Genomic DNA, 72,089 nt, shown 5'->3' with positions numbered 1-72,089 from the left:
TCTGCAAAGGGCAGTACCAGGTTCATCCAGGATCGGGTAGCAAGTTAAGATCACCTTTCAAAATCCTAGCTCCACACACACTAAGTCCCAGTTCAGGTGTAGAAATCTACCACAGGACTCTGGTATCTCAGTTCACCAGGCAGTGCTGCAAGGGGTTTAAATGGATCAGTGACTTTTCTTGGACACACAGAACCTATTCATGGTGCTTTTTTTGTGGAAAACTTAAGGAACAAGTGATTCATCTCTGAGCGTCATTGTATGGGGCTTTGCTGGTCTTGGGGAATTGTATACATTGTCAATGATAGGGTGAATTTTCTTAATGGCACAGGAGCACAGCAAATGCTGTGAGTTAAATACAGCAACTGTTCAGCTGGAAAAGCTTATGAAAAAATAAGGCTCAGACAAATAATTTGAAGAAATGTACAACTCAGAAAAATGGAGACTTTGGTGAAGATGCAGATGCAGACATTGTAATTTGAGGTTAATACATTTCCCAGGACTTTTTAGTGATTCTGACTTTACAGTTTTCAAGCTATTAACACAATACAGTATTTATAAGTTATCTTTGAAATGTTTCAAATGGGTGTCTGGAAACTTTGATGATTTAATATATTTGATAATGATAGTGCAGTAATTACAAATTATTTTGTTTCCACTAAAAATTATGAATAATCAAGACCTAGAATGAAGAACAATTTTACAGAATTCAAAAGGAAAAAGGAGCTATATTCAACCTGCATTACTTCTCCTTCAGATCCTTTAAGACTAGACTCTAGTGTATTGTGGGCACTACAATGGAGTTGCTGAAATATTTTTATTTTCAAAATCTATTTTCCTGACTGTTTCAGAAGCACCTTATAAAAGAAATTGGGAAACTTATCTAAAGCAGTAAAGCCAAGCTGTAACGTCTTGCACCAAAAACTAGTACTTTGTGAAAAGCATGGTCTGAAAAGCTGATCCTGGTGAAGACTTCACTAAAACAGCCACTGGCTGAACAGATCAAAAACACATTATTGAACAGGCAGTGGGAGTGTTATTGCATGCATGCAATTGCGTGATATCCATGTACAAAAAAAAAAAAAAAAAAAAGGAAGAATAAAAGTAAAGCAAAGTATAGTTTTGGAATAAACATTGAGATCTTGCAAAATTACTGAGAAACAGATTAAATCCATGTTTCCAGTGGATGTTCAGGTGCTTTTGTAAAATTAACATTATATACAAACACAAATCAGTGTTTAAGTGCCAGATGGTTAATGAAGGCCAGCCAGGCAACTTCCATAACTCACAATAATGACTATGGCAATGAGCCTGCATTATAAACTGAACAGCCGAGTGATACATAGTATCTACTTAAAGTAACAAAGCATTTGGATTATTTTATATTAGTGAAAAATGTTGCATTTTCACAAAAAACACAGGGATTGTAAGTGATAGATTTGGTTAAGTTGAATGGAAAGGTCCTAGAGGTTTGTTACAAGTATTATAAATAAATCAAATCTCCATTAATAACAAGCAACTAGAATTAAAATGAAGTGACAGAAATTTCAACATTAGATTAGTTCCACTAATGTGTCCAATAATGAACAGCTTTTCCATTCCAGCATTTTCTGTTTTCATTGGCTTTGCTAGTGTCAACACAGACTTGTACTGCTTATGTGGGCTTGATTCTTATTAAAGCTAGTTTTGGTATAACCACAATAGAGGCACACCTAGCACTTTGTGATAACGGATTGATGTAATGCTCTATTTGCATGTGCAGTTACAAGGTGATATCTGCAGATTAGTCCTACAGTTGAAACAAACTATGCCTACTGTGTCCTCTGTATGGTTATGCCTTTTAAAAGAAAACCAGGCTGAATTAATTTCTCCGTTATTGACCGGGACCAGAGTGGATCACAGATCACTTCTCAAATACTTAGTAGGTGACTGGGCAAAAGGTGATGCTAAGATGCAGTTATGGGGTAAGAAAAGTAAGGTCCTGTGTTTCTGCCTGAAATCTCATGATTTGTGAAGGTGGCTCCACTTCTCCCATTCACAGTTGGTCTCTGGTGGGAACTCTATACTCTCGAGCATCAAAATGCTGTTCCCCCTTCCTTAGAGACAGGCTTTTGTCCTCAGACCATGCCTGGACAGCTACTTTTATCTTCACAGCAGGTGCAAACACCCTGACCTTTTTTTCTTTTTCTGTTGTTGTTTTCAGTAGCCATCAGAATTTCTGTATTTTCCGTAATTTTAGCTGTCAGAAATACCTGTGTGATCTGACACATCTGGTTTGCTTTTCCTTCAGAGAAGGAAAAATGCAGTAAGACAAAAGCTTCCTCTTTCCTTCCTTGTTGTCTTCAGGATTTTAACGTCCGTTTTACCAGTACTCACGTCTTCATCTTTCAACTCATGTGAATCATTCTGGTTCATGTGAGGTACCTTTTTAAGAAGAGATAAATCACAGGGTGCTGGTGTTTTCATCATTCTACACCAGTATGTTAATAAATGTAGGCTTAGCAGATCTATACTGCCACTGGTTCTAACATCATTATTTTTATTCATTATTTATTCAATATTCCATTATTCATGAAATAACTACAAAAGTTGGAATTTTATTTTAAAAATTCTGGACAATATTCTACTGTAGTAGAAATGAGCTGTAGAAATGGGGACTTATGTGCAAAACTTTCACTAGATTAAGTAGCTCTTTTATTATTGATTGAAATGTTTACTTTTTCACCTGTTTCTTGCCCTGCATCTTCTTGATCTCTTAAAAGCATTAAAGTTGCTGTAATTAATCAGTTCATCATTTTTATACCAATATTTGGAAACTTTCAGGATCTATTCAGTTACTTCCATACTCCTTGTACATCTGTCATTCAGCTGTAGTCTGATGATTTTGCTGGTCTGCAAATTTCTCTGCAGTCTGGGATGGTGAGAAATATGTTTGACAACCTTTTACTAGGAGTCTGTTTGGAAATGAAGCTGCTGTTGAAAACAGACTAGTGGCACTCTGCTTCTTTCAACATCTCTGTAGTGACCTCCTTCTACTATTCGACAGGTTCCTTCCTACCCTTCTGTCTTGTCAGATGTTTTGACAGTGCATTTTCAACAGGAAGCAATTTAAAAGATGTCTACGTAAAAATACTGCACTTCACACAAAGTGGGTGCTCTCAGAATGAGTCTTCTATATTGTCTTTTCACACAAGGGTATCAGGTGCAAAGATTTTGCTTTCTTAGCCTTATGCCTAAGATCAAGCCCCTAGACAAAAGCCTGTTTGTGTTAAAGAAGTGTCAAAACAAAAACAGTGGAACAGTAGGATTCTGTGAAACACATTTGCTTCAGCCATACTGTTCTTCCATTTCCTTATTCCATTCCATTATTATTACTATGCACTTAATTGAGCCCATTTTTCTGCCTGCTTCATTAATCCTTTTCTTGTATTTAATATCCTATTTCAGTAATTTCTGTACATTACTGTATGATGTTTCCATTTGCTTGTTCTGCGCAGCATGCCTTTCATTACCCAGTTTGTTTTCCTTTTTGTTCCAAGCTATGTGGTTTCCCTGTATTCTCTTCTGGGTGTTGACTGCTTTGTTGTTTCTCAGCATTTCTGCATGAGTGATTTCATTTTGGCTTTTGATTCTGTTGTTCAGGTTTGGTACACATTCCAGATATATCAAAAATTGTTTATAATTCTACTTTAAAACTGATGACTTCCATTAACATATTAATTTATTTACTTTCAATATAGATGTACCAAGGAAATTTTGAATATTAATAATCTATATTCAAGCATGATTTCATGGGGAGAGGGTATTATTGTGATGGTTTATTAACAGAATTTGAAAATGCTTTTTCAGTACCTTTCATACACAAACAATTAAACAGGATTAATCAAACTTGATGCATATAAGATTTCTATGTAAGCTAAAGAAAATACTAATCTTCTGTGGGAGGAGTAATGATTACTAGTAAGACACAAACCTCCGGGACAAACCTGCGAGATGTTTTAAAATTCTGGCAGTAACAATCTGCAAGATTTCTATGGCTGCCTAAGAAAAGAGTCAAATAAGAAGAACAAGACACTGCTGACAGAAATAGTCCTAAAGTAACTTCAGACCATAAATACTGTTGGGCTGGCTTTGCTTTCTTTCTTTATTGAACATTCAACATTCATCATATTGAATTTCTTTCCTTTTTGCTTTTCTCACTCCTGCCTTTCTTCTCTCCTCCTTTTTCTCCTGAATTTTTCTTTTTCTCTCATTTCACATCTCTGTATTGATAGCTGCCATACTCCTAGTACTCCACATGTCTTTTAACCATTTCTGGTTTTACAAGGAGAAACAAAAAATGAATACATTCTTCAAGCATGGACATCTAAGACAACATTTTGAATCAATGTTTTCAGAACATGATCATTCAAATTCATAATATTCAGAACTCTGTTCAGCGTAATTTTTCTCCTGAGCTGGATTTTTTTTTTTCTGAGTCGTCAGAGTATACCTGTGTTGTTTTCTGGTATATATGCATTCTTCTATTTAAATGGAGAAGTAACCTGTTGCATTCTAATTCCATATGTAGGAATATATACTACTATATCCTATATACTGCAACTACTACTATCAAAGCCTTTGCCTAATATATTTGAAAAATGCAGTATCTGATATTTTATAAAATGTAAGATATAAAAATATAAAGAAATACAATTTACCTCATGGACTACAATATTAATGGTGCTGCTGTTGCTGTTACTATGTTTGTGTAATGAGCTTGGGGGTCCTTGTACTACTGAGCTCTGTATAGATGCAGAGCAAAGGAACTTCCTTTGCTTTGAAGAATTTGTAATATATTCATTTCACTCAGGTATACATATTCCACTAGAAAGTTACATGAAGTTTATATACTCAAAATGGTTTATAAATACTGACCATACTGAACGACTCCAGAAATACAATTTTAAAAGGGAAATTCAACAGGATTTAGTCTCTCTAAATAGGATTTCAGTCTCTCAATAGGATTTAGGCTTCTTGAAATTCAAGCCTTGTGATTATAAAATCATGTTTTATTAAATGCCTCACAGTTATGAATCTAAAATGAGCTGTCATTATTGCTTTTCAGTATTATTTCTATAATCAACTTTTTTATTTGAAGGAAGTCAAGAATTAGCTATTTATTCTTTAATACCTTCCTGAATATCTGACACATTTTGAACACACATGATTTTTCTTCACCTTCCAGGTATTTTTGCTCAGACCTGTGCCTGTGAGGATGGGATAGAAGATCAGTACAACTGCTTCATAAAAACACTGTTATTTTTTGAGGAGTATTAATTACTGTATATATAAAACATTTACAATTAATTGTGAAGGACAAGGGGAAATTAAAACTGTATTCAGAATACAGAAATTTTCTTACGTGTGATGTGTGAAGGAGGAAAGCAGAAAAAGGATTGGCTTTTGTCTTACAGTGATTAGATAAAAAGCAAGAACAATTACCAGCTCAGTGGGTAGGCTGGACAAAGGAATAAACACCCATCAAGCAGTTGTTTTTTCATCTTTGGCAGACTGTGCACAGAAACATACAAACACGCCCCTTGGTGAGTTTTGCTATCCAGTAAAATCTAATGAATTACCTTCTTGGCGCAATCTGATGCATATTGTTCCATATGATCAGTTGATGTCATTTCAGGTTTTATACTGTCTAAGACTTAACTAAGGACTGCAAATTAAGGATAACAAGGTGGATACGGGAATGAGTGCATTTTTAGAAGTCTTTCCAGATTAAGCTCATTACCAGCATGACATACAATGATGACTCTACGAATAATTCTTAATAATCTTGAGTGTAAAATGTAGACCAATCTAGATAAACACTAGTGAAATATAGCTTCTGTTTTCCCACTTGGGAGTTTGTTTACGTAGGAGATTACTTCTTTTATTAACTTTTCATTCAAGTAAATTCAGAGTAGACTTAGGAGTTCTGTAAATCTGCTGCAGAGTAAACCCATTAATACTAAACAGTATGCTATTTTATCCAAAATTGTTTGATGGACCTTACATTCTTTGTCAAAATGGTCTGAAGGGTATCGTATGCATTGCTCACAGGAAGAGGACCTTCAAAAATACAGGTTACAGTAATCCAAACAGGAATGCCCAGACCGACACAGACCAAGACAAAAGACTAAATACAGAATCAGGTTTGTTAAGTCAGATAGTTCAACGGCTACAGTTTAATTTATTAATGTACCTCTGGTGGGAGGTGCATTCAGATTCTCCTATATGTGTAGCACAGGCTGAATCCACCAAAATATTAAGTTTCCTGTCTCCCATAACAGCATCATTTCTGAGGTGTCAACAGGCTGTAATTCTTGTTATGTAGTGGGTATAATTAACTTAAGGATAAGGACAGGACATTTTCAGAAATTAACAATGAAAGTATAACAGCAAGTACTGGAGAGGAGGAACAAGAAAATTTTTAAAGTATCCATCTTCTAGCCATTTCCTCCTAGCAACGGGCATGGGGGCTCTACATTCAAAGGTCAATTTCAGGAGAGAAGAAGCACTTACTGAAATTTATGGTTCACATCACCCTGATACTAAAGCACACGTAGAAGACGTTTGTTTCCCATTTTCTGTTCCTTGCCATTTGAACTAATGCTTTCTTTTCTTCAGAGCAGTGGTGCAATATAAAGCAAGGACTGCAATTACCTTTTTTTTTTTTTAAGTTTCATAAAAATATTTCACATCTTGTAGTGATTTAAGGAGCAACATACTATTTGCTCATTAAACTATATGCTGTAATGCACAGTTAATAGACTGTACATGCATCTTTCAAAGAAAGATCAAAATGATAAACAATTCCTTTCTCATTGGTACCAATTTTAAAACCATCATGGGAGTATTATACGACATTTTACTGCTATTCTAATTTGTTCTTCTCAGTGATGCATACCCCATATTTGGATTTAAACAGATTTCTAAAGTTAGAAACACTCAAGGAAACACCCCTCAGATGAATTGTTTCAAGGTATTAATTTGTGTAAAAATAAAGCATCTCTATGCTAGGGAAAAGAGATGGGTGCAAAGAATAAAACTGTAATCCTCAAGCAGACGAGGAAAGTAGAAGATTTTCCTGAAACAGAAAGTATAATCTGTCTTCTATTGACTCACTTGATCTATGCAAATTTGTAATGTGTTCAGCAACCAGTAAATGTGGTCACAGTAAAGATGGATACTCCATATACAGAAAGGCAATGCTTACCCAGATGCTGCAATGCTATCTTAATTTGTGGCTCCTTTAGACCAAGAAAAAAGCAGATTGCCTGCAACCATAGCTACTAGTTCAAATGTCAAATTTCTCTCTTAAATGTACCACAGAGCTGGCAGCAGCTGACAGGCAATCCAAGTGTAGAGGAAAAGTGGTTAATAGAAATTCCAGCAGAGATCCCTTGCAACAGCTGAGGAATGCCAAATGTGTAAAGAAATGCTACTGTTATGGGTGTGAATGTTTGTGAATATTGCTGTTACATTCTGCTGTGAGCAGTGTAAATTAAAGTATGGTTTCTGTAGTCTTCCTGTTCCCCTGCCAAAATACACAATTATTTTGCTCTTTTTTTTTTTAATTATTTTTTCCTTTACTGCTGGAAATGCAGACTACAGCAACAACATACAGTGAAAAGCTGACCCACTCAGAAAACTTTGAGAAATGTAGCTAAGTATTGTTACTCCCTCATGTCTAAATACACAGAAATTTTATCTACACAAAACAGAGCTGTAAGGCTCCTTCTTTTACGGTGACCCTGCATGAACACAGTCCTTCACAGGTCTGCACCAGTGTATAGTGGGCTTACTTGAGACAGGTGGAAAAACAGGTAATTCTGAGTAGGTTTAACTTTTGTTCTTTTATACTGGGTTTGGATGGCATAATATTAATGGAGAGATCTGACCTATTGCTTTGGAAAGTGATTACTATTTCTGCAACCCACCTTTGAGGGAGCAAGGAAAGACTGATTTTCTTTTTATACAAAGAGAAGCCAGACAAGAGAGCAGATGAAAATTCCAGAGAGATGTCCTGCTGTGAAGCATAGGGGTAGGGCAAAACAGTTCAACTAGGGAGCATCATATTTTTAATTGAAGCTTCTTGTTTAATGTGAATTTTAGCCACTGTCACAATGGCAGCTGGGGTGCTGAACAAGCTTGTTTGGGATATAGGCTAGCATTTGCATTTGTATGCACTTATGTACGATTTACATAGGGGTTTTTTTTTTGAGATACATCATAATTTGCATCACTTTTTCTAAAGTACATGCAATATACCAGATGTAATAATTGTGTTTCTTTTCTGAAAGACTATTTTAAAACAAGATCCAGACCAGTATTTTATTTATAATTACAGAGGAACATCAGATGCAAGACATGAAGGAAATATGACAAAACATAACAGTATTTGCCCACGGTAGGGAAGTTGGAACTAGACGATATTAAGATCCTTTCCAACCCCAACTATTCTATCATTCTACATTTCTATTTCATAGAGTTCTTAGATGACATTTGGCGTCTGGAGTAAAAAAGACTTTTTTTCATATACCAGCCTGCTTTATAACCAAGTCAACTGTCCTTTATATGCATTTTCACTGGAACTGCAATGCTCTGACAGTAGTGTCAGTTGCTTTCAAAGAAAATATGAGCACTCCTGCAGCAAATGGCTTAATGAGAAAAAAATCTGCAAAAAAAAAACCTCTTCTAACTAAAAGAACAGCTTAGTATACTACAGTACACTTTAAACAGCCTTTTTGAAGGCAAGGTTAAACATATGAAGCTTCGCTTTAGCTACCCTGGTTCAGATACCCAAGCTGGCTTATACAAACCTTGACTGGGTACCACTGTTAACACCTTATAGCAAAAGTATATAGAATCATAGTATCATAGAATAGTTAGGGTTGGAAAGGACCTCAAGATCATCTAGTTCCAACACCCCCCCCCCCCCACCCCCCCCCCCCCCACCATGGGCAGGGACACCTCACACTAAAACATCCAACCCAAGGCTTTGTCCAACCTGGCTTTGAACAACTCCAGGGATGGAGCACTCACAACCGCCCTGGGCAACCGATTCCAGTGTCTCACCACCCTAACAGGAAAGAATTTCCTCCTTATATCCAATTTAAACTTTTCCCTGTTTAAGTTTTAACCCGTTACCCCTTGTCCTGTCACTACAGTCCCTGACGAAGAGACCCTCCCCAGCATCCCTATAGGCCCCCTTCAGGTACTGGAAGGCTGCTATTAGGTCCCCACGCAGCCTTCTCTTCTCCAGGATGAACAGACCCAACTTCCTCAGCCTATCTTCATACAGGAGGTGCTCCAGTCCCCTGATCATCCTCGTGGCCCTCCTCTGGACTTGTCCCAGTAGTTCCATGTCCTTTTTATGTTGAGGACACCAGAACTGCACACAATACTCCAGGTGAGGTCTCACAAGAGCAGAGTAGAGGGGCAGGATCACCTCCTTTGACTTGTTGGTCACGCTACTTTTGATGCAGCCCAGGATACGGTTGGCTTTCTGGGCTGCGAGCGCACACTGCCGGCTCATGTTCATTTTCTCATCGACCAGCACCCCCAAGTCCTTCTCTGCAGGGCTGCTCTGAATCTCTTCTTTGCCCAGTCCGACCTAGGTGTAGGACCTTGCACTTGGCATGGTTGAACTTCATAAGGTTGGCATCAGCCCACCTCACAAGCGTGTCAAGGTCCCTCTGGATGGCATCCCTTCCCTCCAGCATATCAACCGGACCACACAGCTTGGTGTCATCAGCAAACTTGCTGAGGGCGCACTCAATCCCACTGTCCATGTCAGCGACGAAGATGTTAAACAAGACCGGTCCCAACACCGATCCCAGCCGGACATCGAGCCATTGACCACAACTCTGTGTGCGGCCATCCAGCCAGTTCTTTATCCACCGAGTGGTCAATCCATCAAATTGATATCTCTCCAATTTAGAGAGAAGGATGTCGTGTGGGACAGTGTCAAACGCTTTGCACAAGTCCAGGTAGATGACATCAACTGCTCTGCTCCTGTCCATCAGTCCTGTAGCCTCATCATAGAAGGTCACCAAATTGGTCAGGCAGGATTTCCCGTTAGTGAAGCAATGCTGGCTGTCACCAAGCACCTTGTTGTTTTCCATGTCCCTTATCATGCCTTCCAGGAGAATGTGCTCCAAGATTTTACCAGGCACAGAGGTGAGACTGACTGGTCTGTAATTCCCCGGGTCTTCCATCTTCCCCTTCTTGAAAATGGGGGTTATATTTCCCTTTTTCCAGTCGTCGGGAACTTCACCTGACTGCCATGATTTTTCAAATATGATGGCCAGTGGCTTAGCAACTTCATTCGCCAGCTCCTTCAGGACCCGCGGATGGATTCCATCAGGTCCCACGGACTTGAAGATTTTGAAGATGGTCTCAAACCAGATCCTCTCCTACAGTGGGCCCAAGGTCTTCATTCTCACAGTCCCTGCGTCTACCTTCTAAGAACTGGGTGGTGCAGTCAGAGCCTTTGCCAGTGAAGACCGAGGCGAAGAAGTCATTCAGAACCTCAGCCTTCTCCAAATCCTGTGTAGCCAGCTCTCCCGAAAGCTTCCTCAGGGGGCCTATTTTGTCCCTAGTCTGTTTTTTATTTGCTACGTACCTGTAGAATCCCTTCCTATTATCCTTAACATCCCTGGCTAGGTTTAATTCTAACTGGGCCTTAGCCTTCCTAACCTGGTCCCTAGCTTCCCGGACAACATCCCTGTACTCTACTCAGGCCGCCTGTCCTTGCTTCCATTTTTTATAAGCCTCTTTTTGTCTTTGAATTCTCCTCAGCAGCTCCCTATCCATCCAAGGAGGTCTCCTGGCCCTCCTGCTGCACTTCCTTCTAGTTGGGATGCAGCACTCCTGAGCTTGTAGCAGGTGATCCTTGAATATCAACCAACAGTCTTGGGCCCCCCTGCCCTCCAGGGCTATATCCCATGGAACCTTACTAAGCAGGCTCCTGAAGAGGCCAAAGTCTGCTCTTTTGAAGTCCAGGGCAGTGAGCTTGCTACACACTCTTCTCACTGTCCTGGGGATCTCAAATTCGACCATCTCGTGATCACTGCATCCAAGGCTGCCCTGGAGTACCACATTCTCAACAAGCCCTTCCCTGTTGGTGAGCACAAGGTCAAGCATGGCACCTCTCCTTGTCGGCTCCTCTATTACTTGCAGAAGGAAGTTGTCTTCCACACAATCGAGGAACCTCCTGGATTGCTTGTGCCTGCAGTGCCATCGTTCCAAAAGATGTCAAGGTGGTTGAAATCCCCCATGAGAACAAGGGCCTGCGAGCACGAGGCTTTTCCTATCTGTCTGTAGAGTGCTTCATCCACAGGTTCTCCTTGATCAGGCGGCCTGTAACAGATTCCCACAGTAATGTCTCCCACGGCTGTTTTCCCGTTAACCCTGACCCACAAACTCTCTGTAAACTGCTCACCTGCCCCCAGACAGAGTTCCATAATCTCCAGCCTATCCCTAACATAAAGGGCAACTCCCCCTCCCCGCCTGCCAGGCCTGTCCTTTCTAGAGAGCCTGTAACCTTCCATTCCAACACTCCAGTCATAGGAGCCATCCCACCATGTTTCTGTGATGCCTATTATATCATACCCCCGTAGATGTGCACACATCTCTAATTCCTCTTGTTTGTTCCCCATGCTACGGGCATTTGTATAGAGGCATCTGAGACGAGCTCTAATTGAAGCCAGCTCATTGTCCTGCACATCCTTGCCTCTAAATGGAGAGACATCAATTTGATGGATGGACCACATGGTGGATAAAGTATTGGCTGGATGGGCTCATGCAGAGTGCTGTGGTCAACGGCTCTATGTCCAATTGGAGACCAATAACGAGTGTCCCTCATGGGTCCGTGTTGGGACCAATCTTGTTCAACATCTTTGTCAGCGACATGGGCAGTGGAATTGATGTGCCCTCAGCAAGTTTGCTGATGACAGTAAATTATGTGGTTCAGTTGATACACTGGAGGAAAGGGATGCCATCCAGAGGGACCTTGACAGGCTCGAGAGGTGGGCCAATGCCAACCTCATAAATTTCAACCAAGCCAAGTGCAAGGTCCTACACCTGGGTTGGGGCAATTCCAGGCACAGCTACAGGTTGGGCAGAGTAAAGATTCAGAGCAGCCATGCGGAGAAGGACTTGGGGGTGTTGGTAAGAAACTGAACATGAGCCAGATTCAGTGTGCCCTCACAGCCCAGAAAGCCAACCGTATACTGAACTGTATCAAAAGGAATGTGACCAGCAGGTCAAAGGAGGTGATCCTGCCCCTCTACTCTGCCCTGGTGAGACCTCGCAGTACTGTGCGCACTTCTGGTGCTCCCAATGTAAGATGGATATGGAGCTGTTAGAGCAAGTCCAGAGGAGGGCAATGAGGATGATCAGGGTGCTGCAGCACCCCCATATAAGGACAGGCTGAGAAAGTCAGGGCTGCTCAGCCTGGAGAAGAGAAACTATGTGGAGACCACATAGCAGCCTTCGAGTATCTGACGGGGGCCTAAAAAGATGCTGGTGAGAGGCTCTTCATTAGGGACTGTACTGATAGGACAAGGAGTAATGGGTTCAAACTAAAACAGGGGAAGTTCAGGACAGATATAAGGAAGAAGTTCTTTACTGTGGGGATGGTGAGGCACTGGAACAGGTTGCCCAAAGAAGTGATAAATGCTCCATCCCTGGCAATGTTCAAGGCCAGGTTGGATGGAATCTTGGGTGACATGGTTTAGTGTGAGGTGTCCCTGCCCATGGCAGGGGGGTTGGAACTTGATGATTTTAAGGTCCTTTCCAACGCAAACTATTTTATGATTCTATGAAATGATCCTTTTGAAACTAGGTTGCAAGCCTATCCTCACAGGAAGTCTGGAATTACTTAAAATTTCTCTAAAAAATTATTGGAAAGCTAACAACCAGGTAAAGTATGATATCACACAGTTCCTTTGCTTAATTAAACAAAATCTTTCCCAAATAATTTTTATTTTGTTATAAATGTGACCTATGAATCTTCATAAGATCTACAGTAGGTTAGCAACAAGGTGAAGTTTGTATTTGTTGTAGGTTTAAAAAAATCACTGTGTTAGTTCTGGTAAACATACCTGTTTCACACATGCTCCTTAAAATTTCACACTAATTCCCTGCTGTGAAATCAGTGAAAACAGTGCTGAGCCACAAGGACATCATTCATCACATATACAAACACCAGTTCTTTATCCACCAAGTGGTCCATCCATCAAATTCATATCTCTCCAATTTAGAGAGAAGGATGTCGTGTGGGACAGTGTCAAACGCTTTGCACAAGTCCAGGTAGATGACGTCAACTGCTTTACCCTTATCCATCAATTCTGTAGCCCCATCATAGAAGGCCACCAAATTGGTCAGGCAGGATTTCCCCCTAGTGAAGCCATGCTGGCTGTCACCAAGCACCTTGTTGTTCTTCATGTGCCTTAGCATGTTGTCCAGGAGAATGTGCTCCAAGATTTTGCCAGGCACAGAGGTGAGACTGACTGGTCTGTAATTCCCTGGGTCTTCCATCTTCCCCTTCTTGAAAATGGGGGTTATATTTCCCTTTTTCCAGTCGTCGGGAACTTCACCTGACTGCCATGATTTTTCAAATATGATGGCCAGTGGCTTAGCAACTTCATTCGCCAGTTCCTTCAGGACCCGCGGATGGATTCCATCAGGTCCCACGGACACCAAGCTGTGTGGTCTGGTTGATACGCTGGAGGGAAGGGATTCCATCCAGAGGGACCTTGACACGCTTGTGAGGTGGGCTGATGCCAACCTTATGAAGTTCAACCACAACAAGTGCAGGGTCCTACACCTGGGTCGGAGCAATCCCAGGCACGGCTACAGACTGGGCAAAGAAGAGATTCAGAGCAGCCCTAAGGAGAAGGACTTGGGGGTGCTGGTCGATGAGAAAATGAATATGAGCCGGCACTGTGCGCTCGCAGCTCAGAAAGCCAACCATATCCTGGGCTGCATCAAAAGGAGTGTGATCAGCAGGTCAAAGGAGGTGATCCTGCCCCTCTACTCTGCTCTTGTGAGACCTCACCTGGAGTATTGTGTGCAGTTCTGGTGTCCTCAACATAAAAAGGACATGGAACTGCTGGGACAAGTCCAGAGGAGGGCCACGAGGATGATCAGGGGACTGGAGCACCTCCCGTATGAAGACAGGCTAAGGAAGTTGGGGCTTTTCAGCCTGGAGAAGAGAAGGCTGTGTGGAGACCTCATAGCAGCCTTCCAGTACCTGAAAGGGGCCTATAGGAATGCTGGGGAGGGACTCTTTGCCAGGGACTGTAGTGACAGGACAAGGGGTAATGGGTTAAAACTTAAACAGGGGAAGTTTAGATTGGATATAAGGAGGAAATTCTTTCCTGTTAGGGTGGTGAGACACTGGAATCGGTTGCCCAGGGCGGTTGTGAGTGCTCCATCCCTGGAGTTGTTCAAGGCCAGGTTGGATGAAGCCTTGTGTTGGATGTTTTAGTGAGAGGTGTCCCTGTCCATGGCAGGGGGGTTGGAACTAGATGATCTTGAGGTCCTTTCCAACCCTAACCATTCTATGATTCTATGATTCTATATTCCTATCCAGCAGCAAATTGTAGATAATGTTTTTTCATCACTTCTCTCTCCTTAGTGTTCATCTATAATGCAAGCACAACTCGTCTAAGAAACCCAACATGAAGTCCTGAAACAAGTCATATTAAAAACCTTCACAATATTAAAAGACATAATGTTCACTTTGCAGAAATTATGCCAACAGCAGCAGCTGTAAAAATATATCATTCCTTGTATTTTTGTGAAGCTGAGAATATGGATAGCCTATTAGCTTGAGTGTCATGCCACTATTCCTGAGTACAGCAATATAATTCAGAGAGAATAAAATATAACTATACGAGTAGGAGGGTACTTCCATCATGAAAGAAGTACATATATAAGAAAAGACTTTTTAACATTTTGGGAACCAAGAATTTGTTAGACCAAATCTGTAGCAAAACGTGCAAGAACTGCTGCTGGTGTGATTCCTTTCAGAGGCAGCACTGCATCTAAGATTAGGACACCACACAAAATATCACCAAAATATAGTGAAAGCATAACTTACAGTCCTATTTTTTCCTTAAATGTATTCTTGTTAAGTGCTTTTTCCCTTTTCCAGAAAAACCATTCTGTTTAATTTTGTTCCTCACTAAAATGCTCAGAAAATAACTAACCCTTGAAGGATCTCTGTGGAAAAACTTGTTGTTATCATGAGCAGACACAGTCCTAGTCTTAGGTCAAGAGAACAGCTGGAGACTAAACACCCATAGTGAAATCCGGAACAAATTGTTAGGCTCTTAAGACATCACTCTGCAGCATCTTTGACCCTTCATAACACTCATTTGTTATGAAACTTATTGATAGCAGTAATTCACAAACTGTGAAGCATGACCTTTGGAACATATGCCAGCGCTGGGAACCATAGCTGTTACCCAGCCCCTATTCCCAGTAACAAGACCAGTCAACTTTTGGAAGATAGGGGTAGTATGGAAGAACTTTGATAACTATGAAACAGGCACAGTGTAGAGCCATCTGCCAGCTACTTTGGCAAACCATCTCTCAGCCACAAAGCCCTGGCTGTTTGTGATTAACATATTTTGCTTCTCTGTTTATCATCTGTAGGGAGAAAACAATCCACACTGAATATAATGAAAGTCAGTATAGGGTATATATTTGCAGAAATTATATAAAAATATACTTTAGTGAGAAATTATTCTCTCAGTACTGAGGAAGAAAGCAATTAGTGGTCCTGTCATGGAAAAAGGAGATACAGCAGTTTGAAAGAAGGGGGGAAGTTAGCAAGACACAGATGGCAGGAAATGAGAGAAGAAAACATTGACATTAACAGCTTGTACAGTCTGCAAAGGAAAAAAGGAAGCAGGTTGAAAAATATTAAAAATTAAAAAAAAAAAGCAAGGGTGGAGAGACAAGTTAGGGGCTGTATCCAAGGTAAACTGTGGAAAATCTGTACAGGCTTTTAAAAGAAAGAAGTGGTTTTGAACTGGATCCTTACAGGCTGAGGAGTCATTTCAAGGTCAGACATTTCTATTCTTAGCCCAAGTGGTAAGATTGGTTTCAGTGTTCTGCAGGTAGGAAAATGACAGAGAAGTTACAAGGACAACAAAAGAGAATTAAAGGGAATGTAAAGAGAAACCAGCAAGAAGATTTCAACGCTGCTGGACAGTGCAACTGAACAGAAGTATGTGCTGACAGTGGGAAAACCAGCATAGTTTGGGATCCAGGACTCCGCTGCTCTGAGAGAAGTCAAAGAGAAGTAAGCAGGCAGCAGCCTCCTCAGAATCCTCCTTAATGTTGTAATACACATCTTTTTCTGTTATTTTCCAAAGGAAGCCAGCTTAGTGGCCAGCAATAAAAGCAAAATAGATTTTGCCAGTTATCCACATCACCTGCTAATTGCAAATAGGGCCTCTAAATGCAAGAATGACCACTAATCAGATTCAAGTATTATTTAACAGTTTCTGGGTTTAACAACCTACCTCTAGTTTAGAAATACAGTTTGAAACAGTGGCAATGCTAATTTTTTTTCTGAATTCCTAATGCTAGTCTGTACATTCCTATTTCACACAGTAGTCTCCATGCTTTTGAATACAGATGTTCCACCACATGCTTGCATCCAGCTAAGTCAAGTGTTTCGGAGTATCCAGAAGTCAGTAAATCAGAAAGCTGGAAACTGTCTAAGTATTCACTGGTCTAAGGAAAAGCTGAATTACTGCTTACACACAAATGATTTCTAAACTTTCTCACTTTTTAGAAGATTGAAGTTATATGCTGTTTTGATGACATTTTTTTAGCTTAAGTATTACACACAAACTGCCCTGAAATTAAAAAAAAAAAAAAAACAAACCACCAAAAACCAAAAAGAAAACAACAAAACACACCAGAGAAAAATATTTTTTAAGTAAATTCCTCACCAGTCTTCCTAAAGGAGCCTTTCTCCCTTCTGGCATACAGCATTTATTTCCAGCTTCCTAAGTACATAGTCTTCTCAGCATATTAGCTTTTTGGCCTGTCAGCCTGTTGACCTTAAGGACTGTTGCCCTTATGGGCTTTAAACTTATGTCCGGCTTCCACAGTAACTGCAGTGGTGGCTTATCACAAAAGCCTTAGAGATAAGAAGTGACATCAAGCACTATTGTTACTGCTCTTGCTATCTCAGCAATAAACATATGCATACAGCCAAACACTTCACGGACTTCCTTTCCATGTCGCATTGCAGTTGCTGCAGACATGACCTACAGGACAGTCACACAACTATTCAAATAGTTCTTCATTCTGTGATTCTATGATTCAACAGCAGTTCTAATTCTGATACAAACTGCCTGTGTTAGAGGTTTTTGAGGCACACTAAGAGCTGTAATCTATATGTGCAATCCTCTTTATCTTGTGACGTAGCACATGAGTTGGCTGTCTGATACGGTATTCCTATCTCTTTTGGACAGAAAAAAAAAAAAAAAAAAGGGCAGCTAAATCACTGTACTGTCATGAAATTGCAGCACTTTAAGCTGCTTGTATCGTAAGGCTTCGGATACTTTCCACATTCTGAAAAATACAGATTAAATTATACTTCTCAAATCCTAGCCTTGAAGAAATTAAAGTGGTAAATAAATGTATCAAAAATAATCATCAAACCACAGCACCATGTTTACAGAAATGGATGTAGCACCTGCCAGAGCCTCTCCACACCTTTCACCGCTCTAGCATGCGTGTATGAAGTGTCCCTGAACATTATGTCCTTCAAAGGTGAAGCACAGGAAGAGAAACTCTTTAGTAACAGCTTGGCTTTTCTGACATTGTATCAGAATCAGGACCTCCAAAAACCAACAGGGGCTGTATTATAGCAAAGGAAAATTGCACTAGTGCAAAAAGCAATTGATAGCTTACAAAGTAATAGCTCCTTATAAAAGAATGTAAAATCCCTTAAAAAAAAAAAAAAGAAAAAAATATTTATAAATTCCCGAGTACTTTGGAGCTCCTGAGTCCTACTTTCTCCTTTCTCTTTCACAGAATCACACAGAATCATTGCGCGTGGAAGGGACCTCTGCAGATCACCTGCTCCAACCCCCTCCCAAGGCAGGACCACCCGGAGTAGGTTACACAGGAACTTGGGCAGGCGGGTTTCCTCCAACAAGACGCATGCATCTCTTAGAGAGCCTCCTGTTGTACAGGCTGCCGGACGCAGAGGCGCTGCATGGACGGCCACGGAGGTTTCCCGGCCCAGCCAGCAGCAGCGTACCTCCGGTGTGGCCCTGCTGCCCAGTCGCAGCCTCCCTGCTCACAGCATGGCTGCCCTGCCACGCGGACCGCAGCCGGGGTCGGCTCCTCTAGTTCCTCACTGAGGGGCCCTGTGCCAGGCCCCAGCCCGGCCGCCATCGGCCGCACGGCAGCGGCGCCACCTGTCGGCCGGCGGGTGGGGGCCCGAGGGAAGCCGGGGGACAGGGGCCCGACCGCCACCTGGGCCGGATGAGTTCGTTAGCTGGAAATACACTGTTGCAGCCTACGCTCCTGGGGATTTCCCTAAACAGTCAAGAACCATGGAATCGTTAAGATTGGAAGTCCAACGGTTCCCCCAGCACTGCCAAGCCCACCACTAAACCGTGTCACTACGAGCTGATTCCACCACGGCCCTGTTCCAATACCTAATTCCACCTGGGCAGCCTGTTCCAATACCTGACTGTCCTCTCTGTGAAGAAATTCTTCCTAATATCCAATCTAAACCTCCCCTGGGTCAGATTGAAGCCATTTTGTCTTGTCCTATCACTTGTTACTTGGGAGAAGAGACCGACCCACACCTCACTACAACCTCTTTTCAGGTTGTTGTAGAGAGCAATAAGGTCACCCCTGTGCCTTCTCTTCTCCAGATTTATTCTCTTCTCAGCCGTTTCTTGTCACACTTGTGTTCCAGGCCCTTCATCAGCTCTGTTGCTCTTCTCTGGACCCTCTCCAGCACCTCAATGCCTCTCTTGTAGCGAGGGGCCCAGAACTGAACACAGGATTTGAGGTGTAGCCCCATCAGTGCCCAGTACAGGGGGGATGATCACTGCCCTGGCCCTGCTGGCCACACTGTTGCTGATACAGACCAAGATGCTGTTGGCCTTCTTGGCTGCCTGGGCACAAGCTGGCTCATGTTTAGCTCCACCAATTAGCATCCCCAGGTCCTTTTCCACAGAGCAGCTTTTCAGAACTCTTCCACCAGCCTGTAGTGTTTTATGGGGTTGTTGTAGTCTAAACCCAGGACCTGACACTTCTGGCACTTGCCTTGTTGAATCTCATGCCACTGGCCGCAGCCGATCAATGCAGCCTGTCCATCACTGTTGGCACTCACAAGATGAAACACATTTCAGCCAAGCTCAGCTGCCTCGCCTGCCCCACACAATGGCCACCCATCCCAGTTCAGTCCTCTGGAGCCAGTGTTCCAGCAGTATTCAGCCAGCTGAAACAACATCCTTGAAAAAGGCTGCAGCATAAGGGTGAGGTACCAAAGCTGGGTGTAAATTTGGCTGCTTGGGTGCTGACTGCAGACACAGCTTCTGGGAGCTCAGCAAGAGTGACCTTGCCTTCTCATACCACCTATGGCTGCCACCACCATGGCTGCCACATGGGGCTGCCACCAGCCAGCCCCATGAAGCTGATTCCATGTGGTGCTATGCAGATGAGATGGTTTCCTCCAGAGCTGAAGATGTTGACCATTTCACATTGGGTACAAAGGCCTCCTCTGAAGACTGATCTCAGGGACAGCCATCAGATGTTGGCCCCACACCCCTGCAGCTCATGCCCGAAGACCTTGATCTGCTACTATGCATCTTCATCTTTGACAACCCCCCCCAGTTTTGTCTCATTTAAGAGCTTTAGAGCATCATGATAGCCCATAGGCTTTGTGAGATACTTAGAGGTATTAGTTTGCTTCCTTGGTAAATGGAAGGGGTAAGTATGGAGACTCTGCTGGTCTCCACACAGAGAAAGAGGGCTAACAGGCCCATTAGACAGCACTGCAATTCACTCCTTGGGCCTCTATAGATCTATACTCTGGGCAAGCAGCAGCATAGTTTTCAGCATAGTAATTGACTGCAATTTGAACTGAAGTTCACAGGAGGCTAGCTGACCATTAGTGACAAGTTGTAGTAATGCACTACATACTGAATTATTTGCAAAATATCTTTCCACTTCTAAAATTTCATATTGTGGCCACTTGCCAGCTGATGCTCTTTTCTTGTACAAGGAAATCCAAGGATTTCCAATCTTGTATAAGATTCCAAGAAATCTCTTTCCTTGGATCAGTACCTTTACATTGAAAACTCTTCAGGATTAGAACAAATATTTACCTTTTTTTTCACATTGTGCTATGTGCTATATTCCTACAGATGTGCTCCAGGTCTGTGTGTTTTTGCATGTCAGGGATGCTTGAAATTAATCAGTTAAAAAAAAAAAAAGTTTTTCAGTTTTTAAAACATCTACAGAAATGTCTCCATTGAGGGAAAAGTCGATTTAGAAATTAGTCTATAAATTAATAGTTTCATATGGTGAAACTGTGAAATTTCACTTTGGAAAGCAGCATTTAACTTTTTTTCCATTTCAAAAGCATATAGTATAATTTTAAAATTTTATGTAATAAACCCCACGAAAGCTGTAAATGCACATTTATTTACAAACCATTTGGAATCTTTACTCAGTTTTTTCAGGCTGTGTAAAAAGTATTGCTGAAAGGAGTTACAAGAGTTTTTGCAGGCACAGTAGGTCAGCAGAGTTTCATTTCAGGAAATTCTGCTCAATTGAATGACACTCCAGATTTAATTGTTGAGATATGCATATGTTGAGAGAGACGTAACTTGTATTTCATTCTAACTTACTTGGTGTTTTGTTTTGTTTTTTCTTTTTATACGTTTACTCTGAAAAAATTGCCTTCTAAAATCTGTGAATTATCTACATATAATAATGTTGAATATTTTCCATGATTTATTTTAACATAAGAGATAAGATTTGGGAAGTTCTGTGAGCCAGTCTTCTTGCAATTTGATGGTTAGTTTCTCACTCAAGCCTTTTTCTGAAGACAGGTAGCCAGACTAGTACTAGCATATTCATTTCCTATTGTCGTGGTTTAAACCGAGCCACACAGCTCATTCACTCACTCCCCCCCCCCACACACACTTTAATTTTCTCCCTCTTTTTTTCCTTCCTCCCCCACCCCTGGCTCCCGGAGGGATGGGGAGGAGAACCGAGAGAATGCAACTCCCACGGGTTGAGATAAGAACAGCCCAGTAACTAAGGTATAACACAAATCACTACTGCTACCACCAATGATAATAATGATAAGAGAAAATAACAAGGGGAGAGAATACAGTACCACCTGCTGAACGAGTTCGAACCCCCCCCCCCTGAAGAGAGCCCGTGCCCTTCTGGGTAACTCCCAGTTACCTCCCTGGCCAAGACGAGCTGTGGTATGGAATACCTCCTTGGCTAGCTTGGGTTAGGTGTCCTGTCTCTGCTTCCTCCTGGCCTCCCTTCATCCCTGGCAGACCATGAGACTCACAAAGTCCTTGGTCAGAGTAAACATTACTTAGCAACAACTGAAAACACCAGTGTTATCAGCTCTGTTCCCAGACTGAAAATCAAAATACAGCACTACACCAGCTACTAAGAAGGAGAAAAACTGACTGCTACTGCTAAACCCAGGGCACCTATTCTGGTTTACATATGGTCAGTAGTATTGGATCTCATCCCTTAATGCTGTCTCTGGGGCACACAGGACTGAATGCTCCCTCTTCAAATCTGTCCTGTGATGCAGTTTCTTAGTCAGAGCTGACTGGTAGCTTTTCCATTCCTGAACACATGATGGGTGGAAAATATCTGAACTTACACGCTTAAAATGGTAGAATGGTTTTTAGAAGACTTTTCTTTTTAGAAGTTAGATGAGATATTGCTTCAAGAAAATATTCTTTCACTGTTTATTTTCTGGCTGTTATATTAAAATACTGTAATTGGGAAAATCAACACATTTTCTTTGAAAGTGTATGGACACAGTAAAAAAAAAGATACAGAAAGTTGAGCATATTTGCAAATACTTGAGTATTTACATGTTACAGCAATTGTTTTAAGTGAGACAACTGTGTTTTGTAACCTTATTCACTGGCTTAGTTTGAATAAGCAATCTGACTGGCCAGGAAAGATTATGAGCTCAATAAATAAAGAAAATTCATACTGTATTCCATTTTCTTTGACAGAAAACAACTTAGCTTGAACCATGTAATAGAATAAACAAAATTAACTTGGCTTTCATAGTACAGTCTGAAAGAATTGCAGAAGTTAGGCAGAACTTTCAGATTCTGCCAACAATCTACTGTCATTTTACGTGTAAAAGGTATGAACACAGCCAGAAGTTTCTGGAGGACAGGGAAGTATCTAGCAAGCAGCAGTATAGTAGATTATTAACAAACAAAACAAGGTGGCTTGATTGTAACTAGGTCGATAACGTATATCCAGTTTAGTATTTTCAAGTTGTCATACATGACTATATAAAAATCAATCACTTTTTCTTCTCCAAGATTTAGCAAAATTGACATCTGATTTGCTAGCTACATCAGTAAAATATTACAGGTAATGTTACTGAAAAAGAATGAAGATAAGTAGCAGGATAATTTGTATAATAACTCCTAGATAGATTCTGGATTGTGAAAAATCAATCTCTATCGAATTATGCCATACTATTTAATTTGGAAAGTTTCCATTCTGAATTTTTAGCTCTTCTGTTAATTACGTTGTTTGTATAATTTTAAAATCAGTTTTTCTAAGAAGAGAAGAAGTGATGGATCTGTTCTCCTGAGGGTGAAATAACTGTTGCTGCACAAACATGGGAGTTATTCCACACGGGGTGGACTCTGCTGCTGTTTTCACAGTGAATTCTGTCTTACTCACTGCCTGTGAAAAAAATTCTGAGGAAGGCAGGCAAATGATTGGATTAATTAGGAAACCAAACTGCATGTATGACATATTTAACCAAGAAATCTGAATAGTTTAACTTTCTAATAGGTAGGTGACATCAATTTTTGGATCAGTTAAGTTTACCATGAAGCTGTATCTGAGAACTCTCAGATTTTACACTTTTCATAAATTAGTTTTCATTGCGACAATATTTACATTTCTGAGGCTTCTTAAAATCAGGGGGATAAAGATTTCTGTTTCCAAACCAAATGTAGACTTTGTCTCTAACTTCAGAGTATCAAACACATATCTGCTATGCAGTGTTTTAAGGAGGGAGAACCTGTGGTATTTTTTTCTCAACATTATCAGTGTTAGGCAGTTTTCCTAGTTCTCTAGGGTGGTACAAGCAGAGGGTACATAATTACAGAATGGGTATCTATGGGGAGACATCTAAATTCCTCCTAGCCATCCGCATGAAGACTTACTATAGCACTACCTGCACAGAACAACTCGTGAAGTTTCAGACAGTCTCGAGTCTGAGAAAAACTGCACACTGAAAGGCAAGAAAGATCAGAACCTAGTCTATCTTAAGCCTGTTTGAAAGTCTAAACTACAATGTCTGTAGGTAAGATCGTCATCAGTGTAACTACCATCTAAAATCGACATTCCCCCTTTGCTAAGCCAGGACTTATTTTGGTGTGTGTGATTGTGGACATACTTAAAATGTTTGTTACAATACCCAGATGCTGTAAGGAAACAGATGCTGAAATGAAAAGCAGATTCAAAACCCTACAGTGTAGCATCCAGGGCTAGGGATTCTTTAACCTCAGTAGATGAAGACAGAAAAAAGCCATGTCCACTCTACCAAGAAAAAAAAAAAAAATCAATCCTCTGTTGACACAAATATATGCATCTTCTTGAAAAGTAAGCAAGCAGTTTCCAAAAGAATAGGGTTTTTTTTTAGTAATTTCTGAACTACTATTACATACAAGGGTCTGGCTTACAGCAGCTATACAACTCACATAGATTTTTTCCATTTTAGAATAAAATCTTCACCTGTAACACCTATGGGTGAATGGGTGAGGGTTCCCATTCAGTCTTAACAGATTAGATCTGCCTTCTCTCAGGCCATATTTTTCATAATTTCAAGAAGAGGAAAGGAGTGTCTTGAGCAGTTGTGTATTAAAGAGTGTCAATAATGAGGGAGAATGAATCATTTGGAAAAAAATACAGTAGCCCAAATTGTATTGCCAGTTGCTCAAGTACAGCTTCCAGGATCATACTTTCTTTACCAGAAATGCAGTTGGAAGTAAAAATGTCTCCACATTGTCTGTTCTTGAACCTGCATCTCTGCACCTGAAAGCAGAATTTGGTACAATACACATAAATACATTTGCCAGGTTGCCTTTGAATGGTTGCATTTAATGGTTTGAGTTAAAATGCCAGGCTGTTGGCTGGAGATCCTGAGATACAGGCACATTTTCCATTACAACTGCTTAAGAAAGGTAATCTTTATCTTCTCTGAGCTTGGGAAAGGTAATCTTTATCTTCTCAGACCAGCAGAAATCATTGCACTGTGCAAATTCAGAAGACACTTTTATTGAGCTTTTGGGCAGTTTTCTAGAACTTTGGCTCTTTCTCCTTGACTAGGCCACCGTAACACAGCAGACTTCTTAATTTGTCCGTTTCCTAAAACATTAAACTCCTTACTTTGAGATCTCTCTCTCAGTTGCCAGCCTTAAACTCCAAAACTGTTTCTTTTTGCCAAAACAGCCTACAAAAACTGCACCAGAGTACAGCAAGACCTGGCTGCTCTGCAAAGGAATGTGAGCTGAGAGCTCTGGGTGACAGCAAGTCAGATGGGTGCAGTGGCCTTGCTGGTAACATTGCAGAGGTCAGGATCAGGACCAGAGGTGACAGCCACGGTCAGACACCTTCCAGTGATGCCCTGACAAGGCCAGGTCAGGGCCAGTCAAAATACTGCTGTGATGCCAGTGGTAAAGCCACAGCTGGGAATCCGTCCCTGGGATAAAGGAGGGACAAGTCCTGATTTCCAGCTTTCTCTGTTTCTCTGGTGAAGGAGCCTACCTTGGACTCAGCCAGCTGAACTACTTCACTCTGCCACCTAAACACCAGAAGAGGTTCATGCTCACAGCACTGACAAATTGGACTTTGCGACAAAATTTGGACACATGCATAGACACACATTGCACTTCAGTCAGCTCCAGAGAGCACTGACAGGATTACTTCGGCTACTCTGGGTTTTGTTATCAGAAATATTTTGTAATACTATTCTGAAGAGAAAAATTAACCATTTTAGGACAACGTTATGCTGTTGCAGTTAAGCTGCTTGGCTTACCATAAGTGGACAAAAGTACAAACTCTTGAAGCTAGCAACTAAAACATGCTGCTATATATTCAAAAAATAATCCCAGTATCACTTCATTTTTTTTTTTATCTGAAAAACCTGATCAATCATTGTGACAATAATCATTTCTCCTGGTGTGCTTACAGGATGCAGCATCGCCATTTTACTGTGTTACCATATAGGACTGACGCACCTGAGAAGTTTGGTAGTGAGGATCAGTCTTGCCCAGTTATGAGCTTTTATTCCAACCTTTTGCTGGGTCTTTCACGACTAGCTTTAAGTGTGTTCCATGTCTATGATGTGGCAAATTCAAAGCAACACTGTAACTGCTACAGTAGATAAAAAGTAAGAGTAAAAGAACTTAGTTACCTTTAACATTTTGTTGTAGTTGTTGCTGTTGTTTGGTCAGTTTTTTTTTTTGTTTGTTTGTTTGTTTGTTTGTGGGTTTTATTTTATTTTCTTTGGTTTTGGTTTTGTTGTTGGTTTGTTTGTTTGTTTGTTCCCAGGACAGGAAAAGTTGACTGCTTCTGTTTAAACATGGTGTAATTTAGAAAGGAGGTACAGGAGAGATTTCCACAATGACAACTGTAAGAAATACAGGAATCTAGTGAGTTAGCAGCCTTTCACTTGGTCATGCCTTCAAGAGCCTGCTTGATTGCTTTTCGGACAAAGAATGTTTTCTGAACTAAATCCCTTCAAGTGTTAATATTAACAAGTGATGGGTGAATGAATATAAAGGAATTATGTTTGTACGTTGATTAGGAGAGTCTCAAATCTGTAGCTATAACTAGTACAGCACCTGTTTGTGTAGTAGGTTCCTGTGGAATTTCATGAAAGTTTTGGGTTGTGGGTTTTTTTGGGGCGAATTAGTTTGGTCTGGTCTGGTTTTGGAGTGTGGGGTGTTTTCTCATTTGTTTGTTTGTTTGTATACAGACTTGTTCTCTAGGATCTAAACTTTGATTCAACATATCATTGCTGAATGAATTAAATTAATCAGAGACCTTGCAGGAATTTAAGTTATAAAATCTTTTTATTTAGCGAGTAAATTTTACTAAAGAATAGTAAAATCTCCGTATAAATTCACGTAACAGTGGCTGGCCCAGAGGTGAGCGCGCTCTGCATGATTAAACGACCGAGTAGAAGGCCAACAGTAATTTTTTCGGTTACAAACACCAATCAAAGGCCAGAAGCACGGGTCCCGAGTAGAAGCACACCACTGCGGGCACGCTGGACGGCAGGGGAGCTGCACGGCCCCGCAGCAGAGCAGCTCCCGCCACCCGCAGGCGGGGAAAAGGAGGCAGCGCCACAGCGAGGACCCGCCCCTCCGCGGGCAGCTGGGCCAACCCCCTCCCCACCCTCCCCCGGGTCGTGATTGGTCTCTGCTCCTGAACTCTGGCTAAATATTGGCCGGAGGTGGCCGCTGTATTGTGGCATGATTGGCTGTTGTGGTGCTCGCGGGATGGCCAGCCAGAGGCGTCTGCGGGGTGGCGCGCGAGCCGGACTCGGGAGGGGTGAGTGCGGCTTCCGCTGGTGTCCTCGTGTCCCTGCCAGGCTCTGTTGCTGTGGAGCTAGCCCCGGCTGAAGCCTGGGGCGTTGCGTGCGGCCTGCGGATGGGGAGGACAAAAGGGAAGGCAGCAGTGAAGCCAGGCAGGGCCGCGCCACGTACGTGTTCAGCTGCCGGGGCGGTCGCTTGGCGGCATCCCCTCAGGGACAGGCTTGCGGGGCGCGGGGCGGCCCCGTTGGTGCTGTGGAGGGAGAAGCCGAGAAGGTACCGCTGTGTAGCGCTGTGGGCCGTGGTGGCTCGGAGTGCGAATGTGCGAGAGGGACCGCGGCGGCTGGTGGGCACGGGCAGGCCGTTCAGGTCACTGTGTTGTGTTTGGTTTGCGTGGTTTTTGCCCCGTAAGAGTGTGATGGTGACTCGGTGTCCCGGGGTGGTAGGAGGAGTCTGCGGCGCCACGCTGCAGCCAGTCGGCGGTGCCGGGCGTGAGCCTCCCAGGTGCGCAGCAAGCCCCGGGAGTAACCCTGCCAGTGCGGCGGGCTCTTGGGCAAGGTAAAATGGGTGTGAGCAGGCTTACGTCTGGAGTTAGCCGCTTCACGTTGCAGGAACTCGGTTATGACACGCTTACTCCACCTGTTTGCTGGAGGAGAGGTGGTCTGGTCGGCTGTGAGCGGAACCGCCCCCCAGCTCCGGGGTAGGAGAATGTGTATTGGGCCCAGAATCCAGAGACTTGTTAGGTGCCATCAGTTAAAGGCGTTCATTTACTTCCACATGAGCAAAAGTGCATTAACCTATAGTTACACTGTGCAGGATGGGTTTTGCAGGTGGGTGAGGGCCTCCTTGGGGGCGTTTCTTGTGTGTACGTTGATATTGCGCCTTTAGTAGGTTCACTTAAGCTGCTTGTCTTCTGCCATGCTGACTGGAGTGGAACTGAGTTCTCAAAATACTGTGCACCACAGATATGCTGACAAATACTACTGGTGAATTAAGACTTTGTGAAGATTAGTTATTTGTTATGTAGCATGTGAATCTGGATGGTGCACAAAGATATATAAAAATGTCTAAAGTTTGCATTACAACTGATGTTGAGTATGTTATAGGATGTGTTTGAAAGCTTAGAGGCTGAGTTTAGGTCCTTTTTCTGTACTCTGACATGTTCAGACTTATTTTTTCAGTGTGGCTTCTGATTTGCACTTGTCTGGTGACACGGTTAGACGATTTAGAGGAATGATTTTTGGTTAAAATTCTGTGACACTGTACATAGGAAAAATAAATGCCTGTAGCAGTAAAGAGTGCTGTCAGTCTGTTACTGTTCTCTGTTAATGCACAAATCATGAAGACTAGGTATTTCCTAGGGGTAAATTTCACTTAGGAGAAGTATGCATATTTAAACCTCTGTAATCAAATATATTTAATAAAATAAGTTTATCTGCATTCAGACCCGCACAGAATAGATTTATTGGTCTTTCTCACCCATTAAAGAAAGGAAAGTGTCTGGTGAAAGTGTTTAGAGAAATAATTTTTTTGAAGTTGCTTTAAAATGTGGGATTAGGAAACTTCTGTGAAATATGCCTGTTTTCTAAATTCCTTTGCTAGCTCAATGAATTGCAGTGCAATGTAGGTAGTTCCTGACACATCAAAGCCTCATCAAAGTAAGACATACTTGTGAATTATCACCTTGTTAAGCTAGCTGCTCCCATGAAAATGTTTATTTCTGTAAACATAGTTTAGCATAGCAAAGGAAAAATACTGATAATGATGTGATGAAATACTGATATGGTCCACCCATGGCAGTGTTCAAGACCATGGTGGATGGGGCTTGGAGCAACCTTGTCTAGTGGAAGGTGTGCCCATGGCAAGAGGTTGGAACTAGATGATCTTAAGGTCCTTTTCAACCCAAAGAGTTCTATGATTCTCTGCATTGGATTAATTCAGCAAACTCTTACGGTTACTTGTAACAGAATGTTAAACTGGTATTGCTACCATTTTTACATTGTAATCTTACTTGTGTTCCATAGCACTTGTTGAGTTGTTTTGATTCTACTTGTCCTAGGAAGGCTTGAATAAAACAGAAAGTATTACTGTGCTCTACAGCAGCAGAGCCCAGAATTCTGTTGTACTGAGGACAATAGACTTGTAAGGCAGATGGTCCCTGGCTTGTAGCATGCAGTGTAAGTAACATTTGTTTGGCATCTCAGGTAATTGGAGTTGTGGATGTGGGGATCCTGTGTGGTATGCTACTTCCATGCCCTTAGTTTAGTACACGTATTCAGAGTGCAAAAGCTTGTGATGTTAAGGAATGAGAGTAATGAAGGTTCAGCTGATGACTAGCACCCTGTCGTACTGTTCTGTGTTAACACAACACATTACTACAGGGACTACTGCCAAAGTTAGGCTTTTTATTATTAAAGTTGTAATACTAATTTTCTAAGGGAGGGATGGGGGCTTGTTCTTAATTAGTACATAATTCATACATTGTCCTTATCTTTAAAAACTTTTAGTACTTCAGTTACTTAATCTTCCCTCTCTCTTGAGTTTTAATGTGGAATTTCTGCTGGAGCTATTTGTTGGGATAAAAACTGGAAAAGCAATTATTGTGGTAAGCCAGAGCTAGCAGTTGGTAAGAGATTTGCATGTCCTACCAAGGTCAGGGTAAAGTCAAAGAAGAAACTGATCCATTGAAACTACTTAGTTTTGAATAAGAAGGTAAAGAGAGCTGGTCTAAAATTGGAGCAAGTCAGTGCAAATAAATGAGGAAGAATACGGAATCTGAGTATGATGTTGGAGCATCTAGGTTGTCAGAAGACAGTGAAAAGTCAGCACCTGAATGGCTGCAAATCAGTGCCCAGTGAAGAGTGAATCTGTGGCTCAGGGATTTGGAGTCTTTGGCACCAGAGTTTGTGTAGGGATTCCTACCTCAAGCTGCTTGCATCTGGCCTGGTCTTACCGTGTCTGCTAGTGTAACTCTGAGCTTTAAAAAAAATTAAGACAGATTTAGACCCTCAAAGAAGGGTATTTGGTAAAGCCGGGTAAGTTCATGCAGTTTGATTTACAGCTTGACAGCCAACTATTGTAACCACAGCTAACGCTGTGTCAGAACAAGCCAACCTAATCCTGTATCCTTGGCTGATACCTGTGTAAAGGAGTTCTGTGCATCCATACTGATTGGAAGAGCCTGGGTGAAAGAACATGAACTGTGCAGGATCTTAAACTCTAGGAGGGTGTCTAAGCATAAAAAGGATCTGTATCAAGATGGTGGTTTGTAGCAAATTTCCACGTTCAGAGAGCTTTACATGGGAATTGGTTACTGGGCTTCTCTTGTCAAAGGAGTTCTAGGCTTGAAGCAATTCTGTGTCTCCAGTTCATGACTTTACTGAATACTAATTGCCCTGTGAATATATCTGATGTGTTTCACTCAGAGCAACCATTTACACTTTTCTGCATATACTTGATTTCACTATTGTTTGTGTGGTGCCCGCACTTGTTCCCCTTAAAGTCTGGCAAAATTTTTCATAATTTGGGTAGAGCTGCGAATTGTGTGTGCTGATGGCAGGAGGTCGCTGATTGAGATTATAAGTATGCAGACAATGTCTAAAATACAGACTTGCTTCTTTTAGCCTGAATATTGAGGAAAGCTTTAATGAATGTAAAAATTGAACAATTTATGGATTGTAATATTTCAGGACCTCAGCCCCACACAAAATGCATAGAAAACTGTGAATCTTTGAGGAAGTGCAAAAGGGAAAATCTTTGGTATTGAAGTTGAAAGAAGCTGCTCTCAGCCTGCTTGTGTTCATTCAATCTCTTGGTAGTTAGTCTCAAATCAGTATCAGAATATTTTACAATGATCTTGCAAAGAACAATCTCTTGCTAATCTTTGATCTGATTTGATATTCCAGGGAGACTGGGAATTTGTCCCATGATAAAAATTGCAGTGGAAGGGTGCTCTGGATCTAAACCCCTCCTTCAGCCCTGGGAATGCAGAAACTTCCTCTGCTCCCCTGTTGCCAGATGATGCTGTGCACTGCTGCTGTGGTTTCCAGCCATACTGCTGTAGGGAGCACAAGCTGGTTCTGATTTCTTCCTGCTGTTGGAGCTGAAGGCTTCTGGAGGTAGGGCAGCCTTTCCCCTAGAAAAAGGGCTGCAAGGGACATGGGGGAGTGTCAAGCTGTTAGTTTAAGTATAAACATGCTGACGGTAAGTGTGCATGCACACTTTTAAATTGTGAGTTTAGTTTGGCGTGACTTAAACAAGTGTGAAGAGTCTGCCAGTGGTTTTGAAATTCACAAAATAAAAATTTACTGTGATTAATATTTTCCTTAGCTCTCTAAATACTGTTAAATGCAGAATTATTCTTGTCATTAAAGTGGACCATAAGCATTTGCTTTATTCACAAAAATATCCAGATATCTTTAATTGCCTACGCTGTGTTTCCAAAATTAGGCCCACAGAGGAAGAAATGTCTTATTCATGTTTGCTGAAAGGATGCTTTGCACTATTCGGATTCCAGAGCCCTAAACTGGTCAGTCTGTTTGAAAGTTCAGCCAGCTGCTGTTTCAGTCATGAACAAAATAATCAGCTTGTGTAATCTGAGTGGTAAAAAAAAAAGTTTTATTTTCATTGAAAGCTAATTCAATGATAAACCAGCCTCCCAGCTTATTGAACATGGACCACAGGATACCTTCAGCCTCAGGCAAAGAAGAGGGACCATACATACTATGTAAAAGCTTCAGCTTAGTGGAATCTATAGCTGAAAGGAGAATGCAAAGTGACCTGAAAGGTTAATGAAAAGACAATAATTAATGCCTGAAAAATAAATCCCTGAAGCATATTCCATGTTTAGTGTACATGTAGCTGAGCTGTTAACCCTTGTGGAAATAATTACCACTCAAATATCCTAGTGAACAGCCTAAAGTAATTGCTAAAAGAAAGACTTTGAAGAAGGAACCTTTGTATTAATAAATCTAGTCCTTTAGAAAAACATTAAATTTTTGCTTATGTTTTAGTGTACTGGTTTTGGCTGGGATAGAGTTACATTTCTTCGTAGATGCTGGTGTGGGGCTGTTTTTTGGACCTTCTTTCTGAGAACAATGTTGATAACACAGGGATGTTTTAGTTCTTGCTGAGCAGTGTTAGCGCAGAGCCAAGGCCTTTTCTACTTCTCACCCCACCCAGCAATGAGCAGGCTGCCCAGAAGCTGGGGGAGGACACATCCGGGACAACTGATCCCAACTGACCACAGCAATGTTCCATGGCATCATGCTCAACAATAAAACTGATGGGGAAAAAGGAGGTTGACAAGCCACTGTCTTTATCTCAGCCCATGAGTTTTCTCACCTCTACCCTTCTGACTCACTCCTTTGTCTCACTGGGTGACAAGGGTGAACGACTGTATAGTTCACTTAGCTGCCTACTGGGTTTAGACTATGGCATATGGCTTTGAGATAAATCCCAGACAGTGAAGGGAGTTTCTAACTGAATATGTTCATTGTTTTCAGTAGTAATTTGCCAGTCTGTAGTTTGAAGCTTGTGAGCATAATAAAATATTTAAATAATTTCAGCATTAATTTGCCCATAGTGGTAAGAGAGGGAAATTGCCAGTAATATGTTGTTTTAAATTATTGAAATATTCCTCTCCCTTTTGGATTTTTCTATGGCTCTCTTCTGTTAACTGAAGAGAGTGTTGAATGTGAGTTGGTTTTAAGTTTCAGCCAAATGACATTCTTATACTTCTGGGAGTAAATGCAGATTTATTTTAAAGTTGGTAATTGAGAAAACAGTAATCATGCATTCTCATTTCAAACTTTGAATGTGAGATACTGTTCCTTGCCTTGTGGAAGAAAATAGCTTCTTTAATTCATAGAAGTGAAAGCAAAAAGAACAGTTGAGTACATTAAAGGAGGTTTGGTTTTCTGTCTGTGTCAAGTGTTGGTGAGATTGAGACCAGAATGTGCATACAAGTTGTTTTTTTTTTTTTAATGCTGTGAAAAATCAGGGTGGAAAAACGGCTTACTAAAAGATTGAAAAGAAACCCTGCTATTTAAATACTTGAAGCTCATTTAGCATGTCCTAAAAAAAAAAAAAATCCAGTTAAGTATCTTCTGCAGCAGAAGATTGGCACACACTCCTCCTTTCCCTCTTTGGGATTAAAAACACATGAGACTGTTCTGTCCTGATTTCTTCTCCCTGCTCCATGCCATACACTCATAATCTGGTTTTCCCCTTGTGACGCATATAACAGTCCGAGGGGGTGATGTTTCTAGGGTTAGGGAGCGTTTTTTTTTTTTTAGTGGAATTTACAAAACTCAGTTGCCACTGCCTTAAACTACAAAAAGTGTCAGGTGGGTAAGGGAAGGTTTTCAGTATTTCAGCTCTTGGAATAAAGGACAGATCTTGTTCAGATGTTCAGAAGAGTTTAGGTAAGATATGATGAATTTATAGAATTTTTACTGTTGCTTCTATGGACTAGACTGCTCTAATGAAGTGGTGTCATCCAGGTATATCAGAGCAGTTCTTGGAGTCACAAAGATGTCCAGCCTGGCTGCCTCTGTGGCAGTTGATATTGCCTCAGTCTGGAGTTAGATGTACAGTCATAATCAGCGTCTTGCATCTGCATGGGTGGTGGTCATTTGTTTGAGTAGTGTTGTAGATATGTCATGCACTTCTTGAGCCCAGAAAGCTGCTTCTTTTGTTTCTAGTATGTGGGATTTGAGAGGATATGGAAGAGCAAAACGTAATGGAGAAGAGACTAAAGGCAGGTGTCTGGGTTTCAGTAGGTAAGGACTGGGATCCTGTTGGAGGACTATGCATGCAACTCGGCAGGGAACTCCAGTGGTTTTAAATTTGGCTCTGTAAGTTAGCCTGGTTTTGAGGTTTATCTGTAGGATTGTGTTCAAGGGGATGGATAATTTCTGGATGTTTGAGTGGTGAGTTGTGAACACATGTATGCACGCCTCTACAGTTAACCTTGAGCATTGTGTTACTTCTGAAAAAAACAGGTGTTTTTTTTCTGTGGGAGAAGACAAGCCGGTTATGCAAGTCAGATGGATTTGGGCTAGATTCTGGAGCTTTCTGTGTTACAGCCTGTAGTTTTATTGACTTTAGGGAGTGGAGTCCTTAGTCCAGTATTCACAGAAGTAAAAAGGAAACATACTGCTCTGCATCAGTGGTAAAGGCAGTGCCTGAGAAAGGCTAGACCTACCTGTTTATGCACTGTGCATTTTTAGAAGATACTTCCTCCTGGTTTTCTTAATCCAGCTCTGGTAATCTAAAATGCTTTTCTGCTTTATGACAGCTGCTAATGATCCTGTGAAGAATTCAGGTGACTGTAGTACCTCTTTGAAAGGATAGAGGTGTGTGTGTGTATATATATAAGCATCTTTGGGCTGAGAAGTGAGTAGCTAGCCTGTTCCCATATCTTGGTTATTTAGTCACTGGTGTGTTGCATCTGTAAGACTAGTAAGTTTTGCAGAACTGTGTCTTGTCAGCACGTATTGGGTGTGTTTTGAAGAGGCTTACTAAACTGAGCTTCTGAAAGAAGACAGACCAACACCCACTTCTATAGTTGTGCTATCCTGGAAGGACTTGAGAAGAGGATACTATGCGTCTTGGGAACTAGATTGCCTAAAGGGTTTCTTTGTAAATTGGTCTCTGCTTTCACATGACTAAATGGCTCATTTTAGGCATGCAGGTAAATTAATGCATGACTCCTCTTATTTTGAGATTTTATATCTAGGTAGAATTTATTTCTCCATTAAACCAAATGTGACAGACCAACTTTTAGTGTATGGTGAAAGCTTTCACTGTATTGATGTAATATCTCTTTCCTAGGGCAGAAGAATAATTGCATGATGTATCTTAAGAACAGTTAATACAAGATGGAACAAAAAAATATAGTGCATTGCAACCAGCTTTAAGGATTTTGCATGCTGTGAACATCAGTTTTTAAAAAAGTAAAACATTTGCTTTCAGAGTTTGACTCTCAGGAGCAGACATCAGTTTTTGAACAATACTGGTCTTTTAGTGAACAAACTAAAATTAAGAATTAGGCAGTTATGTTGCTTTTTTACCTTTTTTGTTTCAATCACTTGTACTGCCAGCTTCCTCTGTTGCTATGCCAATTTACTAATCTAAGTGTTGGATTCTGCTCTAAGTTTGGATGTGGCTGCTTATTGTCAGCTCCTCCCCCTGGCAGTCTGCTAACCAGCCATGTTATAATCAGTGAAAATTTAAGAATTATCACAGCTTGTTTGAATAAAAATGTCTTGCTGGTTGACTTAAAAGGATATTAACTGGCTAACTAATTAAGAATATTGTTAGTCCCCTGTTTCTTGCATTAGTTGCACAGACTTTTTTGGCAAAGGTGTTAGAGTGTTTTCAACTTCCAGAGGATTGCAGAAGTAGTATAGTTAACAAACTGACAATTTTAGGTTCCATTACTTAATACGAATGGGCAGGTTTGGACAAATACCTGAAAATACTTTAAAAGATGATGATATGTAATCAAACTACATAGATAAATGAGAAAAAGGCTTCTGATACCTGCCATTTTTTTTTTTTCTGCAAATATTCAACTGAGTTGCGTCCCAGATCTGTAGGAATAAGCAGTATCACCGCATTGCATTTAGTGAGGGGCATGTTTGGACTTATAAAGTGTTCATGGAACTGGGCTATGGTTTGAGAGATTTCATGTGTGAGAAGAGTGAAAAAAAGACATGACTAGGATTTCACTTTGCTGTCAGTTCACCTGGGAATGAAATTGATATTTTCGAGTCTTGTGGCAGGTTTTTTATTGTGAGTGCAATTTTGCTTGGCTTACTCCAACTAACTTTTTTTTTTCCTATGTCAGGCTGGAAGAGAAAGTGATTATATCATATTTCTTTTCCTGGAACTTGCATTTTTTTTCTTAGGCTCTGAAACTTCCACCATCATTATACCACTAATATTTCTGTGTTGGCTGATTTTTTTTTTTTTTCTGGGAGGTGTGTGTGTTTTGTGTAGTAGGTTGGTGTTAGTTGTTGTTGGGTTTTGTTTGGTTTTTTGTTTTTGTGGGGTGTTTTTTTTTTATTTGCTTGTTTGGTTTTTTTACTTGCTTTGGGTGTGGGTTTTTTATGTTTTTTTTTTTTTTTCTCATTTTCCTCCTGTGGGGAAGATAAGGCAGCAAGTATTTGTTTTTTTTTTTTTTCCCACGGAAATTTGACTGAAATGCAGAATTGCTAGGGAATGTTTTCAGAATTGCCGTATTGGCAATTGTAGACCAAAATCTTACAGGATACTATGTGTCTGAACCTGTGCAGCCCCAAGAAAATACTCCTTTCCCCCCCCCTGCCCCTTGCATTATATTTTTGTAAGTTATGCTAGGTTAGAAAACTAAAATAGTTTCCTGTATGTCAGTCCTAGCAAACCGACAGCTTCAACAGTGAGGCTAGTTTAAAAAAAAAAAGCCAAGAACAAATAATTGTACTTGGACTCTTTGATAGTTGGTACATGTGTGCAGTTGTATCTTCTAGGCAGTCCACATAGTGGCTATTCTGCTTGAAGCTACATAAAATAACTGCCAATAAAAATTTTCTTTGCTTATACATTTTCTCTTTTAAAGGGTAGTGAAGAGATCAATTTCATAGTCAGAAAAGAGGGAAAAAAACCTTTCTTTTCTGAAGTTCAGAAAACTGTGTTAATGGTTGCAGACTTCATTTTCATGGGCTTCAATGTCTCCTTTGTCAATTTGACTCCTTGGATGGCTACACTGTTAATTCCATATCTTGTAAGGAGTAAAAGTGACTTAGAGGGACACAAAAAGCCACTGAGTATCTGCAATACTGAAATCCTAAAAGCATTTGCACGAACAACAGCCTTTGGATACGATCCCTTCTGTTAAATTATTAATAGTGGGTCTTTCTGTGACCCTGGTTTTGGTTTGAGACAGTAATAAACCAAAACAAACAACAGAAATGCCCCAGAAAGTGAACTTGTAGGGATTTTTCACTGTATTTCCAATTTTAAGTAAGGTGCAGATAACTAGAGAATGAAACTCCATGATCTTTACATCCCTGGAAGTGTTCATGGTCAGGTTGGACAGGGCTTTGGGCAACCTGGTCTAATGGAATGTGCCCACTGCCCACAGCATGGAACTAGATGAGCTTTGAACTCCCTTCCAAATGAAACTATTCTATGGTAATAGCTGACTCTACTGCTGTAGTAAAATCTCTCTTAATTTCAATATTGACAGCTTTCCCCCACTGTTTTTCAAGTTTCCTTGTACACTTATCCCATGTTTTCTGGGCAAAAGCATTAAGATCTGTTAATACAGAATGCTGCTATAGTAGCAACCATATGTGGATGATTGCCTTGTATGGCCATGCCTGCAAATGAAGTGTGAAGAATAAAGCCTTCTCTCTGTGACTTAGAACTCTTGTTTTAGAAGATGTGATTTGATTAATTGTACTCTTTCCATCACAGAGGTAAGCCAGCTAGGGCTAGCTCAATTTTGCTGCATTACCTGAAGGCTTTTCCACTATAATGCTTGCAAACATTTTGTAAGCTGACAGATGTGCTGTGTCACAGCTATGTGCAGAAGTGCATTACATTGGAAAAAAAAAAAGTCAAGTGACATCTGAACACTTTTTTTTTTTTTTTTTTGGAAAGTCTCTTATTTACTACAAACATGTTAAGATGCGGGCAAAACCGCTGTTTTTCAGTATTTAGTGTAGATGAAAATTGTATTTTCACAACGTATGTGCTGAGAGCAGTCCAGGTTCTTAGTAACTTCATTGTTAGTGAAGTTCAAGATCTTGCAGGAATAGGATTTTTTTGCAAAAGAAATTATATGAAAGTGTTGGAGAAGAGGGAAATTATCAAGGCATAATGTTGTCTCAGAAGTCTGTCTTTTTCTTTCCTCCATAATCTTGTATAGCAATGGGTAAAGAAGGTGGCAAGCCTGCCTGGCCCAGGCCATCAAGAAGATATCGGACTATTACAGGTAGAAGATATGGAAGAAGGTATGCCTATGTTGGTTTTACACCAGCTTCAAATAGCCAAGTTGGAGATGGACATCAACTCAACGAAGACTGCAAACAATTAGAACTAGAGGATATTCAGAAAGCGAATTCTTTACGTACGTGCATATCTTTGTGTATGTCCATTTGATTGCAAACTGAGATACTTGGGAGTGGAGGGAAAAGGCACATGGAGGAAATGTGAAGGGAAGATGGTAGCCACTTTACATGTGTAAAGTACAATTCGTCTGGCTTTATAGAATGAAACTTACCATGAAGGCAAATTAAAGTATATCTGTCTTAGGCTCTTTAGTTTTGCCTGAGGAATGGGCTTCCTGAGAGAGTTACTTCTTTCTAACCAACCTGATAACTAAAACATTGTATAATTCAAATTATTTTTGTCTTCAGATCAAACAACAAATCACATTTATGAGAGAATACCTAATCTAACCTGTTTGGAACTAGGCTATGAAATATTCGACATATGGGCCAGGTTGTTCTGTCTTGGTCAACTGTCATAGTTACAGTGGGAATTAGTTTAAGCCTATGAAACATCTTTAAAGGTTTTCTTTCTATTTGTTTATACCAGTCAGAGCAATTCCTTTATTTAATGAACATGGACTGTTAGTGTTTCCCAAAATGTCTTTTTTGTTTTCAGCATTTGAATAATAATTCCATAGAGAAATACAAAATGGCTTATTGAATTAGACTTAGTCCCATCTCCGTCAGTGTAAGAGGTTTTCTGCTAAAAAAAACCCAACAAAACAGAAAACCAAAAGCCAACCAACCGAACAATCCCTCACCCCAAAACAACCAAATAACAACAGCAACAAAAAAACCCAAACAAACAAGAAAACAAGCCAACAAAAACCAACTGAACAGCAGACAACCTTTTTTTTTTTTTGATATAGTTTTAGATGTTTCAAAGCTGCAGGTCCTGCACTTGGGCCACAACAACCCCATGCAATGCTACAGGCTTGCAGTTGCTACAGCTAGAAAGCTGCCTGGTGGAAAAGGACCTCAGGGTGTTGGTCAGCAGCCACCTGACTATGAGCTGGCAGCGCACATCAGCATCCCTGCCTGTATCAGCAATAGTGCAGACAGCAGAACCGGGGCAATGATTGTCCCCCTGTACTGGGCACTAGTGAGGCTGCACCTTGAATCCTGTGTTCAGTTCTGGCCCCCTCACTACAAGAGAGACACTGAGGTGCTGGAGTGGGTCCAGTGGGAAGCAACAACACTGCTGAGGGGTCTATAGAGCAAGTCCAGTGGGGACTGACTGAGGGGACTGATTTAGTTTGAAGAAAAGGAGGCTGAGAGGGGACCTTATTGTGCTCTACAACTGCCTAAGAGGAGGTTATAGTGAGGTGGGTGTCAGTCTCATCTCTTGAGTAACAAGAGGAAATTACCTCAATCTGCCCCAGGGGAGGTTTAGATTGGATATTAGGAAAAATTTCTTCACTGGGAGGGTTGTCAGGCACTGGAACAGGCTGCCCAGGGAAGTGGTTGAGTCACCATCCCTGGAGGTATTTAAATGACATGTTGATGTGCACCTTGGAACACAATTTAGTGATGGATTTAGCAGTGCTAGGTCAATAGCTGAACTTGATCTTAAGGGTCTTGTCCAACCTAAATGATTCCATGATTCTATGCAGTAGCATTTTTGTCCTCCTTCCTTAACAGACTTTATAGACTATTTTGTAACTGCTTTCTCCTTCTGATTTTCTGCGACTTTTTGTTATTTTGGGTTTGTTAGTTGTTTGTTTGGGTTTTCTTAATAATTGCATAGTGCTAATGTAACTCTGTCATGACATTGATCTTTGAGACTGTTATGTGATGTAGATAATATTGGCATGTTTTTTTGTTTTGTGGGTTTTTTTTTGTAATTTTAACATTATTGCAGTTGTTTCATACACTTTCTATACTTTCATCTAGTTAAAGATTTATTTCCTCTACAGCAGTGTTGACACTTGTGGTGATTTTCCTTCTGTTTCTCTATAATGCTACCACTTTTCTTGTTTCTGTTATTTAGAAATGAGCATGTTGTTATTTTAGGGGTCACAAGAAATCTGCATTTTAGAGTGTGTTATCTCCTTGTTCTTAATACAATTGCTTTGGATATGATCTCCTGAGTGACTCATTTTCTACATTAAGTCTAATAATAAATTGCCTTTCCTTTTATATTTTGTCCTTTTTTTCATGTTATGACCTTTCACATTTATTTTTGAGAAATGTTTTGAATTGATTTTCCCTTACCTCAGCTAGGTTGCATTTTCTGCAGTGAGTAGTTATTTTTTTGATGGGTGGGTACTAGCTAAAAACATGCTGTGTATTTCCTTGCTAATTGGCTTAACATCTTATATGCGTCTAAGCAACTATGGAAGATAGGTAGAAGGAGACATCCTTGGAAATATTAAAAATCTGTCTCAATTTGGTCCTTGGTAACCTGCTACAGGTGACCCTGCTTTAGCAAAAGGGGTGGAGTGGATTGTCTTCAGAGTGGCCTGCCTAGCAAGCTCAGCTATTAGTAATTTTGTGAAGGAGCTTTAAATTTTTATTAGATAAAATGTAATGTTACAGTATTGCTTCCTGAAAGTCAGACTTCTAGAGCTGGGAGTCATGGCTGTCATAAGAGTTCAGCCTCATAAGGGAGCCTACACATAGATTAGCTATATTAAATGAGATGTGCTTCTTTTTTTCTTTTTCAACCCTTGGAATTCTCATTTTACAATTATTTACTACCTCCACCTGCTTTTGAAATAACATGCTAGAGAATCCCTTCAATAAACCGTGCATCTCATTTTTCTTCAACTTGTAGTTAAGTCAAAATCTCTTTAACTAATGTAGACTTTAAAATTTAGAAAATGCAAGCCATTGTATGTTGAAAAATTGGACTATTGCCTTGGTTAGGAATTTATCCATTCATTTAACTAAGCATTAAATTCGTAGTAGGAGCAGTATATGTATTTTTACCTTCTATAATTCTTGCTGCTGGGTTTGTTGATTGTCCATTTATGCAAGAGATGTTCAAGTGTAATATAACCAAACTAAATTTGTGATGATGGCAACTACTAACTGTATTTCCACATTCATGCCTGCAATTATTTGCTTCTTATGAAGAGTTGCATTCACAGCTGCATGTATGAAATATAGTGCTAGTAGTGTGTAATTTGTAGTAGCAAGAAATAGATTCATCTTAGTGTGGCAGGAGGCACAATTTAGCTAGTTAATGAATGGATAGTCCAATTTTTAGCTTACAGAAAGAAATGTAGAATTTTTTTTAATCTTGTAGTATTTTTTCAGCTTTCCTGTTCTTATCTTGAAATTCCCCTTTACATATAAACAGTGTAAAATGCTGCTTATGAACGTGTTTTTTTTAACATGTGGGGTTTTTTTTCATATCACAGGTTAAGCTGAAACTGTAGCATTTAAGTCTTATTTCTATATGCTTAGTTTATATGAATGAGAGCATAAATGTATTAGTACAGAATGACTGCGTCTTTGGTAAATGTTTCTCTTAATCAAATTGCACTGCAATCCTAGTGAACTATCCTTTCTTTTTCATGAGCATTTGTTAGATGAGAATATTTTTATTGGTTTTGATTATTCCAATTCATTGTTTCTTACAAATTTCTGTGAAGGTCCCAGTCTACCGGTTCAAGTTTCTTCTTGTTTATTAGGTGAGCCTTTGTTAGAAAATACTGGAACTGGAGAACCTGTTTGCGAAAGTGTATCAAGCCAAACTTTGGAAGCGAGCATGTCACCATTTTATCTATTCTCTTACGGTATGGAAGGCAAACAAATCTCAGGGAACTTTATGAATCCTTACAAAAGTTTTGAGGGCCTTGCAGAATATGCGACTGCTGGGTGTAATGATTGGAATGGTCAGAATGGAATTGCTTTTGTAAACATGGACTCTTATAAGCCAGATGGTGGTGCTGGAGAAGATCATGCTCAAGATGAATTTTCTTTTGGAACAGAAGCAGCAGTTGTGTTCCGGGAAGCAAGAAATAAAATGTATTCTGAGTTTGAAAATGGCATAGAGTCTTTTACTGACTTACAGTCTCAATTGTTCAGTCTCAATCACAGTGTTACTAGAGAATGTTGGGAAGAAGCAGGACCAATGCCTTTAATGAGATATTTTAACATCGATTCAGACTTGGCATGTCCAAACAGCAGGACATCTGAAACATCTGATGGAGATCAAGCCATACTGAAAAATAACCCAAGTGATGCAGTTCATGAAGTACAGCAGATAAAAAGTAGAGAGAATGTTGGAATCCAAACCCCTACAGCAATTGCTAAGGAGTTACATGTCAGTGATGACCAAGGAAATTCACTTGAACTAGTAGTGAGACCTAAAATAAGAAAACAAAATACTTCAAGCCAGTTGGAGAGAGAGAGGCTGCCTCTTGATGATGACGAAGGGGAAAGTATTTCCTGGAGGAGAACTGAAACTGATGAAGTTCAGCAAGGGTGTGCTGAATGTGCCTTAAATAGCAAAGAGATAAGTTCTAGTGTGTTCTTTGGCTCAAGAGGGCATGAAGGTCACCGAAACAACACAGAACTAAGGAAAAATGCAGCAGCTCAAGAACAAAAAAGTGTTCTGGAAGATAGTGCTTTTTGGGAGGGGCTTGAAGACTGCAGCAGACACTTCTCAATGTACCATAAAGATGAAGACAGGTAAAATTTAAGTTTTATTTGTTTTAGTATTGAATCTTTTGCATACATGATGTGCAAATCTGGATAGTTTGTTAGCAAATGGTTTGTTAGCAAACACAAGCAATTTCAGAATATGATCAGATAACAAGATGCCAACTTTTCCTTTCAGTTTTTCTTCACTCTTCTTCATGTCCATCTAAAGAAATGGTGATGTGCTTTCTTCTAGTAATGTAAAAAGCCTTTTCTTATGTTTAGGGCCAAAGTGTCTTACCACTAAGGAAGGTAACTTTTATTTTTACTGAGCAGATGAAGGGTAGAGACAGGAAAGTTTGTTCAGCATGGGTTTTGGCAAATCGTGGATCTTTGAAAGTCCCCTTCAGGACTTGTAATTTTCAGAATTTCTTCTTTTTGTGATCCAATGTCAATATTCTGCATTACAGCATGTTTATATTCTTGTCCCGAGCCTTTTGAAAGAAATTATTCTTCCTTGTCATAGCTGAAGAATAACTTGATGGGATTGCTTGTAGTTCCTTTTTCTGATGATAGTCCTTTACACTAGCAGGTGTTTCCAAAGTGACTATTACAGCTTCAGATCTGTACAAATGGCTCCAACTTTGACACCAGGGTCAGTATTCAGGCTTCTCCTATTCTGAGCTCTCTACCAAGAAGACAAATTAATTTGGATGGAATTTATCTTGATTAACTTCTACTCATATAGTGCTAGGTTAAGAGCTTTTCACTGTGGATTGGAATTGTGTAACTGAGGTAGTTGAGGGTAAAAACATTTCTAGCATTCTGTTCGTATATGTCACATGCAGTAGTGTTGGGTTTTGTTTGATTTTTCTTTTTTCCTATTTTTCTCCCCATTTGCTTTCATCTTGTTGATTCTGTTACCACTGCATTCTTAACATGACATGTCTTCTAGATGTTGTGGATTTTTTTGTGTGTATGCTTGACATTACGCTTCATAAGCTAACCTGCTTAGTGTAAATTGTTTCCACTGCTGCTATAGAGAGAACAGCATAAAAATTAGTCTGCATAAACTCTTGTCCTTAAAATATCTCACAGTCCCAATTACAAAGAAACAAAATACTTAAAGGCATTGTAAAATGAGGTAGTAGACTTAATTTTGGTTTTGTTTTTCTTATAGAAGAAATAGGAGGACTTGCAAATGAATCCTTTCCTTCCTTGTAAGGTTTACTTTTTGCAAGTTTTTGTTACTGCATGATCTTTTCCACATCTGAAATGTTGCTACTAGAAACTTAAAATGCAATGGAGAAAATGGAATATATTTTATATTTATAGCATGACAAAAAAGTACAGCTTGCTTATCTGAAAGTGACTGTCATGATGGCAGTAACTAAACTACTAAACAAGGAGCATGTGTATTCTTGAACTTAAAAATTAATTTGCTTTTTAAACCCTCAAAAGCCTTATCCCTAAGAAAATTGTCAGTAATTACTCTGTACAAAGGAGCAATATGGCTTTCCACTCTCACAAGGTAAAGTTTTGTTTAAAGAGTTAAGCCATATCACATGTTTAAATTTACATGTATAGCTGCGTAAAAAGCAGAATTAACATATGTATCACGTTAGATCCTGTGACTCACTATTCACCTATGTCCAGTTCTGGCAGAAACTCACCCTGCTGATTACTGCAGCCTGAGCCTTTACCTCATATGTTTGCTTCAACAAGGTGCTATTATGGTGTTAGCATGTAAAAGCTATGTGTGGGAAGGAGAAAGTCTTGTGTATTTGTTAGAACCACATGCTGTAAGTTGGAAGGGTCATGGTAGGTCCCCAGAGGGTAGAGGTGGTAGGAGATAAGAATTGTATCAATCGGTTTCCTCCATTTATTTTTGGATCATATGACAAGTACTGGCCAGTTCAGCCGGGGGAGAGACTATTCTCAGAAAACTTATGTTCAGATACTAAGTTAATCTTTTTTGCTTTTGACAAGTGACAGGTCTATAACTCTTTAACCAGTAAGTGGTGTTCTGCATCTCCACAGAATTGGGCACAGTTAAATCATAGAATAGTTTAGGTTGAAAAAGACTTTCAGAGGTCACCTAGTCCAACCCCCCTTCAATGAGCAGGGACAACTTCAATTAGATCAGATTGCCCAGAACCACATGGCCTGGCCTTGAATGTCTCCACATGGTGCATCCACAGCTTCTCTGGCCAACCTGTGCCAGTGTTTTGCCACCCTCAGTGTAAAGATTTTTTTTCCCTCGCATCCAGCCTGAATCTCCTCTCTTTTAAACTATTATCACTTGTCCTATCACAACAGACCCTGCTAAAATGTGTCTCCCCATCTTTCTTATGGGTACTTATATGTATAAGTACTGAAAAGCCACAATAAGATCTCCATGGAGACTTCTGTTCTCCAGGCTAACAGCCCCAGCTCTCAGCCTTTTCTCATCAGAGAAGTTCTCTGTTCCTCTGATCATTGTTGTAGCCCTTTTCTGGGCCCTTTCCAACAGGTCCATGTCTTTCCTGACCTGAGAACTCCAGAGCTGGATGCAGTACTGCAGGTGGTGTCTAATGAGAGTGCTGTAGAGGGGAGAATCACTTCCCTTGACCTGCTAGGCATGCTGCTTTGGATGTAGACCAACATATGGGCAGCTTTCTGGTCCGCAAGCACACACAAGCTTCAAATTAAAATGCTTCCATATAATCTGTGTTTTGATCTTCTTTATGCTTGTAAATCTTTGTCTATAATATGCAGTTTTTCAAAGGTACTTGTAATTCATTAAATGGCAAGATTGCTTGGAATTTACTTCTAACATTAGATAGGAGGGTTTCTTTAAAGTGAGTTTGTAGGGGGAGACATAGCATTGATACCAACAGTCATACAGTATTTAGCAGATAGAAAACAGAGCTGCAGGTGTTGTGGATTGCTGTGTAAGATGTGCTCTGGTAAGTATGTTTATATATTAGTTTTCTATCACTCTTTGAAAGGACATAGGTACTTGACTGTGCTTTGAATTTTGCTAGCTGTCATCTGCCACTGAGTATTGAGTGAATCTTTTAAGCAGCATTACCAAAGGTAGTAGTAGATAAATTCATTCTTCTTGAGATTCTGCCAACATCACCGTTTTGTTTAAGCTGCCCACAATATGTTATTTACTGCCCTTTTGTGTGTGATGGCTGAACAAATTCTTTTTGAAAAGCTCCTGTGTTATATCTGTCCAGGCTAGTGAATTATATAATTCACAGTAAGTCATCCATTGAATCTTCATAGGATTTTTTTTTTTTTTAAAAAGACCATTGTATATGGCTTAAAGGCTATGAGAGCTTTTATGTCTTGTCTGTCTGAGAGGTAAGGCTGATATGGCTTATTGTTTGTTAAGCAAGCATTGGTTTCTCAGTGTCACTGCTGCTGTTTTATCTTTGTGTGCTTGGAGAAGGACGTGTAGAGTGGGTCTGGGTTTATTTTAATGAGTTATGTACTCTGTAATGTACTCTGAAGATGTGGAGGGGGAAGAACAAGAAACTTCACAAAGTGAGATGGGCAGAATTCTTTCTTAACTGTTTGGTTTTTTTTCTATCAGTTCTTTACATATATATGCCTTTAGAACATCTACAAATACTACATACTGAATTTCTCCTAGATAAAAACAGACTATATTGAGAGCAATGTTCATAGAAAGTAGGAAATCACAGAATACTTTGTTTCCTTTCCTTTTAAGCAGTGTTTAAATTCACACCCTGTTGCCTTGTTTAAATTGCAGCTCAGAATGCAGTGATGGAGAATGGTCTGCAGCTGTACCCACATATTTTGCTGCTACAGAGAAAGACCACTCAAGTGATGAGAGCTGTGAGACTATTCCAGGCAGGGAGAAATGTGAGCGTGAAGTGCAGAGCAGCAGCAGCAGTGGTGTAGAAGAGGAGAACAAAGACTGCTCTTCACAAGGAGGGTATGGTTTTATTAGCTAACTTCCTGTAAGTTCTGACATGTAACATGGTATCCACATGACACCATGCAGAATAACAAACTCTAAAAGTAGCTACTGTACTAGCAATAATAATTTACCTACATGAAAATTATTTGAATGCTTATAAGTATTTCAATTCAGAAGAAAAATGGCATGTCATGTAAATAAATTTTATTTAATGAAAGATACAGAAATAATGAGAGGGCATTGACATTTAATGTTAATAGGGATAATAGACTTGATGTATGGAGTTTAGAAAGCTATATTATGCCAGTTAATTGTAAAGACATACATGGTGCATACACATCTGATATTTCTTAGTACTCATCAGAAAGCAATTGTTTATCTTTGCATTACTGCTTCTTATATTCCATTGCTGCTCTTTATTCTTGCAGCCCTATCAGTAAGTAAAGTATACTTGAACTACTTGCTTACTGAGAACTTAATAGAATCATAGAATCACAAAATGGCTTGGGTTACAAGGGACGCTAAACATAACCTAGTTCCAAACCCTCTGCTGTGGGCAGGCCACCATCCCCCAGACAAGGCTGCTCAAAATCCCATCTAACCAGGCCTTGGACACTTCCAGGGGTGGGGCATCCACCACCTCTCTGGGCAACCTGTGCCAGTGTTTCACCACCCTCACAGTGAAGAACTTTTTTTCGTAATATCTAAACTTCCCCTGTTTCAGCTTAGAGCCATTCCCCCTGGTCCTGTCAATACAGGCCCTGCTAAAGTGTCTCTCCCCATCTTTCTTATAGGCCCCTTTCCAGTACTGAAAGGCCACAATAAGGTCTCCCTGGAGAATTCTCTTTAGGCTGAACAGCCCCAACTGTCTCAGCCTTTCCTCATCAGAAAGGTGCTCCATCCCTCTAATAGTTTCTGTGTCCCTTCTCTGGACCCTCTCCAACATGTCCACGTCCTTACGCTGTGGGACTCTGGGATATGAATGCAGTGCTTCACATGGAATCTCACCAGAGTAGAGGGGTAGAATCCCCTCGCTCGATCTGCTAGCCACGCTGCTGCAGATGCAGCCCAGGGCACAGTTGGTTTTCTGGTCTGTGAAAGCATACTACTGGCTCATGTCAAGCTTATCTTCAGCCAAGAGCCTGAAGTCCTTCCTCTCAGGGCTGCTCTGAATCACTTCTTTGCCCAGCCTGTGTTTGTGCCTGGGATTGCCCTGATTGCCAGGTGCAGGACATTGCACTTGGACTTGTTGAACTTCATGAGGTTGGCGTTGGCCCACCTCTCGGGCATGTCATGGTCCTTCTGGATAGCATCCCTTCCCTCCAGCGTATCAACTGCACCATGCATGTTGGTGTCAGCAGACATGCTGAGGGTGCATCAGTCCTACTGCTCATGTCGCCAACAAAGATGTTGAAAAGCACGGGTCCCAGTACTGACCCAGAGGGACACCACTTGTCACTGATCTCCACCTGGACATTGAGCCATTGACCGCAATTCTTTGAATGTGACCATCCAGCCAATTCCTTATCCACTGAGTGGTCCCTCTGTCAAATCCATACTTCCTCCAATTTATAGACAAGGATGTCTTGTGGGGCAGTGTCAAATGCCTTGCACAAGTCCAGGTAGATGACATCAGTCACTCTTCCTTTACCTGTCAATGCCATGACCCAATCCTCAAAGGCCACCAGATCTGCCAGGTACAATTTGCTCTTAGTCATCAGCCAGCGACAGGATGAGGAGCAGTGTCCATAAACTAAACCACAAGAAGTTCCACCTCAACATGAGGAAGAACTTCCTTACATTGAGGGTGGCAGAGCACTGGAACAGGCTGCCCAGGAGGGCTGTAGATTTTCCCTCCCTGAAGACATTGAAAACCTGTCTGGACATGATCCTGTGTAACCTGGTCTAGGTGGCCCTGCCACCAGGTGGTCTCCAGAGGTCCCTTCCATCCCTAGCAATTCTGTGATCTAATCAGACCCCATTGACTTCTGCACCTTCAGGTTCCCTAGATGATCTTAAACCTGATCTTTACCATTCTCCCAGTCCCCACCTTTGCATTCTGTGACTTTGGTTTCGGTTTGTTTAGATGCTTTGTGGGGAAAAAAAAAAGAAAATTGATCTTTTATCCTTAGTTTGGCTTTTTATAAAGCAACAAGACATGCCTATGTGTTCTTTCTGTTTCCTCCATTCTTATGTAGATGGTACCTACCACCAAGTAGTCCACTGATACTGCTTTAACATTGCCTTCTCTTAAGTTTTGGAGAATTAGTGTGGCTTTAGGAAAACACTATCAAAATGCATCTGTTTCAGAACAACAGCAATGAAGCTATGTACTCTTTAGCTTTTTTTGATGTGAACAGCCTGCAAATGTACCCATTTCTAATGTGATTTCCCCTTTATTTCCCCTTTAATAAGGAAAGTGGACTTGCAGCCCTGTAGCTTTAAACAACCAGGTGATTTGTGCTCTTCTAGAAAATACAGGAATGAGAGGAATCTTACTCCTTATGTAAATAGATTCTCTTGCAAATAGTGTATTTTTCTCATTTGGGCCAAGCTTTCCCAGGAAGGCTGTTTCAGGGTGCTGAGACAGCTTTTCTTTTTAGCAGCTTTACAAACTTCTAGATGAATAAGTATCTTTAGTAACAAACTTACTAGCTCTGGCAGGGATACTGCCTGTACTAGTGAAAATGCAAAATAAGGTGCTTACTGTACTACTGGCCTTGAGCATTAGACAAATAATTTTGCCCCAGAATCATGGTGTTACTAGATTCTGAATCTGGAGTTGATACCATTGGGAGTTTCTTGTTTTTTTTTTTACAGCAAATGCTATATTCCTAATATGGGCCTCTGCTGTCTGGGAAACATGCATCTTCAACCCTTGCAATATGTGTAGCTTTTGTTACTTGCATGTGTTTGTAAATTCTCTTAGCTCTTTAGTTTCAGCTTTGCATTTATTTTAAGGCAACAGATGTTGTTGGAGGAAGGAGAGATTCCTCTGTTACAATGCCATCAAGCAGAAAATGTCAGTGATCTGGAAACTAATCGTCATGATTTTGTGTATTCTGGATTCTTGGATGGAAATGACAATCTTGAGGATGACTCCAGTGAGAGTGAAGATCTGAATACGGAGCAGAGGTATGCCTTTAATAGTTTTCTGCATTAATTTTGAAGGGCTTGTAGTTACTTTATTGCTTTTCGTGTAAGATGTCAAAGATACTCCTGGCTATGAGTATGCACATGCTTCAAAGGCTGATAAATTTGAGGTTTAAAGCTTAAGGAACTTCAAGTGCTATTTTCTTCTGATGAGAGAAAATTGATGTAGATTTACTAAATCAGGCTGTGAGACTGAGAAATTGGTGCACTAAATATTCAAGGGATTGCTCTACTTTTTCAATTAATTTTCAAGGTGGTAAGTATGGTGCAAGTATAATGAAAGTGAAGCAACATAAATGTAATCGGTATTAAAGTCAGTGCTATTTTATAATTGGTCTTCCCTCTTTTGCAACTGGCATAGTTTTGATGTTATAAGCCTAATCTATTTCACTTGGAAGTGCCATGTGCTTACCTAATATCATAGTTTTAAGTGCATTTTTCTATTTTCTGTCATAAGGTTACTGAAGAATATTGCAATCTATTCATTGCAGAAATTCTGCAGATACCAGGAAGAAAGTGATTGGAGACACTTTCATAGCCTGTAGTATAATGTGTTTAAGAGTGATCTAGACAGAATGCTTTCCAGTGAGATTTAACACTTGTTCTCTTTTACCTTATAAAAATACTATAAACTGTAGCATAGGCATAACAGAAACACTGATATTTTTTCCTTGTGAAGCTAAATTGTGAAAAAGCACAACAGGTATTAACACATGAAATTCCAAGCTAGAAGTAAAGCATGTGTTCTTACAGCACCAGGCAGCAAAGTAGCAAAGGAATTACAGAAAAAAGACAACTTGTTTTTTCAGTGTTGGAGGGTTAGCCTTGGGAAACTTCCTAATTACTCAAAATAGGAAGGAAGATGCTTCTCTAATAATACATTAAGTTTTGTCTGCTGACCATATGCAGATCCACACGACTTTTTACATGGTTAAAGATTTGATATCTGAACACTGAAAACAGAACTCAAAGTAGCTGCCAAGCTATGAACTGTGACACAGAATGTAATAAAAATCTGAATGCTAATTGCAAAATGAGCTTAACATATGTATGAAACTTACTAGCTGAACCATATGAGCTTTTACTCTGGAGTAGTCAATGGTAAAATTTGACATCATGTTCTCCCGGAGTCTGTATTGTCTTGAGTATGCCAGTGTACTGCGAGCTGTTGGGCAGCCTGCAGGGTGGCCTGGGAAAGTATATTTAAGAAAGGATAAACAATGCTGCACAACAGAGTAAGAGAGAGGAGCGAGGATAAGAGAAGCAGCCACACAGCCACCAAAATGTGACAAAGGGGAGGAGTTGCTCCAGGTGTTGGAGGAGGGATTCCCCTGTAGCCCTAAGAGAAAACCACAGTGGAGCAGGTAGGTACTTGTTGAAGGCACTGTGCCTGGAGAGAGCCCAAGCTATAGCAATTGGTGAAGGACTGCAGCTTGTGGGAAAGACCCATACATGAGCATGTTTATCATGAAGGACTGCAGCCAGTGGGAGGGATGTGCACTGGAGCAGGAGAACTGTAAGAAAGAAAGAGTTAAAGAGAGGAACTGCCATGAACCAGCCACAGCCCTCATTCCCTATTTATCTGCATTGCTTGGGGTGGGGAAACACAGTGGAGTCAGGAGTGAGGGAAAGGAGGGCTAAGGGTAAGGCATTTTAATTGTTGTCTTTGTTTCTCACCATCCAAATCTATTTTCATTAGCAAAACCTTTTAGTTAGACTCAAAGGGGAACCTTAATTTGTTTTCCCCGTGATAATTATTCACAAGTGATCTCCCTGTCTTTATCTTGACTCATGAGCTTTTAGGCCTATTTACACACCTGTCCAGTTGAGGTGGGAGAGTGAGAGAGCAACTGGATGGGCAACCAGCCTAGGTCAACCAAACACAGCCACCTCATATAAGTGTAAGCTCACAGTTGTTAATAGGTGATGTGCAGTGATTTGATGTATCCAGCCCTCATGTTGTTACTATTTGCTTTTAAATGACCATGTTTCCCAACTCCTGTTTTTCAGACCACGTAGCGAGTCTGGTAATGGCCTAGGACTTGCTCAAGCTGCTTCTAATGAGAGCCCTATCACACTTGAGTCACTAGAGGAACACTTACAAGAAGCTATGGAGGTATTAAAATATTTTTGGTGATATTATATCAGTGATGTTGAATCCTTTTTCGGCATAATCTGAAAATCGGCAGAATTGGGGAAGAATTACTTTCCTGCTTTAGCTTGAACTTTCAGGTCTGCAAGGTTGAAAATAAGCATTAGAGCTTCTTCTGAAGCATATAGTGCAAGAAGCCATTCATCAGTGCTGCTCCTTTTAGAATATGTATTTATTTCCTCTTACAGAAAAAAAGATTGATTTCTATCAGTATGGACATGTAATTTAAATTATTCTAGGAATGTTTCCAAATTCCCTTCATGACAAAGAAAAGTTCTTACCTGTATCTGTGCCTATGAGATGTCCCAGCTTTATTTTATTGCAAGAGTACAACTGGATGTCTCATTTTTATTCATCAGTAGACAACTTTTCTGTTTGACTGTCTTGACTCCATGTGGTTTAAATTAAAAATAAAAACAAACAAAAAACTGAACCAAACAAAACAAAAACAAATTAAAAAATCCCCCAACGAGAAGCAAAGAAGCTTTTTATCTTTACCTTGTTCTAATCTCGTTTCATCTATCTAACTTTGGATAAACCAGAGCATTTGTTATAGAGAATGAGCATGGTTATGAACTTTGTCTTTTCTATGTTACCTGACATTGATTACTGTCACAGTGAATACAAAGCTAGCCGAAATTCAGTTTGCAGTGTGACTGTTCTTGCACTGCCAGAAATCTCCCCTGCTGGGTATTTTGTCAAAATAAGAGTTGAATGTGATGTGTAGACCTATAATATGGTGTTACAGCAGTCAAAGTGAAGGTTGTGTATGACAAATTTAGGGGCAGCAAGGGGCGGTTTGACTACTAGCTCTTGGTTAAAAGGGGTGAACAGGGCAGGCTGCATGTCATAGCATGCTTGAAGACAAAATACCAAGGATCCTTTAAAGTGCTTTCTAAAGCTGACTGTCAGGAGAACAATCATAGATTTTTTTTTTATTTTTTTTTTCCTTCTGTGGATATGTGCAAAATCAGTGGTTTTGTGAATAAACTTCATGGGGATTTTCAAGGGGTGGAAGGGTTGTTCCCTGAAGCTGGCAGTCATTCAGTTTCCAGGTATTGTGCATCGCCCAAATTATATAGGAGGTCAGCATTATTCATGGTCAAGCACCACAGGGTCTTCTCCAGCTGTGTAAGATCTTGTTAGCATTACTCATCTGGAGACACTTCAGAATTGCTTATTAATATGTAGGAGGTCTGTTAATTTTGTTACTATAAAAGCAGTATTTTGAAGTTGTATGGAGAAAATTCCTTGTCTCTTTTATAGCTGCTGGTTTTCAGTACATCAGAACGCACAGAACTACAGAAGCATTTGATCTCCTTTGCACCAAAGCAAGAGGATCTCTGTAGAGAAGCTCAACTAATCTAATCTTTTTTTGGTTTGTTTTTCTTTTTTCTGTGTTAACTCTTGAAGAGGAGACTGAGTTGTTTATGGCTCTGAAATTTTCTTTCTTACTGCCATGTAACAATGTTTTTTCTAGTTACTGTCAGACCAAACCTTCACTCTCTTGTCAAGCTGACCTGTAAAAGCAATCCTAGGTGCCTATGTGCATGACTGGCTGAGAAGATATTGCGATTATGTTAGTGTTACCAGCAACAGTGTCATTGAACACAGCCTGTCAAGCAGGTAGATGACTAGAAAGGTAGTTGTGCTCTGGTATCTATGGAACAGGTCACTGTGGCTGTTGGGCAAGAGGTAAAGCAAATTTTCTGAAGTATTGTTTGTGCTTGAAATTATCACTTATATGTCTGAAGCTTTATGGTGGGCATAGAAGTCTGGCATAATTTGAGTTAGTCAGCAGAAAATGGTGTCTGTGTAATGAAAGGAATCTCTGTATTGACTAACCAAATGGTCAACATAGGTTTTGAGTAAAAATTACCACTATTTTTTCCAAATCTCAATCAGAATATATAAAGCACCGTTCCTTCTAATATGAAAATACTTACTAAAATTCTTCAGAAAATAAGAGCAAGGATTACACAAGAGCTATGCAACATAACTGTTGGGCAATACAGCAAGTATTTTGGGAAGTGGAGAGAAAGAGAGCAAAAAAGGCTCTGTAATGTCTTAATTCTAATTATTTGCTGAGATCCTATCTTTTAATGACCAGATAAGGTCTAGATACAATGTTTTCTGCTTTCTAGAAAGTAAGACTTGCAAATGGCTAGTCCAGTGTCCTCTTTTAATAAAATATGATCTGACCCTGTCGCTGCCTCGAGTGACATAGACTAGAAACTTGTGTTCCTGGAAGGACATTTAGTACAGCTTTTAAACACAACTTTTCTGGTTATCATACAATTGTAGATGAAAATGTATAAGTGTTCCACAAATTTAAAAATGTAATATCTTTCACTGAAAGAGTAAGTATCTTACACTGTTACAAAGCCTTTTCTGAACTTCAGTACTGCGGTCACAGTGCTTGCTCAGTTATCCAAAATATGGCTTACAGCCTTTTCAGGGTAAAAAAACCTCAAAACCAAACAACTCTTTTAAAAAACAAAAGAAAAACAAGCCAACAAAAAACTAAAGCAAAAAACCAAACCAAAAAACAACCCAAAACACAATGGTTTCTTTTGTGATAGGAAGAGCAAACTGAACTATCTTTTCAAGTTGGGGTGAAGAGATTGCTGAAAATGTCTTTACTTTCTTCTAGAAAATGCAATTTCTGATTTTCTATTTATAGGGTTTATGGAACATGCAATATGACAGGTTTTGTTGGTAGTTTGTCACAACTGTATATATGTATCATGTAAAGAGAGATCACTGGGAGGGGCACCTTAGTTACTAAGTTCAAGGCGATCAGGCTTGATCACTCTTTGAGGGAAGTAAGAATTGGAGCTAGTTATTTTTCTTCCTCATGATTAGCATTTTATGTTCGTCATCTCTCTCCCCAAGAGTGATTTCATCTATTCTTGACATCTTTCATGCTATTTTGGGGATGAGGACTTGTTCTGCTTTTGCTAGGCATTTTTCTGCAGTATGATTAGATTTCAATTTCATCAGATACATTTTCTGATTGTTCTACAATATTTCATCTCACCTTCCAGATCTTGCTTGCAGGCATGTTTTCATTCTCTGATTACACTGAAGATGGTTTGCCACTTTGCAGTTACATAGAATGTACATATTTATACTCAGGTTTCTAATAGGCTACTTGTTGCTAGTTATGTGATTTCAGCAGTATTTAGATCTGGCTTTAGGGCAACAGCTGTTTCTTAAACCTTGATTATCTAGTTCTACCTATGGGTCTAACAGACCTCTGCTTTTGCTTCATAAAGTTGAAGCAGTAAACCTGGTAGGAAGTATTTTTGCACCAGAGATCTTGTAATGGAGAAGTCTGAGCTTTCACTAGCTTTAAGTAGTATTCTAATTCAATGAACAGATTGGGTTTAGTTACAACATCACTAGTAATCTAATGACTGTAAATTTATTCAACCTGTTCCTGATTTATTAATCTGCATGCTTAAGTGTCAAAAAATTCTCTTAGCTAAAATAGCAGATTCATGAACCAGATCTTTTTCACCTATAACAGTGTAGCTTATTACGACAGCCTATAGCTCAAAAACTTTTCAGAAAATTTCTCTATCCAGCAAGCTCATGTAGTGTAGGTGTGAAACACTTGAAAAGGATGTCATGTAATGCATCCAGAATATAGACAGAAGTTTGACATGTAGGTAACACTGCTTCCTTCTGCCTGGGATCTTAACCTAATTTTTTCTGCTGTAGGAGGCAATCTAATTACAAATACCTACAACTTAGTCTCAGACCACTGCTGCTGTAGCAAAATACTGTTGCAAATTTTAAAATTATCTTAATGTTAGCAAGGCAGTATTGTCTGCTGTAGCAGAAGTGAATGTTTTTAAGCTGTTAAATTGTTGGAGTGTACCTGTTTTGCATTGTAAAATGCATTAGAGGTAACTGTCCCAGGATTTTCTTTAAATTAGCATGTTTATAAGTAAGTATATGTGATAGTCAGAGCTGTACATATTTGTCTTGTTAGCTCAGTCTCTCTCTGCCTGCTGCAAACACTTCACTGTATGTGTAAACATGCTAGTTTAGATTTATGGTAGGATGGTTGCCTGAGCTACTTTGCCACTGTGGTAAAAGTGCAGGCATGTTTTCAGTCTACAGCTTTTGTAACTTTCTCTGAGGCTTAAGACTAGGCATTACTGAAGATATTTGTACAATCCAGTCTTTCTCTAGTATATTTTGGGGTTTTAGTTAAGTGTACCCCCTACATTACAAAAATGTTAGGTTATCTTAAACATCGTACCAAGGGAATTTTGTGGCCGTTGGAATAATTTTCATATTGATCAGAGCAGTATTTGTACTTGAGGGGTGTGACTGATTCATTCAGGATATGAACTAAGTGCTTCTCTGTTCTTGGCTCTTCAGTTTCAGCTTGTTATGCTGTTGGCCCAGGTATATCTAGTACATTCCTTAATGAATATAACCAATATGAGTTCTATTGCATTTCTTTCTACTGGACATCCTTAGTGTCTTAGTTAGTCGAATGTATGATGTCTACATCAAATCTGCCTGCTGCAGCATAGGACTCTTAAATTTGTATGGTGAAAAATTTAAGTTTCAAATTAGATGAATTCAGAGTGCCGTGTCTCTTAAGTCATTATACAAACGAGGAACATATATGTGGATGCTGTTCTGGTGCCTTTTTTTTTTTCTCTGAAAGCTTGCATTGGTTGTGTAGCTGAGGTACTTCATATTTTTGCTTGCACCTGAGTGATTTGATAGCTGAAGCCAGGAAACACACTGATGTGGCTTTTATTCTCAGAAAGAGAAATGTAATGACAGTTTTGTATTAGTAAGCTTTATTACATTTTTGACTTGCTACCATTTCTGAAATTTTATAAAAGGAACAAATGTTCATTAGAGAACAAGTTGTGACTCTGTCCTGATACTTTATGAAGGCTTAAAAAGCAAGCTATTACTGTTTTGACCTTCACTTTTATCCCATTCATTATGAAAATAGAAATGATGCAATGGTTAGTGTGACAGACATAACTTCCATTTAAGAAAGTAATACTATTGGAACTAGATTCCTTTTCTTGCCCCGCCCCCCCCTTTTTTTCATATGGAATGTTACATTTGTGAGTAAAAAAAAAAAACAACAAAAAAAACCCAAAACAACTTAAGTTTCTGCTCACCCTTTTCAGAATGCTCTGGCACATTTGGGGCTTCTTGGATTTGAGTTTGACGAGGCTCATCCACCAGCTACTAAAGAAACGATAGATTCTCTGCCACAGATTGTCATCACAAATGACCAAGATGGTATGGAAAAGTAATTAAGAATTAATTTCCATGAAATTTATAAGAACAAAGTTAACTTTCTGAAATATCATAGGCACAGTTTCTAAACATACTATGCAGCTGGCAATACTGGTCTAAGAGCTTTTGAATCTTAAATAGGACTGAATATAACTTGGAAAAGTAACTAAACTGGAGTGAGAGTAATTGTATTTTTTAATCATTAGGGATACTGTTGATAATATATATAATCTTAGATGTAAACCAAGATAATACTAATGTTTATTGATTTATCTTTTTTATCATGAGTTTAGGTCAAGAGCAGCATTGTATTATCTGTTGCTGCGAATATGTGGAAAATGAAATCATAACAGAGCTACCCTGTCATCATTTGTTTCACAGAACTTGTGTAACTCTTTGGTTACAGGAAGTAAGTACTACTGGGCTGGTGGAGGGTTTGTGGGTTTTTTGAGTATTTACATTCTTTTGGGAAGAACAATTTGTAACTTTCTGAAATGTGGGATGAAATACAAAGAAGTGTGGAACCAAATTCTAGTGCGAGGAAACTAACTTATATCTGTACTCAGCTGAAGGGCAATTTCTTGAACAGAAGGGGTATTTTTGTGAGGAAAAGCATGGTCTGCTTTTATTAAGTATAAGAGATGGGTTAGTTCTTTCTTTTGATACAAGAAAAGCTTTCTTTACTGTACTCATACCTTGAAGTAAAGAAGATTGCTTGCTTTTCTCTGGGAAGAGTCAAGGATCTGTTCCTTTGCCAGAATGTCAGGACCTATTTCTGGTGACAGCTAAGGTTGGTGGGAAGAATACTGGAATGCATGTAGACTAATTTAAGATAAATTGTTTGGTAAATCTATATTGTATTAGATTTTATTTTGATCATCTGTAGTAATTTTCCTTCCAAGTATCTTATGAAGGCTTATATCATGTTGAGGCTAGACTAAAATAACTACAATTAATGAACCGGTATTTTTTTTATCTTGCACTCTCCTTTACATGGTATAAGCCTGACCTTCCTAGTTGTCAGTGAGCCTGCAGTGTAACACATTGTTTCTTCAAGAGGTACAAGAGAGATAGACTGGAGATCAGGTTGCACAGGTTTATAATTTTTTAACTTTATAGTTTAAAAAAGAGGTTTATTACCATTTTAACATTGCTTTTATTATGTGTTCTGCCTTTTTCTGCAGTCATAGTAAACTGCTCTTTCTGAAAATTAGGACAAAATACTTCCTGGTAGATGTGGGGTAGTTTATTTTTAATCATTGCCTTAAAAAAAAAAAATAGATAAATTCTCGCCTGTAAAATCAATTCTTTGAAGACGACCTTGCAGGGAACCTGATGTGTCTGCTGTGTAACTGGTGTAAAAGCAAAATGAAGCTTTCTTCTCAGATTTTTAGCTGTCTTTTAGCTCCAGGTAGCTATCCAGTCAAATTTGACTTTGAGACAGTGCTGTTGTGAGGACATTAAAGACTTCATGAATAATAACCTTCAGCTTTTCAACAGAATTGAATGCAAACCGCAAATGACCTGAATTTTTTTCTCTCTCCCTGTAGTCAGGAACATGCCCTGTTTGTCGTCATGTGCTTGCACCTGTGCCTCCTGAAGCAGCTGCTGCCGCTGTTGCTTTCCTACCTGATCATGACTTAGCATCTTCTGCTCACAGTGTTACTGGAACTACAAACTAGGATCTGAAATTAAATTGCTGCTACCAAAAATGTATATTTTGCCTGTTTAATTACAATGTGAATAAATTGTGTATAAAATACTGTATTTAAAGTACTATCTGTATTCTAGTTTAGAAAAAGGGTACAAGACTTTCTGAACTCTTTAGGCTTACAATGATGGCTTAATTTTTCAAACTGCAAGTTAGAAGAATGTGTGGCAGCCTTGTTAGAGCAGAATGTTGCTGGTAACTGCAATGTCTAAAGCTTGTATTATGGTAACTTTTCTCCTGAATGTGGCACTTTGTTCAAGTTCTTGCAGCTGCAGTGCAGTTGCATCTTATTAATGGTATGCTTATTGATTTTTCACAATAAAGTGCAATTGATCTCATATTTGTATCAAATGCAAAGATGTTTTGTGATGCTGGCAGTGGTAGAATTTGATTTCATTGCATAGCGGGCAGCTCTCCCACCTCTGTTTTCTTCCTGTCCTTTCTGAATAGTTTATAGCTATCAATCACAGGATTCCAATCATGGGTTCATTGAATCATAGAATCAGAAACTGGTTTGGTTTAGAAAGGACCTTAAGAACATCTAGTTCTAATCCCTTCTTCCATGGGCACAGACTCCTCACCCTAGACCATGCTTCTGTTAATAAATGTGATAGTGATTTAGTAAGATTCAGTGGTGAGGTGTACTTGAATATTTACTGCTTAGAGGGCAGGGTCAGACAAAACTGTCTGAGTCATAAGGTTCATAACAAACCCCCTTGCTTTCTAAACTCCTTCTCAGAGAGGAGTCTGGGTGTGGCTGGATCCAAATATAGTCTCAGACTTGGTCAAAGGTTTATGTCTAAAGGATTATATACATACAATCAATCCTTTATGTTACTTGGCTAATATTTGAAAGTTTAACATGTTATTAATCACTTACTGAGAATGACTGCAAGGGCAAAGAACCTCCCAGCCTCAAGGAGTAACCTTGAGGCATCCTTGCTCAAGGGGAGAGCCTGGTGCGCAGGCCCTATCATGTAGGATTGCTCAATGGGCCCTGGGCTGTCCACTGATTATGGAGTGAGGTAATTGACTCATAGCCATGTTTGTGTACTAGGTACAGAAACTTGGCTTGAGTTAGACCTTCACCAGGACTATGTCTGGGGGTGGTGGTGCAAGTTGCTTAGATTAGCCCTTGGCTATTATGTGTCTTCACTGAATCCACTTTGAATCTGATGTGACCATCACAACCAAACGGCATCAGTTACCAACATTGGTGGTTATCAGTTGAACAGTATTACGAGAAATAAAGGTCAGGTTTGAAGGTAAGAGCACACCACTACAGTGTCTTCTGTGTTTGCTTTAAACATTTAATCCATTTCTCTGTTGGCTCTGCCAAGACCTGGAACACCCTGTTGTGTCTGAAGTATTTTAATTCCACAGCTTTTTTTATTCTTGGGCTTCACCAGTTGTCTTTTGGTCCTAATTTGGAGTGGAAGCATTCACTTGAAACCCCTTGCTGGAGTCAGTTTTTCATCTGCCTGAGTTTACCAAGTGTGATTTTCAGAACTCTGCACCACTGATTCCACTTGCTGCCTGGTACTAGGTGTACTGTTAGCTCTGGTGATTGTTTGGCAGAGCCTCATCATATGGAGCTACCTTGGCTCTAGCACTTCCCTAGAATTTACATACTTTACATCTGAAGTAAGTCTATCACTTTGCTTTGTGTGGGATGTCATTTCTCATTTCTCTCCCACTCCCTGCAAAAAAAAAAAAAAAAAAAAAAAATCTGCTGCATTAGTGTTGTGATTTAGCTTTCCAGGCTTGAATTCACTGATCATCACATTGACTCTTACACTTTGGGAAATGATGTGCTCAATATCTGATGAGCATATCTACCATTAATGAAACAAGCAAACAAAAAAAAAAGTTAAAAACTGAAGAACTATAACAAAACACACAGACCCTATACCCCAAACAAAACCCTTCTCGAACTAGTAGCTAGTGGGGAAAAAGCTAACCATGATTTTTTTTCCATTCTGTATAAATAGTCCATTTCTGCTCTGAACACTAAAAATACTTTTTTTGCGTTACTTTTAACCTATTCACTTGAATTTCATTGAGAGGTAGATGGTGAGGTAGAGAAGGCCTTTAGGATGAATTCTTGAATCTGTAACTTTTTAGGATGCTACCTTTTTGGTACATTTTTGAAGATACAAAAGCTCCCTTACTATTTGGTTCCATAAAGGATTGCAAAGTTTTATTGTGCAGAAAATTGGGTGTTGCAACAACAGAATTCTGAACATGAAAATAATATAACATACTGTATCTTGTGCGGTCTTTTTCCTACAGAGATGGTTTACCAGTTTTGAATTGAAAAAATAATACTGCATCATGGGAACAGGGGACTGGTTATAACTTGTTGACATGATGATATGATTTGATATTTGTGCTCTGTTTTGCAAAGCACAATTTTGCTAATTTTGGGGGGTTGTATGGTTGTTCATTGTTTTTTGGGGGGGGTTTTTTTTGGTTGTTTTTTTTTTTAGTGGCACTAGCTAAAGGCCTCCTTGAGTGATCTTTGTAACTCCAATTTTTCTGGGATTTTGTTGAGTTTTGGTTGTTGTCTTTTTTTTTTTTTTTTTATCCAAACCTCCCATGGTTAGGAATTACTTCTTTAAATTTAAACCTTGAAAACTGCTTTAAAACCTTTGTGATGCTGCTTGCTTTTTTACATAAATACCTTTGATGTATGCTTACAAAATTCAATTTATTCTTGAACAAAATATGAATACAAAGCAGGACTTGCTGTGGCTGACAAGATTTGTCCATTACATGACTTCCTTGAGTCATTGTAATTTCACAGGCATTTTTGTCATGGTAGCAAAATGGGTCAAGAAGAAGGTAGAAGGTAATACTCTCTGGAATTAGTAGATGTGTGAGATGAGAAGCAGAAGTGGGAATTCAAGGGTGCTGCCCACTGGAGGTGGGGAAGGGGTGTTTTTTAAAGATCTTCTCCTGCCCCTTTCTGGAAATCTCTTCTTCCAACAACTTAGTGTCACCCCAAGACCAGCAGGTGCCCTTTCCTTCACCAGTACAACAGCATCCCATGAGTACAGCCTTTTCTGTTCATTTCCCTTCACAGTGTGACCCTGCTTTCCTTCTTTTGGCCAGTCAGCTGCTAGATATAGGAGAAATTGAGGCAGAGGCTGTGGGCTCTAATCACAGACCTGGGATGATGGTGGAGGTGAGTGGCATTCTTGTGAATGGAATTATCGATTTTAACAATTAAAATTCTACACATTATAAGATTTGTTTATACTGTAACCTCTCAATAAGACATAACTATTGCCACTGAATGAAGTATACTATTGTTTTTAAGCTTATTCTTGCTCAGAAAGCCAAAACAGAAATTAAACCAAAGAGAAATAAGTTTCCTTTTCGACTACCCAACTGTTTTTCTACCTTGAAATTTCCCCCTCTTCCATTCTTGTTGAGCTAGATGTAATGAGGTTTTGTGGAACTTGGAGGGTGTACAAAGACAGCCTCCTTTAAACTGAGGCTTGGTTGATTATGGGGGTAAAGCGCAATTAGTGAATTGTAGAATAGCTGGCAATTACTAGTGGATAAGGCTCCTTGTCCTGTGTTATTCAAGGAGCAAACGGGCTGACAAATCATCTCTGTGTAGCTCTTCAGTATATAAACTTGATGTCAAAAGTTACACCAGTGTTCAAGTCTTGAAGTGCCCCTGACTGTTACTGTTTTGTGATTGGAATTCTGTACAAACTAACCAAACCAAAATTTGGTCTTTGTCAGAACCAAGGGAGTACAAGGCTTCAACATTAGTTCATCTCTAATTCCTCACATACAGTGTAATTAGTAATAAAAAAGGTCTTTTCTCTGGGTATGGAAGTAAAATCTGTCAGGTGATTTTAGGTGGAGAGAGAGGAGAGAGTATTTTGCTGAGAAAACTAAGTATTTGGTGTAAATGTAATTTCAATATGCACTCCCAAAGTATATTTCCAGATTCGTTATTTTGCTTATCTTTTCAACTTGCAATAACATCAATCCTGAAAAGGCCTATCATATTTCAGTTAATTTAAGACTATTGTCATAAGTTACACATTAAAGCAGCAACATCAGAATAACACTCTCATAAAACAAATACATGCATCTGTGGGAATCCTGTTCCACATTCTCCTTTTAATAAGGCAGTCTCTAAGGTGGCAGAGTAACTGAGCACATCTGAATTGATGCTGTGAATTTAGCCCTTGTTGTTATAGGTATCCTATTCTGAAAAATGTTAAATATGGGAAAAGAAAAACAATGCCACTCAGTAATTTGAGTTTTGGTTTATCTGCATGGCTTTGGAATCCATGCTCTTTACATGGTGTTTTCTGTTGCTTAGTGCTTTAGGATATTCACAATGAAAAGCAGATAGGAAAATGTTGGTCACGTGCATTCCTTTAGTCAGTGTGCCACACACAGACAGCTAAAGTGCATAATTACTTAGGCAAGAGAAGCAATATTGCTATGTGGAGAATAACCCTTTATAGGCTATTAAGCAGAATCTTTATTTACAGATCTTTGTCCTAAAAATTCCACATAATTGTGACTTTTTCAGTGTTGAGCCTCTCTGCAGATAGACAATTACCTTACTCTAAGCCATATATCATAAATAATGATAGATAAAACAACTAATGATGGTTATTAATGAGTAAGTGTGAGAATTTAATGATGCCTTGGGGCCAAAATATAAAGAGCATGATTTTCATTTGTGGAAGATGTCCATGCCCATGGAAGGTGTCCCTGCCCATGGCAGGGGGGCTGGACCTAGATAATCTTTAAAGTCCTTTCCAAACTAAACCATTCTATGACTCATTTATACTGGAGTAGCTCTGCCTTTCTGATGCGCAGGAAAATGCTTTCAAGAAGTAAAGGAGAATTAGGTAACAGTAACAAAGGATACTGTAAACTGGATTATATTCCAATATTTCGTCAACAAACTTTAAACCACATTAAAAGCAAGAACTTTTTTCAGTTGTGAAGCTTGCTAGACAGGAGCCTTTGAAAAGACTTCAATGGAGTCAATTACAATTTACACAATGGTGAGAATGATATTTTCCAAGTGAGGTTAGGTATTTTATATCAGTTATTCTAATTGAAAAGAAGCAAGAGCTACAATTTAAGCTTTGTAACAGTGGTGGTACTGATTAATAATAGCTAGACCCTGGTGGTTCTCTGATACCTTCGTGATAGGAAAACCTGCTCAAATAAAAATTGCAAGTCAAAGTATTTCTTTGTTGCGGGCAGGGAAGCGTTCTAACCGCCTCATCGAGAGGACTCGCCTGGAGTACAGGAGGGGGAAGGAGTGCTGAGAGACGTAGACGGATTGATTGACCAGATAGATCATGGTTACAACACGATCGAAAACTGTAGTGAGTACTAATGTGGGTATCCAGACTGAGCCTTCCTGCAGACATGCAGCTGTGCAGGTCTCTGGCTGCAGCGAATGCCTGAGCCTGGCACTTGTATTGGAGGGAGCCAGTGATACTGCTTGTGTTCGCTGTGAGCAAATAAATGACCTGCTCAGGCAGGTGGCTGAACTGAGGGAGGAGGTAGAAAGGTTGAGAGCCATTAGAGAGTGTGAAAGTGAAATAGATTGGTGGAACCGCACCCTAAGGCAAGGGCAGAGGGAAGTGGTTCAACAAGTTATGGATCCCCTTCCCTCCTACCATCAGACAGAAGGAGAGAGCTTAATAGACAAGGATGTATAGAGGGAGGTCCCTCCTCGGAGAGGTAAGCAAAAACCCTCATAATCCCTTCCTCCCTCCCAATTGCCTTTGAATAACAGGTACGAGGTCTTGGATATTCAGGGCCAGGTGAATGGAGATGGAGAGGCAAATCTATCTAGTGAGTCACCCAGGGCTTGTCACTCACCCCCATGCCTCAGAACTTCCCCAACCAAGAAGAAAAGAAGAGTAATTGTGGTGGGTGACTCCCTTCTGAGGGGAACAGAAGGGCCCATTTGTCGACCGGATCCACCCCACAGGGAGGTCTGCTGCCTGCCTGGGGCTTGGATTAGAGATGTTAAAAAGAAACTCTCTGAACTGGTGCAGCTGTCTGACTACTACCCACTGCTGGTTTTTCAGGTTGGCAGTGACGAAATTATTACGAGGAACGTAAGGGCAATGAAGAGAGACTTCAGGGCCCTGGGACGGCTGGTTAAAGGGTCTGGAGCGCAAGTGGTGTTTGCCTCCATACCTGTTGCAAGCGAGGGTGAAGGGATATATAAGAAGACTCTGCAGGTTAATGTATGGCTACATGACTGGTGCCAAAGGCAGGGGTTTGGGTTTTTCAGTCACGGGCTGCTGTATGTGACACCTGGTTTGCTGGTGACAGGCGGGATACACCAGTCCCAGAGAGGAAAAAGGGTTTTGGGGCAGGAGTTAGCAGGGCTTATTGACAGGGCTTTAAACTAGTTATGAAGGGGGGAGGGGATTTAACTGGGCCTGTTGGGGACAAGCCCAAGAGGAACATGCTAGGGATTGAAGGATGGCAGGCTAAGGAGGACTATCAATCTCTTGTTTCACTTGTGGGAAAGGATAGCTTTTTAGACCCTGTCCCGCAGGGGAAAAAGGGTACTAGGACTGGCTCCCTGAAATGCCTGTACACCAATGCACGCAGCATGGGGAATAAACAGGAGGAGTTAGAAGTCTGTGTGCAGGCTAAAGGTTATGATCTAGTGGCAATTACAGAGACATGGTGGGACAGTTCACATGACTGGAATGTGGTCATGGATGGCTATGTCCTTTTTAGGAAAGACAGGTCAGCGAAGTGAGGTGGTGGAGTTGCTCTTTACGTGAGAGAGTGGCTAGAATGTATTGAGTTCTGTCTGAGGTTGGATGAGGAGCAAGTGGAATGTCTGTGGGTATGAATTAAGGGACAGACTGGCACGGGTGATACAGTTGTGGGGGTCTATTATAGACCTCCTGATCAGGATGAAGGAGTTGGTGAGGCTTTCTACAGGCAACTGGAAGTAGCCTCACGACTACATGCCTTAGTTGTCGTGGGGGATTTTAACTACCCCGATATTTGCTGGAAGACTCACACAGCCAGTCATTCACAGTCTAGGAGGTTCCTCAAGTGCATTGATGATAATTTCTTAATGCAAATGGTGGACGTACCAACTAGGAGAGCAGCGCTGCTAGATTTAGTACTCGCCAACAAGGAGGGTTTGGTCGAAGTGGTGACGGTCAATGGCAGCCTTGGCTGCAGTGACCATGAGATGGTGGAGTTTAGGATCCTGTGTGGGAGGAATAGAATACCTAGCAAAGCCACAGTTCTGGATTTCCGAAGGGCCAACTTTGGCCTCTTCAGTCAACTGCTAAGGGAAGTCTCATGGGAATGGGTACTAGGCGGTAAAGGGGCTCAAGATAGTTGGTTAGCATTCAAGGACCGCTTCCTCCGAACTCAGAATCGGAGTGTCCCAATGAGTAGGAAATCAAGTAAGGGATCTAGGAGACCGGCGTGGTTAAACAAGGAGCTGCTGGGCAAACTCAAGTGGAAAAGGAGAATCTATGGATTATGTAAGGAGGGGCTGGCCGCTTGGGAGGAATATAGGACAGTTGTTAGAGGATGTAGGGAGGCAATTAGGACAGCTAAGGCCTCCTTGGAACTCAATCTTGCTAGTCGGGTTAAAGACAATAGAAAGGGCTTCTTCAAATACATAGCAAATAAAACTAACACAAGAGGCAATATAGGCCCACTGCTGTACAAAGTGGGTGCCCTGGAGACAGAGGATATAAAGAAGGCAGAGGTGCTGAATGCCTTCTTTGCCTCTGTCTTTACTCCTGCAGACTCTCCCCGAGGGCCCCGGATTTCTATAGCCCCAGAAGGAGTCAGGACAAAGGAGTTTGCTTTGGTAGATGAGGATTGGGTTAGGGATCAGCTATGCAAACTGGACATCTGTAAATCGATGGGTCCGGATGGAATGCACCCATGGGTGCTGAGGGAGCTGGCGGAGGTCATTGCTAGGCCACTCTCCATCATCTTTGGTAAGTCGTGGGAAACGGGCGAGGTGCCTGAGGATTGGCGGATGGCAAAGGTCACACCAATCTATAAGAAGGGCAAGAAGGAGGACCCGGGTAATTATAGACCGGTCAGCCTTACCTCCATCCCTGGAAAGGTGATGGAACAACTTATTCTTGACTCCATCACTAGGCATATCAAGGATGAGGGGGTCATTAAGAGCAGCCAGCATGGTTTTATGAGGGGGAAGTCATGTATGACCAACCTTATAGCCTTCTATGAGGAAGTGACTAGGTGGAGGGATGATGGTAGAGCGGTAGATGTAGTTTTTCTTGATTTCAGTAAGGCATTTGATACTGTCTCCCACAGCATCCTCATAGATAAGCTAAGGAAGTGTGGGCTTGACGATCAAGTAGTGAGGTGGATCGAGAACTGGTTGAAAGGAAGAAGGCAGAGAGTTGTGGTCAATGGTGCAGAATCTAGCTGGAGGTCTGTTACTAGTGGAGTACCTCAGGGGTCGGTGCTGGGACCGGTGCTGTTTAATATTTTCATCAATGACCTGGATGAGGGAACTGAGTGCACCCTCAGCAAGTTTGCTGATGACACAAAACTGGGAGGAGTGGCTGACACACCAGAAGGCTGTGCTGCCATTCAGCGAGACCTGGACAGGCTAGAGTTGGGCGGGGAGAAACTTGATGAAATTTAACAAGGGCAAGTGTAGAGTCTTGCATCTGGGGAAGAACAACCCCATGTACCAGTACAGGTTGGGGGTTGACCTGCTGGAAAGTAGCGAAGGGGAAAGGGACCTGGGGGTCCTGGTGGATAGGAGGATGACCATGAGCCAGCAATGTGCTCTTGCGGCCAAGAAGGCAAATGGCATCTTAGGGTGCATTAGGAAGGGTGTGGTTAGTAGGTCAAGAGAGGTTCTCCTCCCCCTCTACTCAGCCTTGGTGAGGCCGCATCTGGAATATTGCGTCCAGTTCTGGGCCCCTCTGTTCAAGAAGGACAGGGAATTGCTTGAAGGAGTCCAGCGCAGAGCCACAAAGATGATTAAGGGAGTGGAACATCTCCCTTATGAGGAGAGGCTGAGGGAGCTGGGTCTCTTTAGCTTGGAGAAGAGGAGACTGAGGGGTGACCTCATCAATGTTTACAAATATGTAAAGGGTGGGTGTCAGGATGATGGAGCTAGGCTTTTTTCAGTGATATCCAGTGATAGGACAAGGGGCAATGGGTGTAAACTGGAGCATAGGAAGTTCCACGTTAACATCAGGAAGAACCTCTTTACTGTAAGAGTGACAGAGCACTGGAACAGGTTGCCCAGGGGGGTTGTGGAGTCTCCTACACTGGAGATATTCAAGGCCCGCCTGGACAAGTTCCTGTGTGATATACTGTAGGTTACCCTGCTCTTGCAGGGGGGTTGGACTAGATGATCTTTTGAGGTCCCTTCCAACCCTTGGGATTCTGTGATTCTGTATATTGAGTACTGTGACCTGCTAATGCAAAAGATAATCTCTGTCAATGGGTAAAAGAACTTCCCTGTGTATCAGTAGAATTCCCTCCTCTTACTAAAACCAGAAATACACAAAAAGATTTTCTAATACTCCTGTAATGCTGCAGTAGGAAGATGTTAGTGGCAAAAATACTGATACAAATTTGAAAATGCTGTTTGCATATTCCAGCCAGTTTGATAGTAGCTGAATCCAATTTTAAGGTAGTTAACTTTTCATTTGCTTGTCAAGGAAGATGTTTTTATTAGCAATAGCAGTAATAAGCTTCTCTTAAGCTATTGTAGTGAAATATACCAAAGCCTGTACAGAACCAATTCTGTGCATACGTATGTCTTTGTCTTCTTTGTTTTACATGCCTCAATCACATGCTGTGTAAGAAAGGAGAAATTTTTGCTTAAAGGATAAAGTGGTTTAGTCTCCATTACTTACGTTTAAGCTATGTTGGTCTATCAGACTGTCAGACCTTTTATTCTGACAATATGAAAGACGAAATAGACCAACGAAATAGACCAACACAAAGCAACTGTAAAATCATACACCAAAACAGTGGAGCCTGTGTAAAAAAGCTCACTACTGAACAGTGAGCATTTAGGATGTGAAAATACCATCATTTAAAGAGAGAAGTGATGCAAAAGAACAAGTGCTATTCAGCAGTGTCTGTTGGCGGCCTGATGGCCACAATCCACCTTCAGTTCTCTTTCTTCCTGTGAGGCAGTGTTTTGCTTGGAGCTTTTGTACCTAGTTTCAAATTCACTGGTGATTTGAACTTTCAGTGAAGAAATGCTCTTCAGGTCATCATGCAGCTTTCAACTGAAAACAGACAAGAGGAAGAGGAAAAATGGGAGCAGAGAGAATATGGTCTTGTCAGTGAATCTAAGCAACCTACCTTATCAACCAAGACCAAATCCAATTGTGAGTTAAGGGGAAGGAAGCTGAAGGAGGAGTGTGCAGCACAGCCATTCTTTTGGCAGTCCTGTTCCACAGCAAAAAGCATGCAAGCTCCCTAGGCATTGCTGTCTGGCCTGCAGCACTCCCCTAGCTCTTCAGGAAAGGTGGAGCCTGATCTCTACAACACACTTAAACTCCATGCATCTAAATCTTACATGATGCATGAGATCATTTTCTTTCTGATTGAGAGGAATAACTTGCATGTGTCTGGTGCCAGGGACAAGAAAGTATGCCTGTATTCCCTGCAGGTTATTAAAGGTAATCTAATACTGTGCTCATGAGTTACACCTTGCCTGCAGAAGGGTCTCTGTCTTAAAATATCACAGCTCCTTCAGGCTGTTTTACTGTGTACTCTTCCTCCTATGAACTGGTTAGCATATCTAATCAAAAGAAAGAAGCATAATTTCATTTGTTGAAAAATTATTTTGTGTTCTGCTCCTGCAAATGGTTTGATGAATGACAGTAAACAGAGGCATTTATTACTAGTACAGTCAGTATGTGTCAGTGGGAAGGTGTCTGAAAATAATATAGATTACACAGGAAAGATAGTTCTTTGCGTGCATAATTGAAGCTTAGAGCTTCAAGAGCAACTTCTGGATGCTCCATTTTCAGAATTAACAGCTATTCAAATAATAACTTATATTTCCAAGCAAATATAAATTATTTTGCCTGTCTTTTAGGGTTTGTACTTGGGATGTCTGTATCTTGCAAGTGTTCATCTTCTATCCTTTGTAATGCATAACATCACATACCCAAGGCAGATGACTGTATTCTTTCCTATCCATCTGCTGTATTTTGAAGTTATCAGCAAGGTAGTATATTTGGTTAATTTACATTAACATTCTGGCAGCCTTGTTATGATGCGATTTGGAGCACAGCAGAGTGTGCCATCTAGTCCCAGCTCCTCTAGAGTACAAGAACAGGGTGCGTTCAGGGAACAAAATGCAATGCAGTGTAGCAGCTCATCAGAAAGATTTTAAGACATTCCTTCTTAAAGGAAAAAAAGGGGATCATGTCAGTGCTGATTATTTCCAGGTTTCCACAGCCTTTGCTGCATAATTTCAGCACTCACCGGATAATCTTCTGAATAGTAAGAGATAATACCACAGGTCTAGATATAAGTACAATATCTGAATAAAGATTTTTTTTTTTTTTTTTTTACACAACACCTTGCCTTCAAAAGTGAGATTACACCTCTGTACTATATACAATGGAATTCCTTGTTAACATTAAAGAACAGAAGATTAATTAGAAATCCTTTCAGGATTTTCATTATCCAACAGAAAATTCATCAAATATTGATGAACTTCTTGAAGCGTTGTAATCTGTCTTTACATCATGTTAACAAAAACCCACACTTAAAAATAAATGTTTATATTTATATTCACTGCAGAACTGATCTCATGCAGTTTTTAGCTGTCATTCTTACTAACAAATACTATTTATGTCTTCCTGTATCACACAAATTAAGCTTTGCTGAATATCTAATCCCTCAAAATTCTTTACATGCATAAAATTCAAATATATTTGCAACCCCCAAATTCAAAAGGTCATTGCTGTTATATGACACATCCTCATTCAGAGGAAAACTACTGGGATTTTTTTGAGATGGATCTGTGTGAGAGCAAAAAGGTTGATGTGCCTTTGTCTGTTTCCTTAAATCAGTGAGTCTCTTGCCCTCAGTATGTATGAGAAATTGACATATGAGGTTGTCCTAGGTTCAGCAGTAGCAGTCATTTTTTTTCTCCTCCTTAGTAGCTGGTGCAGTGCTGTGGTTTTGACTTTCATCCTGGGAACAGCACTAATAACACCGATGTTTTTAGCTGTTCCTCAAATGTTTGGTCTGGCCAAGGACTTTCTGAGTCTCATGCTTTGCCAGGGAGGAGGGGAAGCCGGCAGGAAGCAGGGACAGGACACCTGACCCAAACTGACCAAAGAGGTATTCCATACCACAGCATGTCACGCCCAGGATGTAACAGAGTTACCTGGAAGGGCTAGTTCACTGAGGAGTTGGACTAGGTATCGGTCGGTGTTTGGGTGGGCGGGGTGGGGTGAGTTATCGATTGGCGGGTGGTGAGGTGTTGTATTCACTTCCCTTGTTATTTCCCTTATTGTTATTATTATTGGTAGTAGCAGCAGTGATTTGTGTTATACCTTAGTTACTGGACTGTTCTTACCTCAGCCCGTGGGAGTTGCATTGTTTTGATTCTCCTCCCGATCCCTCTGGGAGCAGGAGGAGGGCAAGAAAGAGGGGGGGTGGGGTGGGGGTGTAAGAGAGAGAGAGACTGCGTGATTTATGGCTGACTGGGTTTAAACCACGACAGAGGTGATGACTAATTTTGAAGAACACCAGAGTGATTTAGAATGGCAAAACTTGCTGAAAGATGCTGTGAAATTTCATTTTGAAATAATAAAATACATATTCATTGCAAAGATGCTTATATGCCTGCAAGCATTTGCATTCTCTTCTCTGCTACTTGAAAAACTGATGTAAGGAGGGTAGTGCTAGATACTCAGGTGTTAGCCTTCCAGCCTTTAAGCATCTTCATTATGCACTTATTATGTTTCTTAGCTATGACCACTATTGTTATTAGCTGCGGTGTGGAAAGGAAAAAGAAAAGCATGACAATTTCCCAGATAGTAAACTGCCAGTTTTGTGGCTCCTTTTCAGGCAATATTCCCACTGAAGTCAGTGAACTTCACAGTAGTAGTCAATGCAGAAGCATATCAGTTCTTCTAAAAGCATTTATTTACCACTAACTCAAGGCATATGCCATTCATTTTCCTGAAGTACTCATAAAATTTTAGTTTGTGGCATTTATGATTTTGACCTGATAAATTCGAGAGCACTTGATAAAGCATTAGGGATCATTGTAAGCAGTGTTTTCAGGAAGGAAAAACATTTCATCTCCAAAATGCTTGCA

The 72,089-nt window shown here is 40.3% G+C and overlaps 1 protein-coding gene across 6 annotated transcripts; it reads left to right on the top strand.

The window, feature by feature from the left end:
- Positions 1–26,814: 26,814 nt before the first annotated feature.
- On the top strand, positions 26,815–59,076 carry PJA2 (praja ring finger ubiquitin ligase 2). 6 transcript variants are annotated; one of them, XM_065662715.1, is made up of 9 exons: positions 26,815–26,889; positions 37,789–37,989; positions 41,551–42,553; positions 46,266–46,451; positions 49,398–49,571; positions 51,600–51,705; positions 56,916–57,030; positions 57,321–57,436; positions 58,578–59,076. In XM_065662715.1, exons 1-9 carry the CDS (start codon positions 26,838–26,840, stop codon positions 58,707–58,709), a joined length of 2,085 nt encoding a protein of 694 aa, XP_065518787.1. In that variant the 5' UTR covers positions 26,815–26,837; the 3' UTR covers positions 58,710–59,076. The 6 variants fall into 6 exon arrangements, 5 of the variants coding, with proteins under 5 accessions (XP_065518787.1, XP_065518791.1, XP_065518790.1 ...); XM_065662716.1 differs by lacking the exon at positions 26,815–26,889 and adding an exon at positions 26,897–27,040; XM_065662717.1 differs by lacking the exon at positions 26,815–26,889 and adding an exon at positions 27,060–27,146.
- Positions 59,077–72,089: the final 13,013 nt, after the last annotated feature.

The sequence above is a fragment of the Lathamus discolor genome, chromosome Z, assembly GCF_037157495.1.
Source record: "Lathamus discolor isolate bLatDis1 chromosome Z, bLatDis1.hap1, whole genome shotgun sequence".
Classification (NCBI taxonomy): Eukaryota; Metazoa; Chordata; class Aves; order Psittaciformes; family Psittacidae; genus Lathamus; species Lathamus discolor.
This window is presented reverse-complemented; position numbering and strand designations above follow the sequence as displayed.

Bases quoted from the DNA above. Each gene is read 5' to 3' on its own strand.
- PJA2 (XM_065662715.1), top strand. From the start codon at position 26,838: ATGGCCAGCCAGAGGCGTCTGCGGGGTGGCGCGCGAGCCGGACTCGGG. The intron at 46,452-49,397 runs GTATGGTTTTAT...ATTTATTTTAAG, and splicing joins GACTGCTCTTCACAAGGAGG to GCAACAGATGTTGTTGGAGG. The intron at 51,706-56,915 runs GTATTAAAATAT...CACCCTTTTCAG, and splicing joins ACTTACAAGAAGCTATGGAG to AATGCTCTGGCACATTTGGG.